Source organism: Plutella xylostella, chromosome 14 (assembly GCF_932276165.1).
Source record: "Plutella xylostella chromosome 14, ilPluXylo3.1, whole genome shotgun sequence".
Taxonomy (NCBI): Eukaryota; Metazoa; Arthropoda; class Insecta; order Lepidoptera; family Plutellidae; genus Plutella; species Plutella xylostella.
This window is the reverse complement of record NC_063994.1, coordinates 3,850,991-3,905,754: the sequence shown is the minus strand read 5'-3', so window position 1 is coordinate 3,905,754 and position 54,764 is coordinate 3,850,991. Positions and strand designations below refer to the sequence as shown.

The 54,764-nt window shown below is 36.4% G+C and overlaps 1 protein-coding gene across 1 annotated transcript; it reads right to left on the bottom strand.

Moving 5' to 3' along the window:
- Positions 1–16,562: 16,562 nt before the first annotated feature.
- Ast-a (helicostatins) lies at positions 16,563–48,302 on the bottom strand. The gene is given in 4 exon segments (NM_001309058.1): positions 16,563–17,118; positions 17,719–17,846; positions 18,013–18,261; positions 48,180–48,302. Coding segments are annotated over 3 exon segments (684 nt in total). The 5' UTR covers position 18,261; positions 48,180–48,302; the 3' UTR covers positions 16,563–16,810.
- Between the last annotated feature and the right edge of the window lie 6,462 nt (positions 48,303–54,764).

Sequence of the window (54,764 nt, the reverse complement as noted above, 5' to 3'; positions counted from 1 at the left end):
CAAGACTCATCACACAATTCAAACACAGATTAAACTCAATTTTAAAAACCCAACTCAATGCCACAAATACCATCAAAGCCATCAACACCTATGCAATACCTATCTTGACGTACTCCTTCGGTATCATAAACTGGTCCAAAACTGAATTGAAAAACCTCCAGCGGATCATTAATACATCTATGACCAAATCTAGGAAGCATCATCCAAGAGCATGCGTTCAACGCCAAACCCTGCCCCGTGGTGAAGGGGGCCGAGGATTAATAGATATTTTAAACCTCCATAATAAACAAATTCAAACGCTTAGACACTACTTTCATGAAAAAGCTAAAACATCTGAGATCCATAATGCAATAGTACACACAGATAACAAACTCACTCCGCTAAACCTACAAGACCACAACCCCCAAACGAATGAAAAACAGACAGAAGAAGCAGTGAAAATAAGTGAGTGGACACAAAAGTCTCTGCACGGACGACATCCCCACGACTTGAGCCAACCCAACGTCGACAAGCTAGCGTCGCACGAGTGGCTCCGTCGCGGGGAACTCTTCCCGGAGACTGAAGGGTTCATGGTAGCTATACAGGATCAAGTTATAGAAACGAAGACTTATCAAAAGCACATAATGAAATTACCAGGCTCACAGAACGATAAATGCCGTAAATGTAACTCTGCACCCGAAACCATTCAACATATAACAGGCGCATGCAAATCCATAGTACAAACTGATTACAAACATCGCCACGATCAAGTTGCGAATATAATCCACCAAAAATTAGCAATCAAATACAATCTTCTACCACAACCACCTGTACCCTACTACAAATATGCCCCAGAAGTTGTCCTCGAAAATAACACTCACAAGCTGTATTTCGACAGGGCAATCTTGACAGACCGCACTACTCACTTCAATAGACCCGACATCACAATTATACACAAACAACTAAAAACTGCCCAGATCATAGATATAGCAATACCAAATACACACAACCTACAGAGCACAATTTCAGAAAAACTCGCAAAATACACGGATCTCAGGGATGAAGTGACTAGAATGTGGCGTTTAGAATCGGCGTCGATAATACCGATTGTATTATCAACTACAGGGGTCATACCAAAACAGCTACATCAATCTCTGAGATCTTTGCAACTACCCGCATACACCTACATTACATTACAAAAAGCAGCCATATTAAACACATGCAGAATAGTCCGGAAATTCTTACAAAATGACCCAACCCAACATAACAATCCATCTTTACCATCAACAACTTTCCAACATGATGCGCACTTGGCTTAGGCCCGTGTGCATTATTAATACCGGTTAACAACCGAGCTGAATAAAATCAGAAATTGAATAATAATAATAATAATAATGTCCTCCTAGCCGAATTTCGGCCACGGCGGCCAATCTCAATTGAGATCAGCCATCTACGCAGGAGTAGATTATAGTGCCCAAGTGTGTGCGCAGTACACAGGAGCACTCTCTGTTCCATCACTCTCATAGCCCAATGGGACGGATTGACCGACACGACTGGAGAGAGCTAGGCGCAGGACCGACTGCTTTACATGCCCATCCGACAGCATGGATCGTTTCACTGTTTCGGACATCAGGTGATCAGCCTTCTATGTCCTAACCAAACTTAGAACCACAATTTAGAAACACAAATTGATGGTCCCACCCGGGAATCGAACCCGGGACCTCTGGGTTATGAAGCGAAGCTTCTACCACTAGACCACAGAGGCAGGTATTTACATACCTAGTACCTAAAAGGAAATTGAAGTGAAGTAGTTATTAACTTAATATAGTATTTACAAATTAAAATCATAATAATACCTACCATTTATAATATTCATTTTAACGAATCTCGTTTTTAATTTTCTCCAGTTTATGTACAACGAAAAGAAAAAGATAATGAAGCAACATGAGGTAAGCTCATTATGTTGTATATTATTACGAACTGAAAGCTGCGAATCTGAATAAATGTTAACGATGTATTCGTCTATTCTATATAATAAAATGATAACGTTAACGTACACACGTAACGTACACAGGTTGGAATTTCATCGGTCTAGCGACTCTAGTGGTAGGCCACTGAATATATTTTGCTACTGCCAAGTTCAAAAAGGGAAAAAATCCAAGACAATGATCTATTAAGTTAAATGAGTAGGTTCAAATAAAACTTGAAATAATACCTAAAACGTATTTGAAATTGAGTTTATATCAAACTTGAAATCCATTTGGTACTAAACGACAGACATTTGACAGGCGACTAAATTATACGTTTTAAAATTTGGTGAAAGTTCACCTTAGGGTGGGTTGCACCATTTAAATTTGACTATTACAAACGTCAAATCTCTTAAAGATTGATCTCTCTCGTCAAGGGATTTGACGTTTGTAATAGTTAAAGTTAAATGGTGCAACCCAACTTTAGTAATTTTTTTGAACATTTTAATTTAAAAAATAACAAAATATTCGACTATAAGCTTTTGGTAATATTCTGATGTGCTGTTACATATGTACAGTCAAAGTCAGAAACTGCCTATTCAAACATTGACGGTTTGGGTTCTACCTTTTTTGGCATAAGATTTATTTGCCTAATCTCGTATTGCATAGTAACGTTTGGTCAAAGTCTCGTTACGCCGAAAATCGTATGGCATAAATCTCGTTTAGTAAAAAGTTATTTCGCATAATTTTGTTTAGCCTAATAATGGTATGGCCAAATCTTGAATAGTCTAATAATGATATGATCCTCGCTTTGCTCGTCGTCGCACCTATCTTTAGGTTTCGGTCCCATGGGGTTTGATGGCGTTTGTAATAATTATAATGGTCATTAACTTTCGATATTTTGATAATTCAATATCGTGATTTTCGGGATGTAGGAGAAAAATACCACAATTTGTACATTTACAACATACTTAATATATTATTTATTTAGATTATATTAAGAGATTTAGGAGAAACAAGATTATACCTATACGAACAATTTGAGCAAACGAGACTTACGTGTTTCAAGATTGTGCCAAAAGGGTTTTAGGCGAAACGAGCCTTATGCCACGTAAGACTTGGCAAAGTCATGATTTGACCAAAAAAGTTTATACCTTACGAGTTATGCGCAACGAGTTTTGGGCAATAAAGATTAGGCGAGATGAGGGGAACCCGTTCTAACCTATATGAATAGTGAGTTTATATTGTAGAGTACGTACACTTTATGCTGTTAATGTACCTACGTCCTACGTGCTTGAGCTTTCGGAATAATAAGAGGAAATATAGTTTGTCAAATGATGTGTCGGCGCCGCCGTAATATGTACCTGAGTGCTTTCACAAAAGAAAAAGAATGTATGCACTTTGCTGAATAATCGAGGCATTTATTTTTGCGTCTCACTTATAACACCTCTCAGATTCCGTTATGGGTAAATCTGGTGTTGATGATTGGTGTTAAATCCTTACCAAGAACTCTTTTGTGGTAGTCAACACGAGCGATGACCCTTCTCAATCCTAATCAATAGACATCAAAAGTTGAGCGAAAAGGGTGCCAAAGAAAATATGAGATCCGGTTTTTTACGCATCCTATTTGATGTGTTAATATAACAATAATTTGCCTGCAGATAGTGTGTCAAATAAATAGTAAGTAACTTGAAAATAAAGTTTTAATTCGGGTACATCCGAGTGCGCATTATTTTATGATAAATTAGCACATAGTAAAATCTGAAAATATTTATAGTTAACTGTGTCTTGAAAACATGGAGGTTTTACCTAAACCGCCCTAGCCTATTCAGCCGCCTTTCATTACAGAATGCATCATTTTCTATAACTTACCTACCTAAAAAACAATGTGTTTTTAATGAATATAATGTCATATTAGAATGTTTATGAGTTATGATTCCCCGGCCAGGAGTCGAACCCAAGACCTTATACATACATTATGACGGGGTGGGTGAGTTAAGGTAGTACCAAAGATTTTTTCCGTGAAAATAAATTGAAAGATTTTCCCAAGTGGATTTTTTTATTAGTTTAATCGGTGTTTCGACTTTGTAATCAGTTACACCGCACGAAATTCTGGATTCTTTTCAACTTTTAATACCTTAGGGCACGTTACTATTTTATTAAGTCAACTTTCTGTCTCTCAGGACGTGAGTAATAAAGTTATTTTATGTGATTTTGGACGGGACTCTAGAAAGAGGTGGAGAAACATGCCAATAAAGACGTTTTAACAAGCTTGACCTAAGTATTAGTTAGAACTGAGTTTGTCCGTACTCCTTTAGGTTGAAATGCTATACTGTAGGTGAAATGTAAATATACTCATTCACAAACGTTATAATAATAATATATGTTATAGGGAATATACTATAATAGAGCTTCAGGAAATGTATGGTTAATTATGAATCGCCTTAGAGTAGGTAAATGGCCAAACTAATTAGTAAGTAGGTACTTACATGCTCAATCATGTCGATTCTGAAGCCACCAATTTTGGGATTGACGTACGAATCCGTTATTATCATAAGAACAAAAGATAAAATAAAGTTGCACGATAGCATACCTCACGCAGTAGTGGCGCTGTCGAGGCACACCACCGCCTGCACCTACTATGCGGATGACACCGAGGACGCTATCGGCAACCTCGCTAAAACGGCAATAACAGCGCCAAAGAAACGCATCCTCGAGTACAATCTAAAAATGGCAGTTAAGAATCGAGACGAAGAGGTCATTGCACTTTCTGGGGAAATGTTAAGAAGGCAAAACGGGGCGGAATAAATCATAAAATATAATTTTGGTTAAGAGCGCAAAATATAGGTCAAATTGGGAAAATAATTTATATAACTAACCTATTGATTATTATATCATAACTAACAATTAAAATAAGTTATCTTTAAGAACAGAGTCACACACTAACATCAGGCAAAACATGACCTATAACGACTGAGGGGCCGAGCCATTGCCAGGTGTCTACTAAGTTCTCCGAAGACAGCTGGCATTGGCCCTGTCCTTGTTAAGTTTGTTGCCATTACTAATGTAAGTGTGACTCTTTGCTGAATTGTACAAGTAAAAATATGCTTAAAACTAAGTTGAAATTACATTACATGCCCGGTGAATTACTGTGACTTTGTTTACTGTACTTACTGTTGAAGATAAAGAACCTTATTGTCCTGTAATATATTTTCATACATGCCATATTAAATATGAACAACTAGTGTATTATTACCTATCTTCTGCCTTATCAAGATGATTATGATTGATATGTACCTTCTTATATTGTTCATTTGTGTACTTACATACTTGCTCAATACAATGTAAACTTCGTATTGTAAACGAGAGGATTTTCTGCCAACAAACCTCACGGTTTGGCAAATCTATGTGTCTGTAAATTGTATTGTGCTTTTGTAAATAAATGTGTTTAACTATAAAAATGTGTTTAACTCTGAAAACCATTAATTTAAAAAAAAAGGAAAAAAAAAAGAAAAAAAAAAAAAAAAAAAAAAAACTTGTATAATGAGATACACGGCTGGGGGTTTTTAGTCGGTTAACGCCCGACACTACCTGGGTCCTCTTCCCAGGTGTCCATGTGGATTTTCCCCCAGCAGTGGAAAAAAAAAGGGAAAAAAGAAAAAGAAAAAAAAAAAGAACAATATATATATAAAAGATAGAATATATATACCTATATATAAATGAAACTTCCTTACCGAGTAGAAAGTAGATAAAAGAATTAAAAACTATCTCATAAAAATTACCACTCTTCAAAAGGCACGGACATAAAGTCTGTGGAGTGATAACAATTTCTTAAAAAAAATTCGACTCTATAGGTATAAGGTTTTTCGTATAGCTGTATTTTCCATTTGCCAATAATGACATCAATGTTCACCTTCCATTAATTTTGAATGGACAAAAATGCACGCACAAACACAAGAAAGCTATTCAAACATGAATGTTATGGCTTTATAGACAGTAACGAATCATAACATCACTACTTATTTTGACGCCTCATCCCTCTGAATAAGTAATACCTATCTATTTCTTTTGCTCGGTCCCTCGTCCCTTATTTGATTACGGTCAAAAACATACAGGAAACTGAAATTGACTACCATGTTTATTGGAGTAGGTACCTATTTGGTAAATATTTTATCAACAAAGTGGTCCTCACCAGCATGGTGTGATTCTAAGAAAGTACTTACTCCTTATAAAATATTTTCAAACAAGGATATTTTTGAATTTAAAGTTTATTAAAAGACTAGCTGTGCCCGCGAGCTTCTCTTTGCCTTAAAAAGTTTTCTCGTGGGAATTCCGGGATAAAAAGTAGCTTATGTTCTTATTCAGGGTCTAGACCATTGGTACTCAACCTTTTTTTTATATAAGGGCCACAAACACGTTTAAGTCATGGTGTCGCGGGCCGCAAGCATTTTTTTTTTACTATTATAAAGCGATGTAAACTGTCTGAATAATAATATACTTATAAAAACACATGCATATTATACATGCATAGTATGCTCAACAACTCCCTTTCAGTAAAGTAATAAATAAATATCTAAATTGTAATAAATTGATTATGTTTGTGGCTTTATTTAATAGGATTGTGTAATAATATGTATAAAATATTATATTATATGTGGATTTAATATATAGACTAATTAAGTATATAATTTATTTGTAACAGTTATCAGTTAGTTATTTTTAAATTTTTAAATACTTATATAATATGTTTTCCCCATCCATGTAACTACTACTATAACTGAGTAATTTAACTTATTTTTTTTTCCTTTAAAAAATATGTTTGTTTGCTTGCTATCATGTAATTAAGATCACTTATTTTTCGTAGAAACCTGTTATTGGAATTATTTAAGAATACTTACCTAATTAAGACTATATTTTGTGAAACGCTGTTGGTTTTTCTAAACAATAAATAAATAAATAAATAAATACTACTCTGTCTAAAAAGAATCGGGATTCGATCAATAAAACAAAAAATGATTGTTAAGTATTCATCCAAATTTATTTTATCACCTTCAAAGTATGCTCCTTCAGAAACAATTCACATACGCCATCACAACATTTTTTTAAACGCTGTTTCCAGAGTTGTGTTTAGTACTCGCGGCGAATTTTCTTTTTTGTCTTCTATCGATTGTTAGTGAAAGTCAGGTTGACTGTTTTCTTTGACTATCGTGGTGTTGTGCACTTAGAATTCTTGCCAGAAAGTCCAACGGTAGGAAAATTATATTATTTGCGGGTTGTGTAGAATTTAATACAGCAAATTCGACGAAGAAGCCCAGATTTGTGGAAAAAAAATCGAGAAAAGATTTTGCACCACGATATTATTGTGAATGAATTTTTGAGCAAACACTCAACAAATACCATCGAGCATATTAAGGTCTTCGCACATTATAACAACTCCACGCCAACGCGGCAGCAACTCTACTCACACTCTCGATGAGTAGTCAACTAGTTGATCCACCCAATGGTCACTAGTGGACAACGCGGTGTCAACGAGTGGACAACGCGGTGCCAACGAGTGGGTTATTCAACAGACAACTCGTCTAACCTGGCTGACGGGTGGGCTGGCAAATGGTTGCCCGTCACGCGTCAGCAGGGCCCGGACAACCCTTTCCCGTGAAAAACCCTTTCAATGGGTTATTCATTCAATTGGCTTTATCATAAAACCTCTTACCCAAACCAAATGGTTACCACTTCAAACCCTATGATCAGGTTAATTCGTTCATTGCATAACCCAGTTAATTTGGTAACCCAGTTCATTTGGTATCCCTTTACAAAGAGGTTTTAAAACCCTTTACGAAGTGTTTTTAAAACCCTATCACGAAGTGTTTTTAAATCACAAAGGGTTTTGAACCGCTATTATTTGCTTTTGAAAAATAGTCCTTCTTTCTAAGAATACAAGTACTTTTTTTGTAAAACTTGTCATCAAATGAGTTGTCATTCTACAAATCTCGACATCAGAACCATGAGGGGCAATGTTCATTTTTGAAACTTTTCAGTAGAGCCAAAATAAACTTTTACCTAAGTATAAAACTGGTATTTAAGTGTATCTTTATTGGTTAAGTTGTGCTATTCAATGTCATCAAGCTGATAACATCGGATCCAACCCTTATACAGGGATGCAAAAAGGGTATACTAAGCCGAAACCTATATATATGTGCAGCATGTTCTATCTAAGCCCGAAAATAAAAACAGAATTTAAAAATTCGAAAAAAAGCATTCTTTATAGTAAAGTCACGTGACTAACAACGTTTCTATGGAAAATGATATATTTTTTCGCGAATTTTGAAATTCTGACTTTATTTTAAGGTTTAATTAATAACATGCTGCACATGTAGGTTTCGGCTCAGTAGCTCAGTATGTCGCAGCCAGATCGTATAATCCGCCGTATTACATTACGGCTAGCTGCATAACAAGACAGGGCCGATTTGTAATGCGGCGGATCAACGTTTAGCCGTAATGAATACGGCTGCATGAAAATGCAGCCGGATTGTATTAGATATCATACGTCATGTAATGTAATTCTTATTATGGACATGGTCAACATACAATTCCAGTTGTAGTCCTTGTACCTGTACCCAGTACCTTAATTTTTTTGTTTAAAATTCGACTCTATGATTGTTTCCATAAATGTCATTTTATGCTAGCAAATTTTTTTGTTTGACAGCGTTAAAATTAGAATTTTTGCCTTCAGAATCGACATCAATGACGTAACATTTTTTGTTAAATTTTGAGTTACTTCCTTTTATACTGTGGGCTATGTTGGATACATTGACGTTACCTCGGTATGCATATTTAGAGTGAATTTTATCAGTGAATAATGTTAATTATATCACTTGGTACCTACATTCTATGTCAAGCTTTTATGTTTACACAAAAAACGGATACATTAAAATAAAGTTATTTTAAAGGACTCAAGTCTCAAATATAATTTATTAAAAATATTAGAGAAGGTATTTCTCATTAACCTACAATACTTAACTATAAACCTCGCCGAGTATAACTGCAGCCTAATACCTACTACACATGAAGAGGAAAATCAGAAACTCCGCATTTGTAAATTAATTAGTAAGCAATGTAAGAAACAGCAGCACTCAATACGATCACCCATATTATTATTTTTATTGAAATAAAAAATATAAACTCTAATATTGGTGCTACGCAACACATAGGACTGAACCACAACTGAAAATAAATAGGTAGTTACCTAAATCATGTATCGGTCTACGGGCTGACTGGATTGACCACTAATTAAGTTCCACCCTGCTCAACATGCAAAAACACAAATAATGTAAACTCTGAAATACTCAATTGTCAAATCAAAACAAAAATATACGATGGCACGTCACAGTATAATATCCGAGTCTACCCGAGTGCCCCGCGAAGACAGAGCCGAGCCGAGAGCTCGAGCTGAGAGTTCGAACCGAGAGTTCGAACCGATAGGGTTTATTTGAACCCAAATGAACGACTTAAGTAAACCCTCTATATGTCATCTACAAAAACACTTTCTTGGGGTAACCAAAGTCTTGAAAGGGTTTGGTAACCAAATTGGTTCGGGTTTTAGTGAAAATGGTTTGATTAATTAAACCCTATCAAAAAACCCTATCAAAAACCCTCTAAGGGGTTACCGGGCCGGGCCCTGCGCGTCAGTCGCAAACGCATAGTCGTTGCGTGGACAACGTGTGGTCGTTGCGTGGACGACGTGTGGTCATTACGTGACAAACGTGTCGGGGTTGACCTTTAGTGTACGATGCGTAGGCCACTCGTTGTACACTACTTTATAATCATTTTTTGAAATTAAACCTTGAACATAATGACACAGGGCTTAAATATCAATGTCTAGCATAGAATCGAGTCGCCGGTGAGTTGTTATAATGTGCGAAGACCTTTTACCAGATATGCCTGCAACTCACGGCTCTAGCTTCTTTTTATTTTCCTAAATTCAAATTACCACTTCGAGACACTGTTTTCAATCGATAGAAGACAATAAGGAAAAATCGCCGCGAGTACTAAACACAACTGTGAAAGCAGCGTTTAAAAAATGTTGTGATGATTGGATAATTCGTTGGCGTATCTGTATCGTTTCTGAAGGATCAAACTTTGAAGGTGATAAAATAAATTAGGATGAATAAATCATTTTTTGTTTTATGGATATAATTCCGATACTTTTTACACATAATGTACATTCGCTATTATCTCTCATGGCACGCGGGCCACTGATAAAGGCCCGGCGGGCCACATGCGGCCCGCGGGCCGCAGTTTGAGTATAGCTGGGCCCCAAGTCTGCTAAAGAATGGCGGCACAGTTGTGTGTCGGCAGCATGGGTTTCGCACTGTAGGTATTCATTATCTGCGTTTTAGGAAACATTTATTGCATCTTTTTTAAAGAACTAAAGTTAATAAAGAGTAATAAGTGTTAAGTGTTTCATATTGCACTACTGGGACTCACTAACCAAGAGAAAACAGATACCTAAAGTCGGAAAACCATTCAGACGACACAGCATTGAGCCGCCATTCATTAGCAGACTTGAGGCCCTGGTCTAGACCATATGTATACTAAATTTCATTTAAATCCCTTCAGTAGTTTTGGCGTGAAAGAGCAGACAGACAGACACACTTACTTTCGCATTTATTATATTAGTTAGGATTAGATTACGCATCAACGGACGGCCCGTGGTAACTTGGCATGTTATGCAACGCAAACAAGAGTCATCACTGTACTGCTTGTAATCTGCAAATATGTACATAAAACTTTAAATGTTAACATATCCGGTAACTATACTTTTCCCTGAGAAAACCAAATATTAAAAACTGAAAGTACTTATGTATTTATTTGAATACATAAAATCAGGGATTACGGGTGCGGGAGTAATTTCTCACGCTCGTAACACCTTGTAAGCCATCAAAGTGTAGTGAAATTTCACCCGTCTTTATAATACACATACAGAAATGTAATTTAGGAAACCTTTAACACCCAATATTAGTAAGTAAAAAGCTTATTTTATGCTGGAGGAATTTATTCCCGTTACGTGCGGCAAAAGTATATGTAGAGGTATCTCAGGTATGAATGTTTTATAATCCACTTTTTTACTAACTCCACAGTAACTGACTTGCACAAGATAACTTTAAGCTAATGTTGGCATAAAATCTAAAATTATAATATAAAAGTTTTATTAAGTTCATTGTTCTAACTCAAACTCAAACTCAAAATTTTTTATTCATCGTACAAATATAAAATTTTCTGATGAACGTCAATTTTTACAAATTACTCTCCGTTCGGATAAGGGGGGGCTCTTTCTGTCTAAGGAGAAGAACGGAGGCAAGAAACTCCTGAGCCATCTTTTCAAAAAAAGACTTAAAACTAGTTGGTATACAATACATATAAGCTTAATAATTATTATTATAATAATATGAGCAGAGCTAACTACTTATCACAGCCATGCATTAACGTCCTCTAAGTAATCATCAATTTTATAATAAGCTTTTTTACTGAGTTTCTCTTTAATGTAACACTTAAACTTATTCTCTGGCATTTGAGCAACTTCTGCTGGAAGCTTATTATAAAATCTAATACAGTACCCTAAAAACGATTTATTAACTTTCGCCAGACGCATCGCTGGAAAAGCCAGCTTATGCTTGTTCCTAGTATTAATGTCATGATTACTGCCAATTGTATCAAAAGTTGAAATATTCTTTCGTACATACATTAAATTGGAAAAAATGAACTGACATGGAACTGTAAGGATGTTAATTTCTTTAAATAGTTCTCTCAATGAATCCCTGGAACCAAGTTTGTATATAGAGCGGATGGCTCTTTTCTGTAATACAAATATAGTTTCAATATCAGCTGCTCTACCCCAAAGCAAAATGCCATACGATAATAAGCTGTGGAAATAACTAAAGTAAACTAATCTGGCGGTTTCAACGTCGGTCAGCTGTCTAATTTTCCGTACAGCAAAAGCTGCGGAGCTCAACCTTCCAGACAATTTTTCAATGTGAGGTCCCCACTGTAACTTTGAATCTATAGTCATCCCAAGAAAGACAGTATCATTAACTAGGTCCAATTTATTCCCATCTAGAATAATGTTAGTATCGCATTGTCTAACATTCGGCAGTGTAAATTTAATACATTTCGTTTTCTTAGAATTCAATAGAAGATTATTAACGGTAAACCAATCGTGTATGTCAGATAGAATTGAATTAATTTCATTAAAATTATTTTCTCTTCTTTTAACTTTAAAAAGCAAAGAAGTATCGTCAGCAAATAAAACTATATTAGTCAATTTTTCAACCATAAAAGGCAAGTCATTAATATAAATGAGGAATAAAAATGGTCCTAGAATAGATCCTTGAGGGACGCCTATTTTTACATGAGCCCCCTGTGATTTAGTATTGTTAATATCGACCCTTTGTTGTCTCTTGTCTAAATATGAAGATATCAAATCTAAAGCCTTTCCTCCTATTCCATAGTATCTAAGTTTCGAAATTAAAGTCTGATGGTCTACACAATCAAACGCCTTCGACAGATCACAGAAGACTCCAATAGCATCGTGATGGTCTTCCCAGGCGTCAAATATGTGCTTAATCAACGCAGTACCGGCATCGGCTGTTGATTTGCCTTTTGTAAAACCATACTGCTGGCTATGAAACAATCGAGCATCATTGAAATACAAAAGCATCTGACTGAGTATGACCCTCTCAAATATTTTACTCAAAACTGGAAGAACCGAGACAGGCCTGAAATTTGCAGGGTCCTCCATATCCCCACTTTTGAACAGAGGTATAATTTTACTAAATTTCATAAGATCTGGGAACACACCTTCAGCGATACATTTATTAAAGATGTTAGCTAAAATTGGGGCGATTTTATTAATAATAGAAAGAACAAATTTAACTGACATTCCCCACAAGTCTTCAGTTTTCTTCATATTTAATGACTTAAATGTTTTTATAATAGTTAATGTATTAATATATCTGAATTTAAATTCCTTATCGGTTGAAGGTGCGTTCTCCTTCGTCAGGGTTTCAGCTGCTGCTGCAGCCGAAGAATCCAGGTTACACGTAGTCTCTAAAGGAATGTTCGTAAAAAACTCTTCAAAGACCCTCGCCACCGCATCATTCGATGTTATAATGTCATTGCCTACCTTCAAAGATAAATTTGTCTCGCGTGTTCGATTCTTCCCCGTTTCGTTATTAATAATAGTCCAAACGGCCTTAGATTTGTTAGCAGAGTCTTTAATCTTGTTATTAATAAAAATTGTCTTCGCACAGTGACAGACACATTTATACATCTTGCTATATTTCTTCACATAAGATTGAAAGTCAGGTCGGAGTATGAATGTTTTCATCTCATACAGATCATATAATGTCGCCCTGCTTTTGCGAATACCCTCTGTAGCCCAGTCACAAAATTTAATTTTATTGTCAATCAAAACTTCCTTCGTTTCAAAATTACTCTCAAACTCATCAGCTATTATCTTAAACAAGTTACTATACATCTCATTAGAATTGCAATCTAATTTAACATTCGGAAGTTTTTCGTCTAGTTTCTTCAAGTAATTGTCAATTTTCTTTGTAGTAATCGGTCTGCATCTCACCTTAGTTTTATTTGTCTTGTCAGTGTTTACTAAGGTAATGGTCTGCCCACTGTGGTCTGACCTGTAGGTATATGTGCAGTTTCGTTACGATATCTCATAGTGTGTATATTTGTCATTACCGACGTTTTTTTCAACGAATGCTTTTATATACAGGGTGATTCTTTCGTAGGTGCATATCCGGAAGTATGTTACAGAGCTCTTCATTCTGAACATTTTTTGTTATAAAGACCTTGGGATATTCTCGAAAAAATATATCTAGTTACTCCCCATACACAGTGTCACATAAACAACCAATTTTTGTATCGGGAAGCATCTTTTTTTTCGTTATATCCCAAGGTCATTATAACAAAAGTTGTTCAGAATGAAGAGATATGCACCTACCAAAGACTCACCCGTATATGTTTCATTTAACTTTCAAAACCTTACTTTTTCCCACCGTAACTAAGATCAGCTGTAATTAACTCCTAAGAACTCAGCTGAAATATTATAATTATTTCTATATCAGTTTACAGGTTTCCCGAAGTTAATTAAATGAAACCATTCAATATGGCGACGGCAAAGGTGTTATTTAAACTCTTTTAGTTACTTATTTTTAGCTAAAGCAGATTTAAAAAAAAACTATGAATGAATTTATTTTACATCATAAAAATATAATAATATGCACCTACACAGGTCTCAGTAGGCAGACAAGGCATATTGCTAAAAGTAGTAACTATAGTAACTAAGTAGTAATGTAGGTACCTGGATAAATTTGTCAATGATTATGCTGAAGTTTCAGAATATCGAAGGGTGTGGAAGAAAAAAGGACAGGCATTTGCACAGAAGTGCAAAAAAGTGGATTAAAAAAAATAAAAAGTAGTAAGTTGTAGTACTTACAGTGCCATAAACTTATCTGTTCCGGTCAAAGCTCACTTCTTCTTCTTCTGCCGTCTCCTAGCGGAGGTTGGCATCTTGCTGATTTCCATCTTGGAGGTCGTCGCACGTACAGGTCTAATATTTCTTCATTCTTATACTGTATTACTATATAATAAAACCTTGCTTAAAGGGTGTTTAAATCAAAATATGACAGATTCATAAGGCGTTAGACAGCCAACTGAGAGCGTTGAGCCTGTGTCTAAGTTTTGATGGTAACACCCTTAAAGTTTGCCCATAGTAGTAATTCACCTGTGTAGCAGCAATAGAATTTTATGGTCATTAAAACGGTAGCTACGGAACTAAAAGAAATTATGTATGAAATGTGGCTAGCGGGCATATCCGGAAGCCAGTTGCCATATTAGGTGCGTTTCCAAAACGGCACAAATCTGACGATTTTAACTGTGTCTTCAAACGTGGCAACGGCACTATGAAATTTTGGGTAATTATCGAAAAAGTACAGAAAATTTACATTGTGTCTCAAAGAATAAATTATTTCATATGACCATATCTATCACCTACGTACCTACGTAAAGACAGAATCAGTCTAGGAATATACATACTTTATAAATGATCAGCCTGCTTATTTCGTCTACCATATAATATATTTTCAATAAATTTTCATGGTACCAAGGTATGGTAGAGGTGGCACTTTGTAGGTGATTTGTATGCCTTTGTTTTCATAGTTTACGCAAACTAACCATGTTTGTAGATAACTTACTTTTCGTGTTTAACCCAGGAATATGATTCACGTAGCTTGCATGCCCGAGTATCTAATTTTCAACGCAGGAATTCAGAAGATTCGGTTAGGCATACACGGGGGCTGCGACCAGGCTAACTTAGACTATCTAGACTAATAGTTTGATACCTAGATAGTTGGCAACGAAGCTTAGATGAAACATTTCACTCTTTTTTTAAGATCATCATCATCATTGGTCCGTAATGGCTCATTGCTACATTCTGCTTTGTATACATATAGATTAAAATACAAACACGAGCAATAAAAAAGTTCCAGTGATGTATGCAACATGGCTGCCATGTAAAAAAAAAATACATGGCAAGTGGAACTTTTTCATTGATCACGAGTGTATTACGTATTTTGGTATAATTTACATAGAACAACGCGGACTCGGGTGTACCTAGACCTACCCGAATTTAATTCAATGATCTTCGATAAACGCACTGGCATAATTTTGGGCTAAACGAAACGAATAATAACAGTTCAATGATGCAATCTTGACTATGATTTGTATTATTTATTTCATGATTATATTGAAAACAATCTATTATCTAGATTCTTATAGTATAACGAAAGCTTACATCTAGGATCTTAAGATTTAAATACATTGAGCTATGATTGACTTGGTTTAAGATGTAAATATACTTAGATAAATTGACTTGAAAATTTATTCAAAAGGTATTTATTTAAATATATTTTATGTAAATGAAAGTAATTAGTTGAAAATATTGAATATTCGCTTTCTTATCACTGTTAAACGACAAACATAACTCAATGATTTATTATTATTTTTTCTGTACACGACGATTTGTTTTATTTTTTTTATTTTGTGAACAGGGCTAAAGTATAGTATATATAACAATAATTTACCTATTATATATTTAAAATAACTTAGAAACAATGCAGTGGTAAAATATATTAACAGACCTTCTAAATAGAAACGATAGAAATATGATTTTCACAAAAATATTTTTTTCATTTATGATTATAAGTAATAATATATTAAACTAAGTAATTTGATTGAAATTTCATTTATCTTTTTTAATGTGAACGGCCTACGTCATAGTCATACTCGTAGTATTATATAACACAGTGATTAATTGCAGGAATGCAGTTCGGTCGGACTACTTAGGTATCAAATTCTTAGGAAAACCGATACTTATGTTAAGAGGTATATATATACCTACATAAGATAACTTACTTGACAAAATTACTTGCAACAAGTCGGTTTCAATTTGAAGGATATTGAATAATTGTAGGGTTAAATTGTATTTTAGTACATACAGTTTAACTCCATACAAATTTATCACAAAAGAACATTAAAATTGTTTCACAAAATGGATATTTTAATGAGTAAACTGATAAAAAATCTGTAAATTTTCTTGTGAAAATTGGCTGGATTTTTCACAAGAAAACTAATGCAGCTGCTAACATAACGTTATCTCGGAGTACAAGTTTTAAAATTTAATCTAAAATAATAATATATATAGTTCAGTTGTGTAAGACTAAGAAGAGCTAGAAAAAATAACAAACGGATCGGTTTTCCCCTATTAACAAATGTACAAGAACAAACAACGTCGTTTACGCGTCTATAATATCATCGTTTTCATCATCCCCGAGGTCCACCGATCGCTTGCCGAGTCCGAAGCTGAACCGATGCAGGTCCCGCTGTCGCTTGCCAAGTCCGAAGTTGAATTTGCTCAAACGCTTGCCGAGACCGAAGTTGTAGCTCTTCGCTCGCTTGCCCAGTCCGAAGTTGTAGAGCGGGACGCGCTTGCCAAGTCCAAAGTCGTAGCCGCGAGCGCGTTTTTCTTCGCTTATATCGATGTCGTCGTCAAATCGTTTGCCTAGTCCGAAACTGTAGGGCCGAGCTCGCTTCTCTTCGTAACCTGCCGATAACAACAGAAGTTGAATTGACTGAAACAACCACTATATATGTGACATAACTAGAACAGTAAACAATAGATTTTCAGCATCACAAATATCACAATAGAAGGGTTTATGGTCATTTTAGAGGCTAATATTATTGCTTGAAAACCTGTTGAGAGATTATGCTTTAGAATGGTTCACTATCTTTTTGCTTGAAAGGTGATAAAGATGAAGATAGCTCTCGGAACAAGTGGATGCTTTATGATTTGGCTATAATCCCTTATTCAGCATACAATACAATGTACAGTTTGCTAAGTAGTGACGCAAGCTGAACATCTGATTAATTTAATTTAAGTATGTCAGATACAAAATTTACGGCCGGGTCGTAATCAAAACATAGGTGGGGTTTAACAGTTGGGTATCTAGTTTCCAAATGCAATAAAAAATAAAAATGTATTTTCGGACTTTTAAAATTTCTGGTAATGTTATAATAGAAATGTAATAACTCTGTTGAAAGTTTCAGATTGCATAAAGTTTGAAAGGTTAATCCGATTTGATCAACTTATTTTAATTTATTAATTCCAAAAGTGCATAATTTTAATTAACATCTGCTAAAGTACCTGGATCTTCGTACTCGTTGATGAGATCAGTCAAGTCTTCCTGGTCGATGTTGTTGACCAGCTCATCATCAGACGGCGCATCCTCGTCTGCAGACCTCTTGCCAAGACCGAAGGAGTAGGGCCGTGATCTGAGGGACAAGGTTCTAGTTGAGTGAGTGAGACTCTTTAAGACTCTCGCGAGTTGAGCCGACACGAACTTCAATTTTAATTTTGTTTAACAACCTGTTCACAATAAAAAAAAAATTAAACTTAAACTACTGATTTGATTACATTATAAAATTTTTAAAACTTTACCTTTTGCCCAAGCCGAAATTATAGACAGGCAGTCGTTTATATTCGGACACATAGCTGTACATTCGCTTGCCGAGTCCAAAGTCGTATTGCGGCGACCGCTTACTCAACGATGCTCGTTCGTGGATGTGCTCGCTCGCCGGCAAACGCTCGGGCGAACGCTCGGGCGAATGCTCGCCGTCGCCCGCCACGTGTTCGGGAGCACAGAGCGCCACGCTGAACATCAGGAACAACACAGGAACGTACATCATTCTGTAACAAGAGGTACTGACATGAGATTTTTGATAGTTCAACGGGTAATGGCCTACGCACACCAGGACGACATGACAAGGGATTTGAATTTTTACTTTCAAAGGGATTTTTCAATGACACAACAGGTTGAATGTCCATAAGTAAAAATTAAAATCCCTTGCCATGCCGTCCCGGTCTGCGTAGGCCCTTAAGCACCCGGTTCTCACATAAAACTTATATGATAACAAATAAGTTTTCATAGGGAAAATCGGTTGGTGTCAATTTTTTTCATATAGATTAAAGTTGTCCAACGGGCCTCTACATGTTGGTTTCGGCCCCATGCACGCCTTTCAAATGCCTGGGGCCCCACGGTCGGCCCGGCCCGAGATGGTAAAGAAAGAATTACTATTCATAATAATACGAGTATGTGTAAATCTCACACACGTGACACGACCATCCGACCCCAACCTATGCAGAGCCCGAGAAATACATAGATATTATACAGAGTGATTTCCTGTCAAACATGAGTCAGATCCATACAAGTTACGTCAGATTTGACAAGCGAGCGACTAATTGGTAATGTTCGGCGGTGGTAACCCCACGGGTGGTGGTGTATGGTCCTTTAGGAAAGCAGTCCGACGGAAATTTTCACAAAGGATCCAATGAGCCAGGTGCAGAAATAAATTAACCGCACCCGTACAAAGAATAGAATAACACCGCACTCCAACTACCAAAACAATAGGCTTGCTGTCGCGTGTCTCGCAATAAGTAGACTGGGAAATTCTTTTAACAGTAGTTGGAATTAATAAATAAATTCCTGGTCGGAAAGAAAACATGAAAGAGTACGGATTGAAAAGGAATTGTATTTATAACTGTGTGATGTTGAATTATTCGAGCTTCACTGCGCGCCTTTACGCCTTTCATTCTATGTGCTGAGCTGACGCTACACACTTGGTATTAACTGTCACAACTCTCGGTCCTCGGCCTTCCTCATCCAACCATGGCCGGCTACCCGTCTAAGGTCATCAGTCCAGCGGGCTGGAGGGCGTCCCACGCTTCGTTTGCCTGTTGGTAGTCAACGGTTATCGGTTCTTCGGCAGATATGACTAGCCCACTGCCACTTCAGCTTGCATATTTTGACAGCTATGTCCGTGACCTTAGTCCTCTGACGGATAACCTCATTTCTGATACGATCCATCAGAGAAACCCCAAGCATAGCTCTCTCCATAGCACCTAAAGCTTCGCGATATTTAATTAAGTATTTATAAACAGTTAACATGACCAAAGGCGACCAAAAGTTTCGAATGTCCCGGGTTCGATTACCAGAATGGGAAATATGCTATTAAACACAGAGATTAGTTATAGGATCTTTTATGTCGCTATATGTATATGTTTAGGATCTTTTGTGTCGTATAAATGCACGCAGCCATTTTATTCCATGTTAATGTGCAAAAACAGTTAAGTATATATTTTTTAACTTAGTTACACGTAAGCCATAATCCGCTTATTAAAAGGAAAATGTGACAAAAGACAAACAGACTGCGGCAAATTAATCCCCCTTTTTTACATCAACGTACGTTACATTTATAAAATATATTTTTCTGAACGAAACATTTTTCTATGACGCAACCAAAATAAATTTATGATGCGCAAAATAAGAGGTAGACTCTTAAGAGAAAAGTAGGGATTTAACAAAATTCGGTCTCGAAATAATAAGGCTACTTACCCACATTAAATTTGCATATTTATTTTTCTAGAATTTTTTTTTATGTAAAAACATGTAGGTAGGTAATTCTTTTATGTTGGTCTTTGAATGTATCTCAGAAATATGCTCAGCAATAATGACAGGCAGTGAAGCTCGTAATTCTAATATTTCTTTTGATGTGTAGGGCCCTACTCGTGTTAGTTTCTTTGAAGACGTTACTGACATTATATACAGAGTGGAATAATATCAGAAGAGAAGAGATCAGGTCATTGTGCAGTTGGAAAAAAGAGGTAATCCCCAGCTTAAATAGTTTTATTTCTGAAACTTATGGGTGAGGAGTGATGAGATGCATGGATTATTTCATTACTTATTAAAAAATACTTTATCGATTAAGTATTTTTCATGTCGCCCTCATCGGTGGTGGCCATGTCTTTTACTGAACAAACCACCAGACATACAATTAAATGAAAGCAGATAGGTGTATATTGTTCAGTAGGTAAACCTTGAAAATGAGCTAAAGATAAAGTTGTAAGTTACAACTAAACAATGTAATTGACACATTAATTACTTATATAAGGTACTTAAATAGCGTAATCAACTTATGGAAAGTTCACAACTGACTTACAAGTTTAACTTCAAAACTCGTCAGTATCATGGCTTTCCTACATTAATTTATTATAATTAAGTTTAACAATAAGTAAGTAAATACTTAATTAAATTGTTGAATGAATTGTATCCTACGGCAGCTCCTACCTACTTAGTAGCAAGCTCTTGAAAATGAGAAGAATTGTTTGATGTTTCTTTCGGATTCCGTGGGATTTGTTGTTTTCCCGTGAGAATTACAGGATAACAAAATAGCCCATTGGCTAGGTTAGAATTTCATAAAAAAATCTACAGCCGCGAAAGATGCATACCTACCGCAAAACTACTTTTCTCGAAAACGCAAAACTATGTTGCAAAGTTTTTGAGGCACTGTATCTAAATTAAGGCGAATAATAATACGATTTTCATGATTATGATAAGTTTAATATAAAACAAAAAAAAACTAGTTTTTATTTTTTTGCATAAATTTTTTAAATAACTTTATCAATCTATACTGCAAATGCATTCCTCTGCAAGCTATTTCAAGGAATACATCGACCTACCAATCAACCTATATAGCAGGCTTGATGTTGGCTAAAGATTATCCTACGGCCTTTCAGTCATATACATCAAGTTTGCGCGGGTCGGGCCGCACGGTTCTAAACTTATGTGTGGATTGTTCAACTGATTTGCAAGTAGATTAGATTAGTATAGAGAGATTGAATTCAATTTGACGAGTTCTATGTCAAAACAACATACCTAGTCGTATAATTTAGTTAGGAACAGGTGTTCAGCCCGTCACAGACTTAGCTATCTATATAATAAAAATGAATTGCTGTTCGTTAGTCTCGCTAAACGAGAACGGCTGAACCGATTTTAGCCAAATCGGTTCTTCGGTAATTTTGGTCTTGAAATATTCGTGGAAGTCCAGGGAAGGTTTAAGAAAGGTAGGGTAGGGTAGTGTTGGGTAGTGTAGGGTAGTGTTGGGTAGTGTAGAGTGTAGTGGAGTGTAGTGTAGGGTAGTGTATGGTGGTGTAGGGTGGTGTAGGGTGGTGTAGGGTAGTGTAGTGTAGTGTAGGGTAGTGTATGGTGGTGTAGGGTGGTGTAGGGTGGTGTAGGGTAGTGTAGGGTGGTGTAGGGCATTGTAGGGCAGTGTAGGGCAGTGTAGGGCAGTGTAGGGCAGTGTAGGGTAGTGTAGGGTAGTGTAGGGTAGTGTAGGGTAGTGTAGGGTAGTGTAGGGTAGTGTAGGGTAGTGTAGGGTAGTGTAGGGTAGTGTAGGGTAGTGTAGGGTAGTGTAGGGTAGTGTAGGGTAGTGTAGGGTAGTGTAGGGTAGTGTAGGGTAGTGTAGGGTAGTGTAGGGTAGTGTAGGGTAGTGTAGGGTAGTGTAGGGTAAGGTAGGGTAGTGTAGGGTAGTATAGGGTAGTGTAGGGTAGTGTAGGGTAGGATAGGGTAATAGGCGGTATGAAGTTCGCCGGGTCAGCTAGTAATATATATTAATATGTTTATAGCTAGGCATATTACTATATATTTTCTATAAATTTTCGCAGTGACCGCACATTTAGCTATAATATATATTTCTGTGACGTCACCAAGCGATACCGTAATGTACTCGTACATGCGAACACCAGGACAACCATCAATTAATGAAGGCAAAATATATATTTCTCAGTGTGTGGTAGCTTGCTATAATATATATTATAGTACGGTATATTAATATATATTATAGCTAAGTCTGTGACGGGCTTTCATCTATTTCATTGACATACCTACCTACTATAAAAACATTTTAACTGTAGTTCGTTCATTATCGTTTATTATCATTAAATTTATACTTACCGACCCATCTATTTTGGAAATTTGTCTTACTTATAAATATCAGGTGAAATAGAGTATGTATCCATAATACCTATAGAGAAAAAGTCACAAAAATACGCACAGAGTCCGTACGTATATTTTTATCTTTTCAAAATTCTTTTGATTTGTCCATCTATCATTGTTGTGGACTGTAGATGAAAAGAAAATACTTGCTTTTCTTTTCTTGTGTAAAGGAAAAAGTGACAATTCCTTAAACATAAATGCCTCGTGATAAATGATTGGCATTATGCAGTTTCTATTGTACAATAAGTAGGTTCATAAAATTCCCTTTATACCTAAGGTAGGTAGGTACTTAAGACTATTTTTTATGATAATATATGATGGTATCCTTGGCTAAATTGTTTGAATGGCTATGGTACTTAATATGTTTTACTCTTCGTATTTTTTGAGTGTTGAAACTTATAGAATTTTTGTTACTGTTTACTAAAGTAATTTTCGTTTCAGTACATTTTTCCTCTAAGTAATTTATTACAAAGATCCTGAGCCTAAAGTTTTGAAAAAAATAAACTTATCAAATAGGTCCATATCTTTCAGAGATATGTGGCAGATACACGTTAAATTCATAACACCACAAATTTTCGGTCAAAAGTGAAAAAGGGGCATTTAACAGAAAATTGAAAATAAAAATAACAGCGTTCAAACCCGTAAAATGTCCAATTAGCCATAAAGTTTCAGGCAGTAAAGAATTATGGAGTTATACTGTAAACATATAAAATGACACTTAATAAAAAATATAATGTTCAAATTATTGCAAATGGAAAAAGTACCTTACTTATATCAAAACATGACGCATAATATATATTTTTTTAATAGGCAACTTAATTGGTTTTAATAGTTTAGTATAGGCTATCTTGAATGACATTGACTAAGGACGTAAACAATCTTAGTGTGTCTTTTTATTTGATTTTATTTAAAATCTAACATAAAAGCCAATTAAATAAAAATTATTTATTTCGTAACTAAACCCGTATTTATGTTGGCTTTGGTTTATTAGTTTAATAATATTTTGATTTAAAAGGCACACATAGATTGTTTACTTTTTGCGCCAAGTAAGAATGAATGCAGTATATATCTACTTTGTTAATAATTGAAGTAAGTTTACCATCCGACACTCAGCACCCCGATCCGGAAAAAAACAGAGCTACCGTATAGAATCGAGTGCGAGTGCGACTATTCGAAAGTACTGTCAAGCTGACAGCACTTTCGAACACTATTTTACCACAGGGGTATAATCGTGACAGTTGTGACATTGCGAAAAAGAGACGCTTAGCTACATTAAGCGTAAGAAAGAAACATTAAGCTGTACATGTGTTTTATCCCTTTTGCTGTGGCGCCTGTTTACGTCAGATCTCTGTGCCAAACAATGAACATTATGCCAAACAAAGACTGACAGTTACAACAAAAATTTTCTAAATGTTATTTATTGTTAATTTGCTAGTGATTTGTTGATGTTTATTAAGTTTATTAGACTATTATCATCACTTAACGAGTTTGTGTGACATGGGTCGGTGTATTTTGTTCGGTTGTACAGAGCATATTGAACGAAAATACGATGGAACGATGGATGAGATATGTTTTCACATGTAAGTAGATACTATCAAGTTTAACAAGCTTACATTTACTATAGTGCTATATATTGGCTTGATTTTAATATAAAACGATACCAATTTTAATACTGTAAGGTCTTTTAGTATCAATTTTAAGTAAAAATTACAAGGTACCATAATAATAACAAATCACATGGTGTTGCAAGTTATTGAAAATTTATTTTACCCACAAATATTATAGTATGCAAAGAAAATACTAGAAATTGTAACGGACTCGGGTTGGGTTTACAAATGGGGCGCTCGAATTCGGTTTTTGTGAAGATTGTATTTTGTAGAAGTCATTCTCCTCTTTCAAATGAGGTGCCTCTCATTGTGAGGAAACGTTCGTTCCTTTTTTTTCTTCTATGTGTGATTTCTTCTGAGCGGTGGTCTGAGCTTTTTACCTATCGAATATAATGACCACAGAGTACATTATATTATTCTGAGAATGACCTATGGAATGATAGCTGTCAAACTTTCGCAGATCTAGTCACCGCCATTTTGTTGTTGACAGCACTTTCGAATAGAACACTTGCACTCGATTCTATACGTTAGCTTTTTTTTCCGGATCGGGCTACAGTTCAAATGGCCGACGGACGCCTCCCGCTACACAGTTAGTGGTAATGCAATAAACACGCCGACTAGAATCCGACACCTTTACTTCGGGAAAAAGATGGTAAACTTTAACTGATATTATTTAAATGAATGTTGAAGAATAAAACGAACCACGCCAAAAACTAAAGGTACAAAGAATGATAGTTCACTATTAAACTTTTTGGCACTTGTTTCTATTGCAAAATTAAAGTTAAAGAATGAAAGACAGTAATGCTTGCCTAGTAGATATTTTTTTAATAATTGAATACTTACAGCATCTATTTACTTACAGTACTACCTACGGCTACGTCTAGTACAGGTTTGATGGTTTTAAAAAAACTACAAACGTTTACGTTTTCTCGCATACAAAGTGGCGCCGCTAGCGGAAACTATAACAAAACTTTTGAAAGAAAATGCATGCAGTAACGGAAGAAAACCTTAACTTTTTTCGTTTCGTACTGGTGGCTCTGAAGTACCTACCTGATATGCACGTGTATCATTCCCAAGATGTAGATACGTCACATCATGACGACATAATGTTGCGAAAACAAAACACAATGTCAATTTAATCTCCCGAGCGATCTTTATGTCATGTGTAGGTACGCAAACAAGTGTTTTAAACACCCTCCCAGGGATGTGATAGGGTGTTGTAAGTTTCATAAGGCGAGTATTGATATTTTTTCCTTTCTATTTTGGCTTACTATACCACTTTAGCACTGTAACACCCTGTAAAGATATTTCACACGATATATTCATATCTATTCTATTCTATTCTATTCTCTGTGGGGGTGTAAGTACCTGCACCTGGCTCTCTCGAATGGAACCTTTGTGCATATCCCCAAGGTCTAAACTGCCTTCCTAAGCTTGGACCATTTCCACACCACGCTGGTCCACTGCGGGTTGGTGGGTTCACATATCTAGATGTGCTAGATCTAGATATGCAGGTTTCCTCACGATGTTTTCCTTCACCGTAAGCGCGATGGTATACATTGTACTTAAGTTAAAAGAACTCATTGGTACATGTCAGCGCCGGGATCGAACCCGCATCTCTGGCGTGAGAAGCGGGCGCTTACCCGACTGAGCTACCACCGCTCTTATATTCATATCTATGTAAGTATGATTGATGGAGCGGTGGTAGTTCAGTCGGATGAGCGCCCGCTTCTCAGCGGGTTCGAATCCTAGCGCTGACATGTACCAATGAGTTCTTTTACCTTAAGTACAATGTATACCATCGCTCTTACGGTGAAGGAAAACATCATGAGGTAACCTGCATATCTAGATTTAGCACATCTAGATATGTGAACCCCAACCCCAGTGAACTACCGTGGTGGGAATTGGTCCAAGCTTAGGAAGGCACTTCTTACTTTTGGACCTTGGGGATATGCACAACAGTTTTACTGGAGTGAGCCAGGTGCAGGTACTTACACCACCACAGAGAATAGAATAGAATGATTGAATTGAAGAAGAAGAAGTATGATTGATTATTTGAAAAGCACTCGAACAAATTTTATGCTGCAAAATTAGAATTAAAAAACCTATCCGCTTTTAGTTTGAAGATTATAAATGGTAGCCATAACTACCTACCGTCCTTTGTGTAAGCACGTCCCAGAAATAGCTGTCATTAAGGTGCTAAGGTTACTTCGTTACCGTCTCGAGTAGAGACTTCGTTTGTCAACACCGCTTTGTATTTAACAACATAAGGGCACGTCTGGCCTGAAGGGTTACTCTATACTGACAAAACCGGCCAAGTGCGAGTCGGGCTCGCGCACAAAGGGTTCCGTAGCAAATTACAGTTAAATCAACCTATCTCAAAAACTATAAGAGATACTTTGATCAAACCAAAAATCGTTGAAAGAGTTAATTAGCATGCATCACCTCTATTTTTTTTAGAATTTTATACCCCGTAGTTATAAAAATAGAGGGGGGGGGACATACTTTTTACGACTTTGAGAGCTGATATCTCAAAAACCGTTCACTTTAAGAAAAATGTTTTTAGAAAACTTTATATCATTTTAAAAGACCTTTCCATTGATACCCCACACGGGTATGTACATCGAAAAAAAAAATTTCATCCCTCAGTTACATGTATGGGGGGCCCCACCCCCAATTCTTTTTTTTACTATTTAGTGTCATATTTTTGTAGCGGTTCATACAACACATATTCCCATCAAATTTCATCACTGTAGTACTTATAGTTTCCGAGTAAATCGGCTGTGACAGACGGACAGACGGACATGACGAAACTATAAGGGTTCCGTTTTTGCCATTTTGGCTACGGAACCCTAAAAAAACGAACGGGAGAGCTGTCGTGAGTGTCGTGCAATAAGCACGTTTAATACAACGATATAGAGCCGTGGCTGGCGCAGCAACGCTCTGAAACTTAATTTTACGTCATATAGAGTGACGCCCCTGATATCCAAACAGTAACCAAAAGATAAGTAGACGATAGAGTACAATGGCATATACAAATGTACTTACACAAAATGTATATAGTAGATTAATTAATTAATTTAAGCGATAAGACCGCCATTTTTGTACATATGTGTTAGTATTTAAGTTATGTAAGTTTATTTTATGTGTGTGTACAAATAAAGAATATTCTATCTATCTATCTAATTTCTCTACCAAAAGTTGTAGAGTACCTGGAAGTGATAGCGTCAGCTTCATTCTACTATATTTTACTCTACGTGTGGACGGCAGGCTTTAGATATGCCACAGAATTCAGTCAAGATTTTCCGCACTTGGAATATTCTAAACTCGAGAGATACTTTGGAATACTCTGAAGTCTTTAGAGTGTGGTCACACGCGGGAAATACAGGCCTTATTGGATGAATCCCACTTTATTGAAAATTCTACGAGGAAATGTGTAAAATAACACAGAAAGGAATAACCTGCATCGATCGCGACTAAACTTACAAGTACACTGTATCTCAATTTAAAAACAGATCGACTAGCGATACGGTTCGTGACCTATTATTGGGCTGCATATAATGTGAAAGAATGTGAGTTAACAGTCCTAACTAAGTACCCTTTTAAGGTTTGGATGATATATTTTGAGTATATTTTAAGTAATTTTAATATAATTTCAAGCCGTGGTGACGTAATGCATAAGAGCTCGCCTCTCAATCGAGAGGACGAGTGTTCAAAACCTTCCATGTAAGAATGAATTAAATTTGAGTAAGTACTTACAATAATACCAGGTGCTCTTACGGTGAAGCCAAACATCCTGAGGAAATCTACACATCAATGAATCACAATCATAATAATATGATATCTACGAGCTAGGCAATAGCATTATACTCATTCTCAAAAGCAATACGGCTGTATCTATGCTGTATCACCTCTGATTATCACTTCGGGGATTACAGTCGTGAGCAGGAACTAACATAATTTACCATCATACTATAGGCTATATCAAACGTTGCTACCGTTGCTCATAATTTGATATAAATGGAGCTAGTTCATCCCTATACAGCCCATACAAACGTTGTGATTGGCGTTAATACATAGGTACATAAACTATACCTACACTACCCGATACTATTGCCTGAATAGGTTGCATGTTGCTCTGAATAGGTCATCAACAATTGGGTGTATTGTTTTCAAACTTGTCACTTGCATACATTCAATTTAGTCCCGTTTAAAATTTTATATAAATAATTAACCATTACTATACCTATAGGTGTGTTGAACATTACGCAATTACCTACGTCTTTTGGAAATTTCTTAAAAAAAGCTTCATAGTAAAAAGTCACAATCTCTATAGTGTAGGTAAATTTTTAATAAATAATTCTTTGGTACATGCTAGGATATAAATTATAAACCCACGGCTTCTCGAATGTGTATTTACGTAGGTATGTTCATGTACACACATATACATAACCCTGTAAATGATACCAGTAAACGTTTTGATTTCAGGCCCTCTTAAAGAAATAAACACTCCGTAAATAAGTATGTATTGTTTCCCCAAACCGTATCAGGTTTGTCAACAAGTGGTGGCGATATTTATACAGAGTGTTGCAAAAAGACCGAACCGACCGAGGGGGTGACTCAGAGGGTCATTCTGCACAACTTTCGTTACTTAATATTCGTTCTCCATAGTAAAAGGTCACCTGACAAGCAAAGTTTCTATGGAAAACATTTTTTTATTTCCATGAAACACAAGTTGTTCAGAATGACCCCCTGATACACCCCCTTTCGGCTTAGTATAGGTACCCTCTTTGCAACACCCTGTATTTATACCATTATTATTCTTTTACCAGCATCGTTTCGCAAGGAGCCTTCCCGAGTGGCGTATCAGCTGTACCTCATACAGTCAGGCCTTATTGCAAAACTTGATTTGAGAACGATTTTCGGATTCAAATTTTATTGAATGACACTAATTACTTCATAAATGGTACTTCGTTTTGACTTCGTGGTAGGGCCCCTGTGCCAAAACCTCACTTTAATATGTTGGCGCTTTTAGAAATGGAGTTAGTTTTTGATATGACATTTTGTTAGTAACCTTATAAAAAGGTAACATATTACTACTACACTATACTAATTACTACGCTCTATGGCGACAAAATATTATTTCATCTCAGTAGAAAGATCTCACAAGTCGGGTCAGTTTCTTCCTTTATATGATTTTGCTACAGTAAACAGATCTTGACGGGGGCTTAATAAGGCTCTTATCGGTCGGTGGCTTCCAGCAAATAATAGGATTGCTCACTATTTCTACAGCCTTGGCCTGTTTCATGATAGATTTGTTTACTTGCACTGTAAAGGAAATACAGGATGTTTCAAATGTGCAACTTTTTTTAGCATATGTAACATTACTCATGTTAACTAATCAGAGGTTTTAGACAAAAGCTTCATTATTCTGAGAAATTTATGTCATGCAATAAGTTATACTGACAAATAGACAAACTTTCGCTCGCATAAAATTATATGGACGCATGGCACAATTTTCTATTTATTCACTCCTGCCTATCTCTTTTTTTTATATAAATTTCCATCTTTGATGTTAATTTGCAAACAGAATACCTAAGTATTTCAGAGAAATATGCGGATTCGAACTGATGAGACCAATCAGTATATTTCAATAGCAACAAACACAAGTGGTTTGATTGCATCAATAATGTATTATGTAGTTTGCATAATGTGTTTTATTATTCAATTCCATCAGGTTTATGGAGAGTTTTATTGGGACTTTACGCGACTCGCCGGCGCCGAAGAAACTTATGTTTGTTTTTAAGTATAATTTTAAATTTTAAGTTTACGTATAAAAGTATCAGATGTAAATTTTTGGGAGGGAGAGTTTAGTTTTAGTGGGCAATGTGGGCATATTTCAGAAATATCACTTGTATGAAAAAGGTCCATTAAAATAGCAACTTTTCTAATACGAGGAACTTTTTCATTACTCGAGAATGTTTAAGAGTAGGTAGGTAATATATTAAACTTACGTGCACTTACTGATTACACTAGTGTAAACTTATTATAAGAATTGAAATCCATTAAAATCTCATCTGAGAGAGTTTTAGGTTAGGCTCATTACAATTTCTACGAAAAACCATAATCAAATTTGCTCAGTACCTCGACGCCGTCGGGTTCATTGCCTTGCCAATGGGTAGCACACTGATAAAAATACAATACAATACAATATAACTTTATTGAAAAAAACACACATCATACATTAAATAACAAAAGGCGTAAGCACAATAGGCGGCCTTATCGCTCAAAGCGATCTCTTCCAGGCAACCTTTGGGTGAATGAGAGACTAATTGAGTAAAATAGGAAGGTGTACACGTATTCCAACTGCCACCCTGTATAAACAAGTGATCGGTGTCGACGGGCCGCAGTCACGGGGGAATATTTCAATTAGCAGACTTGGCCGCAAATGTGTCACTACAAACCCTGTCTCGGTGACATTTCATGGCCATGCGCGTTGCGAGGGGGTTACAATGAAATCGAACGAACAAATTAAAGTTTGGCACGTTTATAGTCGTCGAAAAATAATAGGCCCGTTTGGACAGCTTCAAAATGTATGGGATGACAGATGGTGACAAACCTAAATCATGAAAAATCTAAAATTCTAAACAATAAGTAACTTTTGGTGCTTTATAAGTTCTTTTTCTTTCGGCCGTTAAATAATAAGCCAGATTATGTGTCTTTTAATTTATTTTATCAAGTAAATCAAGGGTAAATAGCAAATTTGTGTAGCTGTCCAAACGGGCCTATTATATTTCGTCGTCGTGGCTATAGGACTATAGTTCTAAACTTCGTTTTCCCTAAAATCTTCGGAGCGCTGCGATTACCACGGGTAGGTAGGTATATCGTTGTATAAGCGTACCGAATGTATGACAGTGGGGTTACCACCACCGAACATTAGCAATTAACAGTCATTAAGCAACGTCGCGTCACTCGCTTGTCAAATCTGGCGTAATATTTGTATGGATCTGACAGATGTTTGACAGGCGAGCGACGCGACTGCTTTTGGATTGTTAATATTAAAGTATAATGTACACTAGTAATATTAAATTGCTAACGTGTCAGTGTCGGCACGGCAGCAGGTCGTACACTTGTCCAAAATTAATAATGCACATGCAGATCATCACACCCACATTTAATGATTAAATCGTAAGAACCTTAAAAAAACACTTGCATTTTGCACCTTGTTCGAAAGAAATAGGAGTCAATATCAAGTGTCACATAATCGAAAACCACCGATCTGTCAAAGATTTCTATGCGCATTATCAATTTTGGAGCACTGTACGTTTGTTTGATTTCTATAGTGACCCCCCTGTCCCACAGGGGACTGCCACTTGGTGACTCGACTCGTAAATAGTGGCCCAGGGTAGGTACCTGGGTACTCTATTTGGAGAAACACTACGAGTAATTTCAAAATGTCTACAGCGATAGTCGATTCGTAGTACGATGTTGTTTCCCACTTTCATAGGATTTTGGCACATAGTAACTCCTTATGTGTATATTATACCATACTATGCTACAGATATGCAGGGTGTTCAAAAAGGGGAAATAGAGGAAGTCCAAAGAGGGTGACATCATTCAGTACAACTTTAATAAATTCGTACAGCTTTTGAAAATTTACGACTACCTACATTTTATTGTTATGTTCTTTTTTGGTTTAAAATACTTACATTTGATTGGTGTAGTAAAAAAAAAAACACGCACTCACGCCTTGTACTAATGTACTCCCTTGCGGGGTAGGTAGAGGTGCATTGCTGCACCCACTTTTCGCCAGATTGTTATGTTAGTCCCAATACTCCCAATGTAATAGGGGGCGGGCCTATTGTCATTTTACGGGCACATCCAAGACCCGAGAACAAATATCTGTGTTTAAATAAATATCTGCCCCAGCCGGGAATCGAACCCAGGACCATCGGCTCAGTAGTCAGGGTCACTAACCACTACGCCATTCGGTCGTCAGTGCCGTCGGTGTAGTAAAATCACAACTATTGAATGCATATCTATGTTTTGTTTTAAATTAAGTACCTATAATAGTTTTTTTTTGTGTATGTTGAGTTCAGAGATAAAATTCCACCCTGTATATTCAATTCAAGCGATTCAGCGCGAGGTTCTTGAACTTAGTTCAAAACATCTGCTATAAAATTCCATCTTCTCAAGCGAGGAAAGTGTCACTTTCACACCGCATGACATTTACATTCCGTTGTTTATTTTTAGCCATTTCACTATCAATGAATTCTAAAGGTAAGCGTCCACCTTTCGGCATCTTACGCAACGGACGCATCCTATTCAGTATTCTTTGTACAGAAATTCATACAAGTGCGTCCACTTCATCGGCATTGCTGACGTTGTCGTTGTTTCTTTATACATTTATGGAAATCCGTCCGATACGCACGGATCAAGGTGTTAATTTTTTATGTTTTGTTTACCTCCAACTCGCCTGCCAATCGTGGAGATTATGGCAATAACTCCGCAGTATTGGAGGAGGCCTGTGCTCTGCTACGGATCGTATAGTAGCCGACAGACGAGCGAGTAAGTCCGCGAACTTATAGCTCGACGACCTTTTTCGCTCGTTTGTCACCTCAAATTCGCGTACTTCACAAACAAAAATGTGTTTCAGCTTTAAGTACGCGTACTTACTCGTACGTCTATCTCCCACTTTATCATTACACGCTTTGCAGTAGCAGAATTATGACCATATTATGACATTAATAAAGTAAACGTTAACATTAATTCCACCTAAACAAGCAACCTACGAACTACGAACACATCTAAAATAACAAGTAACTACCTAAAGCAACAAATTAATTTTACTTATCATCCTGTAATCTAAATCTAACGCCTTGTTAAGGCTCAAGCATGCCCTATCTCCAATCTTAATCCTGTGCCCTGTGAGAGCTCCAACGAAGTACTCCTCCACAGCAGTTCCGTACTTTGAATTTTTCCAGTAAATACGCATTTTAAGTTTAACATTTTCATATTCCAATATGCCTTTATGTAAAAGGGCAATAACTTTGTGCAGTAAAAGCTTTCGATTTTAAAATAAGTTTTTAGACTCGGTGTTATGATTTTATAAAACTTTATATTAGTTAGTTCCAGGCTAGATTCCCGGCCGGAGCTGATATTTTTTTTATTATATAATGTAGTTATATTGTTTCCCCTTATCAAACAAAACCATGAATGAAAATTCTATTTGTGATTTAGACAATGTACGAAACTGTATAGCTATCAGCTATATCATACCTATAAGTAAAAAAACGAATGTTAACTTTATGATAGCCGAGTTCAAATGAAGCTGACTCTACAAGCATACACTGTCTGAATCATTTGCTGCATATTATCATCATCATCATCATCATAGCAGTCCACTGCTGCTGGACTACTAGAGGCCTACCACTCCTAAAGCACGCCACTGGATGCGATCTTTAGCTTTCCGCATCCAATCATTACCAGCCACCTTTCGCAAGTCGTCACCCCATCTAGCCGGAGGGCGTCCCACACTACGTTTGCTGCATATTAGGTCCTATTGTATTCCTTGCGCTCTACTTTAAACCAACGACAAACAACGTCTGTGAGAGAATAAGACCCCGTTTCATACACATAACATTATAATACAGGTTTTTGTTTACGGACTTAATTTGATGTGGTTTCGGCCTGTTTTTGAAGTCTTGATTAATTTCTGTACCAAAAACTTTGTTCCGGAAATTTATATTCGTTTTCCAAAAAGCTGTTAGGTAGATTGTGTTACGACCAAACCTTACACGTGAAAAACGCAGCTTGTTCTTATAATTTCAAAATTGATTATCAGAAATAACTGAATAATCTGTTTTGAACGCATGCAGCAGTCAATCTAAACGGTAATGCGTAAACGTTACTTATAAAGATAAAGAATTAACTAAGGCCAAGATAAATAGACGAAACTAAGACGGAGTCTTAGCTTAAGCACATGCTAAGAACACGAATTCACTATCATAGACACTACTTGAGCACAGACTATGCCACTAAGTTCGCACTCTGACTTAGCCGAGTTCGAGTTCACATTTGTCAAGACTTGGCCCTTGCTTAGCACGCCGTTGAAATAAATAGTTGTGGTATTTATTATCAATTGGTTCGTTTATAGGAATTTTATGGGAAAAACGGACATTCAAACCTAAAAATAAAAGAATCGCAGAACTTTGGAACTGCTAAGTTGATTTTAATAAAATATAGGTAGGCACTCTGGGTTATATTACCAATCATCGTAAAAAAACAAATAGTAAATCGATTCAGCTGACAAATACATACACACAGAGATACACAGACACATTAAACATAATATAACACTCCTATTTTCGCCGAGGGCTTATTAATAAATAAATATGAACGTGAACTTTTATAGCACGGGGTGAGTGGCCATCTGGCGGTAAGTGGCTGCACTAGTTCTTAGGAATTGTTATTCTAAGCTCTCAGGCTAACCACATACCATATTTATACCAAATTTGCTCAAAAACTACGGAATGAAACTATAACCACAGATAAATAAATATACATTTGACGCAGATTCGACATAACGGGTTCTAAGCCAGTGACTTAGCCGAGCAAACGCTAAGTAGTGTCTATTTTAGAGACTCATTGCAACCCAACTTAGTTCAGGTGAAGTCGTACTTGGCTAAGCATTAGTTTGAGCAAGTGCTAAGCAACGACTATTTATCTTGGCCTAAGAGTTTCTGTAAAGTAACTGTGAGAGTCCGACAAAGCTAACTTTGCAACATAAACTAGTGCCAACCATAGAAATATGTTATTAGAGCAACAATTTTATTATTCTTCGAAATGTTTAGCACGGACTTAGTAAACTCTAAGAGAAAGGTGGCTGGTTATGATTGGATGCGGAAAGCTAAAGATCGCATCCATTGGCGTGCTTTGGGAGAGGCCCACGTCTATAGCAGTGGACTGCTATAGGCTAATGATGATGATGATGATAATGATAGTAAACTCTTATTTTTCATAATTTAATAATTAGGCTTACTACTAAAAAAAATGACCTCCTGCTTTTACTTGTAGTAAGCATTGTCAAGTAGTGAAGTTAAACACTGTACATCCTTAAGATGAGATTATATTATATTGTAAAGTGACGATGGGACTGTCATGTTCATGTATGATCAAAGTCTCATAAAATAAAGATTAAAAAAAAATCAGAAAGACAGACCCTAGTTCAGTATAAATTTATAGGTGCGTGGAGGCATTTCAGTGATTTCAGGCGAAAAATTACTTGCTGATCCTTAGAGAAATAACAGTCTCGATCGTTTAAGTAAAGAAACTCCTTTTCATCAGAGAAAATACCTACTAGGGGATAAAAATGTACCGAATAATGAGGTGTCATGCCTGTCACTTAGTAGTGACTTAACAAAGGTATAGGCCCTTACGCTCTATCTCTGCTGTGCATGATAAAAATCTACAACATTTATTTATGCTTAGGTAATGATGCTGAAAAAATATTCAGAGACGGTAACGAAAAAGAAATTTAAGTAAATTTATACCTAAATACTTATTTAAGTTTATTTCATTTTCCCATTACTTTTGTTGTTTATTGGAGTTTTATTGTTCGTTTTGGAATTTCATTTCAGGTTAATAAAGTCTCGAAATTACACTCGCGAGCAATGAAAAAGTTCCATTTACACCAAATGGCCAACATTTTTCATTATATTTCAATTTTTAGTTGGTAATATTCAGATGCGCTTTTAAATGTAAATACTTCAATACAGCAACATAACTTTTCCATTTATGAGTAATTTGGTAACTGGAACTGTTTCATTACGTGTAAGTAGGTACCTGCCCTTCTATTCTATTCTATTCTATTCTGTGTAGGGGTGTAAGTACCTGCACCTGGCTCTCTCGAATAGAACCTTTGTGCATATCCCCAAGGTCTAAACTACCTTCCTAAGCTTGGACCATTTCCCACCACGCTGGTCCACTTGCGGGTTGGTGGGTTCACAATCTAGATGTGCTAGATCTAGATATGCAGGTTTCCTCACGATGTTTTCCTTCACCGTAAGAGCGATGGTATACATTGTACTTAAGTTAAAAGAACTCATTGGTACATGTCAGCGCCGGGATTCGAACCCGCATCTCTTGATTGAGAAGAATGAGAAGCGGGCGCTCACCCGACTGAGCTACCACCGCTCACCCTTTTATTTTATGAGTCAGATTTTCTTTTGGTGTCCTACCTCTGCGTTGGTAATGGTAATTAAGCAGGTAATAATAATAGATGACCGAATGGCGTAGTGGTTAGTGACCTGACTACTGAGCCGATGGTCCCGGGTTCGATTCCCGGCTGGGGCAGATATTTGTTTAAACACAGATATTTGTTCTCGGGTCTTGGATGTGCCCGTAAAATGGCAATAGGCCCGCCCCCTATTACATTGGGACTAACATAACACTCTGGCGAAAAGTGGGTGCAGCAATGCACCTCTGCCTACCCCGCAAGGGAGTACATTAGTACAAGGCGTGAGTGCGTGTTTTTTTTTTTTTTTTTTTTTTTTTTTTTAATAATTTTTGATTTTATTACGTTTAATCCTGGTTGCTAGAGGCAATTGACATTTAAAATACATGTCATGTTAGTAAAATACACTGAACATTGAATTCATTTATAAATGCGTCCATAAAATTAACGTATTAACGTTGACAGCGTTGTTAATTAATTAAAATACGAAAATTTCTTTTCTTTAATATTATGTAGCTATACCTATACCTATCTGTACATATATTCGCAGGTGTTGTCAACAACACGATTGATACCTATGCAGAGTTATAGACTTGGTAGAGTCAAAGGTATATACTTAATACAATGTATAAAGGTTAAACCCTCACAAAGACACGAGGCTAATTAAAAAACCGCATAAAGAAGATAAATAAGTCCCAGAGATCCGGAAGTCGGTAACGAGTGTAATATAAATCACTTATAATGGTGTTACAGAAACAATACAGAAAATATTTTCTTATAACATGTCCTGGGATTGAGATTTATGTTGCTTTTACAGACCAAATTATAATACTAAGTATGTGGGAGTGGAAAAATATCACATTATTTTGCGGTTAGTTATGACTACGTGTAAAATAAAACAAGCAATCTTATGTGTCCGTTCCGTACTTTAAACCCTAATATTATATTATTTCTGGATTTATCACACAAATAGTTACAAAATTGTTGCTCAACAACCTTGTACATGTACAGATCTAAAAACGTACTGTAAACTCAATAAATGACTACGAGACCTTAATGCAAAGATCTTTCAGAATTCCGTGGAAGTGCACCATTTCTATTGACAGTGCTCCCTAACATCGTTTGCACTCACGGAATCTCTTTAGAGTCAATTTCCAATAGAGCATAAATCTACTTACGATTTGAAATTATATTAGCAAACATAAAAGCAGAAGCGATGAATGTTCAAAGAAAACTAACTCCTATCGCATTTCCCTGGAGAGAAAACGTGGAGTCTGTTGAAGTTTGAAGTTATTTAGAATTATAATAAAAATGCGCCCTAAAACTAGTGTTGCCACAAATTATCGCTATGCAGCCATAATAATCGATAATTTGATGATTTTATCCTTGCGGCAAGGTCAATACTATCGATAGACAGTCGATACAAACGTCATTCCTTCAACTATTGATGGACAAAAGTTCGGACGGACGGCCAAAAATATTATGCGCCTACATGAGCCTTAGTGGCTTACATTCATTATATTTATAATGGGCACCAAAATGTATGTATAAATACGTGTGTAATACTGTTAACGAATATGTGTATATGTAATGTATATTCATAAATAGAGGTACACACATAATATGGAGTGATAATACGTGAGTAATGATGAGATCTTAATATTTTAGGGTATTAAGAGGTGGCTATGGATGGGGTTGATGGTAAATGACGAATGCAGGATTTCTTGAGGCCAAACTATTTACTGTATTACTACATGATAACCAAATTACATTACTCAAGTGTGTTATCTAAGTGACGGGCGCGAGACGACTAGCGTCTGCGCATTGTTCGCTACTGGAAGTTACTAGAAAGCTGACATTGCAAAACGTGACTATAACATGTGTCGCTACATCACTTCCCCCGTTTTTCAAAATTTTTCTCAAAAATTTTCAAGTACAATACGTAATACCTATGTTACAAAAGCCTCTCTTACGGAGCTTTAAACTTGAAACATACAATATCAAACAAAACAGAAATCACAAAATTACATTTCAATACTGATACAAAATTAACAAATCAAACTTATAAATCTCACAATAAACCACTTGGTAAAACTACGTAGCACTCTGTTCACTCGCGACGCGCTTATCACATTCCGCTGACCGTGCAAGATGAACGCTGCTACCTCGGTTCTGCGAATCCGACCTCGTGTGTGATTGAACCATGTGGGAATTTCCGATCTAAAAATAGCTTCTTTCGTTGCATCTCTCATCCATCCTGGCGGGAACTTCCATGAGGACCCTCGAGTGAGCCTCCACGTGGGTGACCAGTCCACTATGCTCCAGCTCGGCAGCCAGAGGAAACCGCCCAAACTCGCTAACTTCAGAAGCGCCGATTACCGCCCGTTGACCTGCCGTCGTGGACGCGCAATCGTACCTTCTACATGTGTTCCGCTCGTCCAGGTCCTGACTTGAGATGCTTCGATACGCTAATTACTTCTGCGTTGCGTAACCAAAATTTGTGAAGGGGTGATGCACTTCCAGTAGATGATTTTCTGATGTTGTCGCCTGTTACCCCATGGCCCTGCTGGGGGAGCCGTCTCGTCCACGCCGTTCCATGCTGCGCCGCGTCATCGCCGTGCTGACTCCATCGTTTCTTCCGAAGGTTGCGTGTTCAGTTTGTCGGAGGTCACCAATTTAGGGTTTTTTTTTTTCTTGAGGCCCAACTATTTAATCAGATTCTACACATAGTAACCAATTTACATTTCGTGTGTGATTTGTTTCAAGTTTTTAAAGCTCCGTAAGAGAGGCTTTTGTAACATAGGTATTACGTATTGTACTTGAAAATTTTTGAAAAAAAATTTTGAAAAACGGGGGAAGTGATGTAGCGACACATGTTATAGTCACGTTTTGCAATGTCAGCTTTCTAGTAACTTCCAGTAGCGAACAATGCGCAGACGCTAGTCGTCTCGCGCCCGTCACTTAGACAACATACTTGTAAAATGTAATTGGTAAAATCAGTAAATAGTTTGGCCTTAAGAAACCTGCATTCTTCATTTACCATCAACCCCATAGCCACCTCTTTATACCCTAAAATATGATAGGGATGTTTGGTTGAATTAAAATTTAGTAGGTAAGTATGTACAACTGTTTGTGTGTGTGTTGAAACAACGGGCTATAGCAGATTCATATAAGAATAAATTAACTGACTCCGGAGTAACTTTCCTCCGTTCATAATAACCATGACAAAGGGCCCTTTCCAAATAATAAAATAAAGAGCCTATTCTTATTCTTAACGTCTTAAGTACTGACATTTGTAAATTAGGATTTCTGAGTTGAGCTTCCCTGCTGGTCAAAATATCGCTTTTGCAACATCAATATAAACGAAAATGGCTAGCTAAATGACATCTGCAATATGAAGTAATTAGGTACATTTAACAGTGTATTTATTATAATATCAGTGTATTTATTACAACTAATAAAATTATATAAAAGATAAAACATTATTTATTGTAACCAAAAAGAAACACTTTGACAACCATATAACGTACCTAAATATAGCATGTGGGTGTAACTGTAACTGTACCTCTATAATATTATCTACAGGTTTTTAATTCTAGAATCCTACAAACCGGAAGTAGATAGGAGGTTCCGGAAGTGGGTCGGTACCGGCGGCGGTGCTGTTTCCGGTCCGAACCTGTTGCTTGATTCAACGGCTTTAATTTCTATTACGGGCAGTTTTAATAATTCGCTCTACGATATTTAGGGTGGCTTGCACGAAACATTTAAATGCATGTAAATCTATTGCTCGCTTGCTTTGACAGCATAGTGACAAAGCATGACAGCAAGAAATTTTAAAGCGTTTAAATGCTTCGTGTAAGCCACCCTTAATAGATTGTAGTTTTTCAGGTAGGTCCACACGTTTACAATTTCCCTTCATCATAATCTCCGTTGCGTGGCCCTTGCGGGTTACTCTATACTGTCGAAAAACGAACGAACGTGAGCTGTCGTGCAATCGTAAGATGGCGAGCGCTCGGAAACTTAGATTTTCGTCATAAAGAGTGACCCCCCTGATCTGCGTATCATGATCGCTCGTTTGGACGCAAATATGGCTTCAAACTAGCGATATAATTATAAGGATACCGAGCCTGGCAGTGCAGATCTGATACAAATAAATAATATCAGATACAAAATTCGGGCAAACACCCACTAAGAATGAAACGGACCCGGCGTGAAATAGATCCAACAGTATAAAAAGGTTAGTAATTATAATTATCAATTTCTGATGATTCTATTTCACAATAAAGATAGAAAACAAATTTCCGCAACAATTTATTAATCCTGATGGCTATATTTTATTAAAATTTAATGGAAATGAAGACAGTCAAGTGTAATTTCCTGTACATGCTTTTGATATCGAATCCATCAAAAGGGGTATTGTTACCAAAGAGAATCAATTCACAAGTAGATTGACTTTAAAAGCTACAAGTTATTTAATGAAGCAACTTGCTCGACAAGTATTTTCTCAAGAAACTCCGACTCGACACACTCACGCAAGAAAAGCCTATTGCTGGCTATATTATACAGGGTGAGTCTTTCGTAGGTGCATATCCGGAAGTATGTTACAGAGCTCTTCATTCTGAACAACTTTTGTTATAATGACCATGGGATAATCTCGAAAAAAAATCTACTCCCCATATACAGTGTCATGTAAACAACCAATTTTTGTATGCGGAAGCATCTTTTTTTTCGTTATAATAAAAGTTGTTCAGAATGAAAAGCTCTGTAACATACTTCCGGATATGCACCTACGAAAGACTCACCCTTTATATGAAAAAGCATAATGTACAATATGTATCATATGGTAATAATATGGTAGGTGACTGTAATCGCCGAAGGGGTAGTCAGAGCTGACTCGCAATTCCGCTGTAATAGCGAGCCGTATTGCCGTTTTAGAATGAGTACCTACAATGCACTTAGTGCAGTAAATTGTCAACTCCCATTCAAAAATCGTGTCATTTGTAGGCAAATCTTTCTAAATTTATTGTGTCATCGATCTACTTATTGTTCCGCTGTCCTTCCCACCAGCTAACAAACGGCCAATTACAGTAATTATCTGCAAATTGAATCAAGAATTTAATTTAAGTTTCCGTACAGAGTCGGACAATAGTTCGTCCAGATTACGTATTATCTGGCAATTTGGAAGTCGCGAAACAATTGACGGTGTCGCGAAGAACGGGCCAGCCAATCGCAAACTTGTTTGAAAGTTGAGTGAGGGAGATAACTTGTATTGTCTCCGCATGTTTTCTTGATTGTTCACAAACAGATAGTGTAAATGTCGCAGGCAACTGGTTTAATCTCCTGTTTGATTGAACCGCTAGCCCGTTCATTGGATGACGCTATTCAGTTGTATGACTAGGCCGAACGTTGATTGTACAAGCGTCACAAAACGTCCAACTAGTTAGCGGACTTAAAATCAGTCAGGTGGTGAATAAAACAAATATGGCGTCTAACAGCGAACAGCTGACACAAAAAGCACTTGTATTGTTATTTTTTGCAAATAAATTAGCTTTAAAGTGCGTTATTTATGTTCAAATAGTGTGACAACATGGATTTACCTATTATTTCACCGCTGGCGGATAGTTTCAAAGAAAATAATGTGCTGAAACTGGATAATTATGAACAACAATATCAAGGTACGTTTATTGTTATTGTTTAGTTAATTTGTGAGATGAGAGCTTTGTAACATAGTCTTTTTGTTGACTCTTGTCTGGTAATGTTCATCCTAACCAGACATTACAAAGTTGCTATACTATATCCCATTTAACGACTTCGCTGAATAACGTTCAGTCAAGACGTTGGACGTTACAGTCAACCACTTGACGAGTTGTTCTTTAGTCATTCAACTGAGTAGCGTCATCCAATGAACGGGCTAGCGGTTCAATCAAACAGGAGTTTAAACCAGATGACTGCGACATAAATACACTCACGGACAATGAGACAGTTCCACTTACAAAATTCCTTCCCTAAATAACCTCAATTATTTTAAACTTTTAATATGAAATTTTAACAAAATGTTTACGATTTTTGTTGACGGTAATAATTCTGGTGCGCTTTTAAATGTAGTTCAACATTGCAGATTTTCCGGTTAGGAGTTATTTGGTGCTTTTCGCATTTGGAACTTTTTCATTGCCCGTGAGTGTATATTGCTTGCACTTGCCATACTTACCATACCATACTATGTAATAAAATTATTATGAAGAGGATGAGTTTTTGTATTTAATAAATTCTTAAGTCACATTTAATGCTGCATTAAATCCGAGATCCCTTTTTATCCCGGAATTCCCACTGGAAACCTTTTAAGTGCGATGTGTCATGTGAAGCTGCAGTATTTTTTTAGTATAATAGGTTTAGATTGATTATTTGAACTTTTCAAAACGAATGGGTTAGCTACTGAAAGTTTTTATAAGATTAGAATTTATAAACATTACCTGGAAGTGACGTGTCTTGAATTTTAATCACAAGTTTTTTGCTTGAACTTACCTTGAACCTGATTTGAATTGATTAATTAAAGTTGGAAATTGAGATATCTAAGCTAGTTCAAATTTCTCCATAGTCGGTTATATTTAAACCGACAGGGATTGATTTATAAATTAAACGTCATCTCCATATAAAATTCATGACAGATGTGTCAAAAGTCAACCACGACTCCCTGGGTGTTCATTAACAGAGAATGGAGAAATTGCTTAGAAATTGGTATTGCTCTGATTAGTAATAGGTACAAAAGTTCGTATGGTTAGTGACCCTAACTGCTATGCCGAAGGTCCCGGGTTCGGTTCCCGGACGGGGCAGATATTTGTTTTAAGACAGATATTTGTACTCGGGTCTTTTGTATTTATATGTATCCATATCTAATGTGTTCAGTATATGTATTTGTGTATATCAGCTGTCCGATAAACATAATATCACTGGCTCTGCCTAGTCGGCCTAGCTTGGGATCGAATGGCCGTGTGTCTGATGTACCCACATACTAAGTTACTGTTCTTAAAAAAAACTGAGTTAAAACATTGTACCTAATACCTAGATCTAAGATCTAGAACTTTTGAAAAGTTGAAAAGGGGTAGAAAAATCAGAAATGTCGAAGATACATTACCTCCAATAAAAAGTTATAAACTTCCCCACTAACTTTATGAAAAATATAAATAAAATGTTGACATCACGTGATACTTCACAAAGCTCTCAGCGGAGTTTTTATCAGTTAGGTACAGAAGTGACGAAATAAATTATTTACATTTTGAGAGTACCCGTAATAAAGATATCTGTTTTTCACTCCACATATTGCATTTTTATTTCAAAAGAACATCTAAAAATCCAGACACGTTCACTGTCCACTAACAGTTATGCATAATAAATCATACAACAAGCTTCGTCAAAGGATCTTTTGATGATGTGTCCATGAAAAATACTTTAACATATCGTGTGGATATGACATGTTTGGCAGGCGAGCGACGCTGCTTAGCTAATGTGTCGGTGGTGGTACGGTTCTCGGGTCTTGGATGTGCCCGTAAAATGGCAATAGGCCCGCCCCCTATTACATTGGGACTAACATAACACTCTGGCGAAAAGTGGGTGCAGCAATGCACCTCTGCCTACCCCGCAAGGGAGTACATTAGTACAAGGCGTGAGTGCGTGTGTGTGGTACGGTAGCTGTAGTAGGCTGATGATTAAAAATGAAAAAAAGCGGAAATTGCTCTCCAGAACGTGAAATGTGCATAAAAACTTAACTGGCTCAAAACTGTGCTCTGTATTTAGGTATGTTTTGTAATCGGGCAGTTGCCAGTTATACCTAATACAATATCATTGCTTCCAGCAGTTCCAGTTAATATTATTATTAAAATATCACGTTACAAAATTGAATATTACATTAATTATAATGTCAATAATAATTCAAGAAATTCAATTACTCGAGGTGTCTAGCATAATGAAAGTAATTGAGACTTTCAATAGTCATCATTTTGTAAGATAATTTCGAAGGAACAGTTACGGTAGACCCTTCCATCTCAACAAATAATATTATACCTACCGACTCAAATTAATACAATTAAGTATAACGGGTAAAATCAATTGCAGGGTGAGTATTAATGATTTTATTGAGTAAGAGTTGTTGTGGCGTAACGGATAAGATCTCAGCTATCATTCGAGAGGGCGTGGATTCAAATAAAAGTACCTATAGACTGTCTAATAGTTTGTTATAGTTACGTCACAGATGACATAAAATCTATTCTTGTCTGGCTTTGACAGTATGCCGTCAGAAAGAGACAGACATTAGCCTAATGCTCCTTTCTGAAACTGGGCATAAATAGTGCGTCACTGCCTTACCTAAATGCGCTAGTTCTATGATTTTAGTAGAAGTCTAGCACTAATAAGTACACCTGGTTCCATTACGGTGGTAAATTAACAAACAAACTTTGGAGAAAGCATTTTATGTAATACAAACTACATTTTAGTTAAAAGGTTTGTAGTCATTTCAGTCTGACCCTCCCTAAGTACATAGAGGTAAAATCATCGTTCTGACTAACGTTATTTTAGGCTGGCTTCTTATTCGTGTTTACACTATGAAAGGGTTTGGTTATAAAGATGCTTGATATATTTTCGGATCATATTTCTGAGAAAAGGAAAGGTTTTTCTTTGCAATATTTACTATTTATTTTACAAATAAGTACAAGCAATAGCACTTAAATTTTATCTTGTATCTGTTACCTGAACACATGCTAGATATCACATGCTAGCAAATCACATCGGCTAGGGTGCGGGGAAACAGCATAGATTGACATACACTCGCGAAATGAAATAGTTCTAGCCACATCGTCTTCCAGTGTCCCATCACAAAATATACCGGACCTGCCGATGACTTTACCAACCTCACCAGCAGCGCTACTGCATATTTAAAGAATTGTAGTTTTTAGTGACCTGTATAAATTCTTATTTTAATATTTTTTTATGTAACCAGTGTACAAAGCCATACGATAAATAAAAAAATAAGTAACCTCCAAAATGTCGAAATCAAATGGAACCTTTATTCAAATTCAAACATCTAATTTAAAATTTTAACACAGTATGTATTTACGTTTTTAGTTGCGTTTATGTTATGTTTATATTTTGATGCACTGTTAAATTAAATTTACTTCAATATTTTAGACTTTTTCGTTTATATTTGGCGCTATGTCACCGAAACTTTTTAATCGCTTGCGAGTGTATAGCCATTACCAAACAATGGACCATATACACTCACAGGCAATGAAAATCACCAAATTACTCCTAAACGACAAAAACTAACTTAATAACGTCTTCTGCAATATTTAAGTGCATTTAACGGTGCAACAGAATATAACCAACTAAAAACGTAAATAAATAAATAAAAATAAAAAACACGCACTCACGCCTTGTACTAATGTACTCCCTTGCGGGGTAGGCAGAGGTGCATTGCTGCACCCACTTTTCGCCAGAGTGTTATGTTAGTCCCAATGTAATAGGGGGCGGGCCTATTGCCATTTTACGGGCACATCCAAGACCCGAGAACAAATATCTGTGTTTAAACAAAAAATATCTGCTGCCCCAGCCGGGAATCGAACCCGGGCCCATCGGCTTAGTAGTCAGGGTCACTAACCACTACGCCATTCGGTCGTCTTACGTAAATATTTTATTAAAATATCCTTTTAAATAATAAAAAATGGGCTTTTTTGTAGTCTGAATTCTGTAAGTGGAACTGTTTCTTTGCCCGTGAGTCTAGAAGGGCCGGTAAATTTGCATTCGCTTACTTACATCAAATTCGTATTTAACTTACTTACCTTAGCTTACTAAGATGAAGAAAAAATGTTAAAACAGTAAGTTACACAATACATTTATTGATTCTTTAAAACTAAATTGACATTAAGTATGAAATACTTTGCCGAATAGTGAGGTAATTAATTTCCGGTCGTTATCGTAATCGCCTCTGTCGTTTATAACAAGTTCTTTTTATACGAAAGATGAAAATTTTTGCCTGTAAATTTTTAGTTTTGTATGCAGAAAGTTTTAATAGAATTTATTACTATGCCTGAGGGAGCATTCTCCGGGCACGACGCACGGCAGAACCATTTTAGGGTTGTATACAGGGTGGAACTTTATTTTGCTTTTTTTCAGCAAATATATATATATATATATATATATATATATATAAATATATAGAATATATATTATTACTGAAACCTCAGCGCAAACACTATAATTTTATGATCAACTCACGGGTGATACCTACTTGGCATGAAAAACACTTAAACAACAGAGATTTTTTGTACTTAATTCAGATGCTAGAGATAGTTGAATAAATCACATGATAGAGTACAGCGTATTGTATTTATTATGTTTATGGTTTGCGCCGACCGCACTAGAATGAAATGATGATGCCGTCGGCCTCCGATCGTGTGAGTTGCGACTTGAGGCCATCCCTTGTTTGCTCCGTGTAGTTAATAGTTTGTGTAGTCAACTCTTCCGTCTTGTGTTATGTGGTAGTACTCAACTTGTGGTAGGGAGGTTGCTCTAGCTATACAAAAAAACAAAGGACCATGAGATTGGTTCGTTTAGTGCAACGAGCTAGCATAGCGGCGTTGCGTCGTGATTATGGAAACAGCGCACCAAAACTCAGTTTTTTGTAATCTAGACTGACCTCTACCATTTACGCCTCGCTTCTTTATTGATGATAACAAATTGGAATTTTAGAAGAGCTGTCAAAACTTAAAATTATTTTCCATAAATTGGAATTTCGACGGTATCCGTGAAACTCATATTCAAACAACAAAAAATATTATGTAATATTGCTAAAATATAATTATGTACGTCTTTGTTGTGCCTACCTATCATCAGCCACTGCTCGACATAGGACTCCCCTTAGTTATTTTGCGTTGTATAAATTCTGTTATAAAATATACCTACTTTCTACTACATTCTTCCGTTGACCTGTGACAATCCTATTGGGGATACAAGTACTTTAGTATTGCTCGAATGCAATTTGTGTTATTAAAGTTTTACACGAATCGCTTCGCTGTCAGCCCGCCGTCTGGTTCTCAAGTAAATATACAGGATGGTATTGACTTCCGAATATCGACTCCACAATGCATTAATTATATATAAGTACTTAAACGTTTTTTTAAAAAGACACTCGGAAATGTCGCGCTTGTTATACACTCACGGGCAAATAAAATAGAAAATGGCGATGTGTTTAAAACTGTATTTTAAGGAGGTGAAAAGATAAGCTCGGGCACTCCCGACCACTCACTACCAGAATATTGCAATAATTATGACCTTAGGACCATAGATTTCGAGAGAGTGCCACTTAATACATCATGTTTTTTTTTTGCTATGGAAACAAAAATTAAGGCATGCGATTAAAGTCAAACATATTTTAAAATAAAATAAATATATTTTTTATTTTGAAATGCAATCAAATTTAAATATTATAAAAACGTTTCCATTTATTTCAGCAAATACGTTCAACATACTAACTGTAAATGGTGTGTGCAGTTAACTGCAAAATTATTAACGATCGTAACAATGACCTTTTTTATGATCGCTGTAATGTACTGTAATGTAGTTAAAACAACTACCTATTTATAAAATTCAAAACACCATTACGGAACATAATTATGTTGTTTGTGAACTTTTAATTCCTAATAACTTTTAAACACTGTGCAATTAAACTTAGGTAGGTATATCACAAACTTATCAAAATTAAAACTCTCAAAATTTCTACAAGAATAGCTTGACCAATAAAAGTATATTCCAATAGAAATTTGAACCCGAAGAAACCTATCATCATCTTAATTAAATGACACATTAGGATTCCAGTAAAAAAACAGAAATAAAAACAATAGTCTTACCAATAAAAACCTAAATTAAAAAAAAATACTTAACTCACCTGAAAATTCCGTAGCCACGCACGTTGGAGAAACAGGAAGCCGTTGCACAGACCGGAAGCACGACTCAAAAGTTCCAAGTTCGAATCGGCATACTTTGTAGCGAGCCGCTAAGAGTGGACTGTGCGCGCCGCCCCGCTTCACTCGTATATATAGGATCCGCCCTACGCTAGGGCGGGCGGGCCAACCCACTCGCATTAAACCGGCCGCGATCGCAGCCCTTATCAATAGATATGTTTTTAATAAACTCGGCTGTAAATTCAGCGACTATCTGATTGTCACTTGATAATGTTGCGGTGTTGATGAAAGCTAACTACTTGTGGTTAGATAGTTTATTTTTGTTACATGCTGACGTAGGTGAAGCGGAGGTGTCACGTAATGTGAAACTCCGGAAAAAGTGGGTTTATTCCAAAATGGTATAACATTTATTTGATATACATTCACCCTCGATATTTAAAAATAATTTTCGGGAACAAAACATATCAATAAAGCAATAGTTTCAAATTACGTACGAAAATTAAATTTTAATTATCTGATTGATGTTACGCCACAAAATACAACGTAAGCGAAAAAAAATTGCTATTTCAGAATTCATATACTCGTTCACATCAATCTGGCGAGGTGCATGGTGTTAACCCCACTGGTGACAGGTACGTCTAGGAGTACGTACGTCGGGGAGCCTACTGCATAAGTATTTTCAACCATTTTATTGGTGGTTTCTGGAAACTAACATTTATTTGTAGTGGTGAATACTTGAATAGTGCCATTCCGTGAAAATTCAGTTGATTTCAGATGAACTAAACCTCATTAAAATTAATTGGAATCTTGTCATTAGTTCAGTAGTTATTTTGAATGCAATAAATTAATCATAATAATCGAAGACGATGTAGAAGCGAGGTGTATATACAGAATGTTACAAAAGTGGCTAAGTAGTACCTAAGCTGAAAAGGGGTGACTCAGACTCAGGGGGTCATATTATGAACAAGTTTTGTTCCACGAGTTCCACGAGTTCCACGACTTTTGTAAATTCGCGAAAGTCACGTGATCATCAAAGTCTCGGTGACAGTTTTTGTTACAACATGGAACTAACCCCCTTATTCATAAAAAAGTTACTGGACGCTTTAGCTATTGAACTGTTGTCACTATCTGACAGAGAAAAAATGGTTTTTTGACAGAGAGGGACAAAACAGTTCAGTAACTAAAGCGTCCAGTAACTTTTTTATGAATAAGGGGGTATGTATATTCACTACTTTATTTAAAAAAAAGCTGTAGGTGGTTTACGTTTACGTAGGTATAGACATGTATAATGTATTCATTAATTTAATTCTGCTATGCCGAAGGTCCGGTTTGGAGTCGTCTGGCCATGTGGGAGATATCTCCACATAATATTATTAAGATTAAGATAATTACAAGACAATGCATTTTTTACATACAGTATTCTCCAGTTTTTGTAATATATGTTATAGTTTTAAATACTGAAATTCATTAAAAATAAATTATAGTTTTCTGTTTCAATCTTAGGGCGACCCACAGGGCTTGTGGGTAGTCAAACCTCTAGACACGTTTGCCCCATCTGTTATCGGTTCTACGAAACACGCGACAAGCTCGAACCGCTGCCACTTCAGCTCAGTCGCTGGCTAAGCTTTCTTGGAAGCTATAAACACCCTATATATCACCCTATTAATAACTTCCTAAACATTTCACTAATTTAATTCGTGGTAGTCAATTTCAGTGATGCAGCTTGTCATTCTGAACAATTCGGTTTTAGGACTCTTGCAATTTCGCAGCAAAAAGTTTGTGCATACTACCCAAGTTTGGATCAAACTTTTTTTGTCGAATTTTTCAAGTTTTGCAGATAGATATCCTCCTTAGTTACACTTTTCCGGCTTAGGTACTATACCATTTGGGCAACATCCTGTATTGTATATTCTTTTGGATTATTGCGTTGTTTAATTGAACATCAATTTAATATATTCCTACTCCCGTAATAGATAAAAGTTGGTGTGTTTCGCGTCGATTAATCGAATGAATATCGTGAAATCATACAAAATACAAATCTATAATTATTGTTTTTCGCCGCGATATGGCGAGTACGGGACGCAAAAGGGTAACAAACCTAAAGCTGCGTACAGACCGGCCCAACGAACGCCAACGAACGGGTTTCGTTGACCTTCGTTGCTGCAATCTGCCCTGTATTATGTATGATAAATATCCATCGTTGGGATAACCGTTATCGTTCGTTGGGCGTTCGTTGGCCCGGTCTGTACGCAGCTTAAAACAAACCCTTGGAAATTCTTAAATATACCTACCACCTATATGAGGCTTATTCTACAACTTATTTTGTAGTTTGGTCGGAGAAAATGCAATAAAACGGTCTATTATTGCAATGTTTTCTGCTCATGGCTCTCCCAATAGCATTTCCTATTCAATACGATACCATATCTGTAACAATGTGTTTAAGTGTCAATAAACGCAGGGTGATTTTTAATAAGTTATCTAGTAAGTATAAATAATTTCATTGAATTTAACTATAGACAGGACAGACAATGAAACAAATATGTAAAACATGTATTGTACCTACATAGTATTAAGTTAAGTTAACGTCCACCAACCCGCACTAGGATAGCGTGGTGGACTAGGCCTAGAACCGTTCCTTCATTGGAAGGAGAGGAGACCCAAGCCCCAGCAGTGGGGACGTAATGGTTGTGATGATGAATAATTCAACTTTTTGTAAGCTTATTTATGTACGTACATATGAAGTTGTGCTTGGCTGGGTCAATGATAAAATTCGACACACATACAGAGAAGTGCCTAGGTCCGACAAGGTACCGGTAAACTAAACAACCCAGTTTACAGTAGTTCTCCATCAACCAAGGGTTGGCTGCTGGAAGAAATTGCTTTTTGGCAATAAGCCCGCCCTTTTGTACTAAATTTTTTAAATTTGAATTTTTGTCTGTTTATATTTTTTGTATGCAATAAAGTGTCTATAAATAAATAAATAAACCCAAGTGTTTGTAGAGGCTCTCTTTCAGTTTATCCGACTGTAAGAAAAGGTATCCGTTTAATAGGCTTACAGAGGCCAAAATTATCTGCGATTTATTCCAACCTGCTGTCTAGTTGCCTTAATAGCTATCATCCGGTCTTATGCCAGCTTTTGGGCAGTTAATTGAAACATTTCTACGTAATTGGATTAACACCTTTATTGAGGAGAGGTCAGCTTTGAATGAACCGTACTACACCTACGTCTTCATAGAAGATAATACTACAGGATGTGGCAAAACGGGTATACTAAGCCAGAAGGGGCCCCCCTGAGTCACACCCCTTTCGGCTTTGTATACCCTTTTTGCAACACCTTGTATATTTAGTTAGGGAACTTTCACATCCTGAAGTGGGCCGGCCATATATGCCGAGGAACCGATATTCGCTGCGTGGGAAATCCTTCGGCATGCTGGACCTTAGACAGCTGGTAGAGACTGGATGAGGAAGGGCGAAGATAGAGTCTTAGGGACAGGATAGCAAGTAAAGAAGATAACGGGTTGATTATGATGATAAAAAGTGTATAAAATGCTTAGAAATTAATAAAATTATTAATAAACTCGCCTCAAATTCACCCCCTGGGTCAGATAATTTGGTTCGTAAGAAAGATAAAGTTTCAGCTACACTATGTTACAACATGCATAAATAACTGTTATTTTAATTAAATTCAGTTTACCTTGCTATAGCTATTTACAAGTTATCCAATTTAATTAACTAATTAACCGAGAGTTTTCTTTATGGCGAGGAAGTTTAAAAGAGGCTACATTATTTTTTTACACGAAGGCGACTGGTGGTTCATAACTTAGTAGTTTTTATAGCATCTAACTAAGATATGTACATACATAGTATTACATAATTAAATTATCTTTTTGCTTGCCGTGGATTGGAGTCAGTATATGCTTACTACTAATTTCATACACACAGTCATACATACAGGGTGTTGCAAAAGGGGTATACTAAGCCGAAACCTACCTGAGCAGCGGTATATCTAAGCCCGAAACTGAAATCAGAATTACAAAATTCGCGAAAAAAAAAACATTCTCCATAGTAAAAAGTCACGTGACCAACAATTTCTATGGAAAATGATATTTTTTTTCGCGAATTTTGCAACACCCTGTATATGCTCACGACTGAAATCCCCGAAGGGGTAGTCAGAGGTGACTCGCAAACCGCATCCGTGCTAGCCGCTTTTCGCTGTACATTTGTGCTCACCTGATAGGTCATGGCATGGCCCGTATCGCCGTTTTTGAATGAGTACTTAGAGTACCTACACATCTAGAATTCAGATGTGGAGGTTTCCTTACGATGATATCATTCACTGTAAGGGCACGTGGTATAATTGAACTTAAATTCCTTATTTCTAAATTCATACCAGGATTTGATCCGAGATCTCCGTAACGCCATCACGATTTTTACTTAGTAGTTTTATAACAAAGATAAGAACGCAAAAAGTACCCGTGTTCACAAGATTCACAGTTTATTATCAACCTACGAGTTAGCATATTGCAAACTTTTGTCATAACACTTGCTATCCCTTTGAACTTTATCCCAAATTAAATTATACTTACTAATAGAGGTACAGATAGCAACTTTGTAATTGATATCATAGCAAAACTATTTACTATAAACTATGAAACTACTAATTAAAATGGCGGAAATCTATTTAGGTAAGTACATACAGGCTGTGCGAAAAAGGGCCAATTCTATGATTTGATAATAATATTTGAGCACTTTTACAAGGGACTGTTTTTAGGGTTCCGTAGACAAAATGGCAAAAACGGAACCCTTATAGTTTCGTCATGTCCGTCTGTCCGTCTGTCCGTCTGTCACAGCCGATTTACTCGGAAACTATAAGTACTACAGTGATGAAATTTGATGGGAATATGTGTTGTATGAACCGCTACAAAAATATGACACTAAATAGTAAAAAAAAGAATTGGGGGTGGGGCCCCCCATACATGTAACTGAGGGATGAAATTTTTTTTTTCGATGTACATACCCGTGTGGGGTATCAATGGAAAGGTCTTTTAAAATGATATAAAGTTTTCTAAAAAACATTTTTCTTAAAGTGAACGGTTTTTGAGATATCAGCTCTCAAAGTCGTAAAAAGTATGTCCCCCCCCCTCTATTTTTATAACTACGGGATATAAAATTCTAAAAAAAATAGAGGTGATGCATGCTAATTAACTCTTTCAACGATTTTTGGTTTGATCAAAGTATCTCTTATAGTTTTTGAGATAGGTTGATTTAACTGTAATATTATATTTGCTGCTACGGAACCCTTTGTGCGCGAGCCCGACTCGCACTTGGCCGGTTTTTATTTGTATTTTTAAAATTCTTTACTGGCATGAAGCGGATGGTATTTTTTTTACTGATATTACTTTTTAAAATATAAAATCATTCGTCGGACACCCTGTATAAGTTATATAGTCAATATGAAATACACTAGATAATATTAATTTTTCAGTAGTACTGAGCTGAAATAAAAAACTGGAAGTAACCAGGAGCATTATTTTAATAGAACATTAGCTATAACGCCTATAACAATAAAAGTGGAATGTCTTTTTGTTTGAGTTCGCCATACAAATGGAAACCACGGGGTTTAATTACTCGGGACAGATTGGCGGCGCTATTCTAGTACTTACGGGTTTTGCAATTTTTGAAAACGAAAATAGTTTAGGTTTCCTTTTGTCATCTGCATACATTATCAGTCAAAAGTTTAATCATAGTTTCCGCTAGAGGCGCCACTTTGTATGCGAGAAAACGTAAACTTTTATAGTTTTCGATAAACTATTAAACCTTACCATCTACTACAGGTATCCAATCCAATACGGTCTGTACTAGACGGGCTGTAGGTGTCGACTAACGTAATCGAGCCGAGTACGGAAAGTGAATCATTACAGTCGAGTTAGCATAGTGTTTGCAAGATGCGTAGTGGAGTAGAGTAGTAGAAATTTTCAACACACCTTATGAGAAAACAGTAAAACAACCAAAAATATACATACATACAAATTACCGGTTAGGTATATAATATTTTCCATATATACTCACGGGCAATGAAAAGGTTCCACTGTGAAATGCACCAAATTACTTCCTAACGGGAAAATCTAGCTTAATGAAGCCTTCTGCAACGTTGAAGTACATTTAACAGAGAGCATCAGGATAATACCAACTAAACACGATAATATTTTTTTCAAATTCTAAATTAAATATTTGCAAAAAATTTGGTTGTTTGGTGTGAACAATTTGTGAGTGGAACTTTTTCATTGCCCGTGAGTGTACTAATACCACATTAATTATAAACAATTCAAAAAGTGGGGCTTTCTTTTTAATTTTACTGGCGGGGCTTGGTATACTTTTCTAGTACCTAACGCAAAAATAAGGACTCAATAGAATATTTCAAAACAGTTTTCATAAATAACACAGAATCAGGAAAACGAATCATAACATTCAAAACATACTCGTATGAGATTTTATGGTTTTCCAACATAAAGTGTAAACTGTTAACCGTTTTTCTTCAATATCCATCAGAAACTGAGTGTGTGCCCGCT